Consider the following 72089-nt stretch of genomic DNA (forward strand, 5'->3'; position numbering starts at 1 on the left):
CCATTGACTAAGGCGATATTTAAGAATATTGTGATCAATAGTGTCAAATACAGCACTCAGATCGAGGAGGATGAGAACAGATAAATGGCCTCTGTCTGCATTTACCTGCAAATCATTTACTACTTTAACGAGTGCAGTTTCTGTGCTGTGATTTGTTCTAAAACCTGACTGAAATTTATCAAGAACTAGCAAAATACCCACGCTTTGCAGCGGAGAAGTAGGGTGTTAAAGAAGTAATGAAAAAGAAAAGGAAACATTTTGAAAATAACGTAACATGATTGTCAATGTAATTGTTTTGTCACTGTTGTGAGTGATGAGTGTTGCTGTCATATATATATATATATATTGTGAAGGATTGCCGGCTTTCCATGCCGGTCTGCACCCCCAGGCCGCCAGGAGGAGCTCTCCCGACAGCAGGATCATGCCCGAGGTCCAGCAGGGCATTATGGACCTTGTAGTATTTTTACACAACCCTGCTGGATACCTTGGGGGCCATCAGGAGTCGCTGTGGGGGGGCTTATGGGCTCTTTCATGCCCTATGACCCGAGTACGCCATGGTCACGTGACAGGAACTAACAACGTGCTCCCGGGTTAAAGTAAAAGACTGATTGCCCTGACCCGGAAGGAGTAAGGAACTATGGACTGTCGGGACAGGAATACCTCCGGGTCAGGGGCTATAAAAGGACGGTGCCTCAGTCCAGACACTGAGCTGAGCTGGGAGGAAGGGTGGCTAAGTGTCTGGGCGAGGAGGAGACTTTATTGTGTTGGTTTATTGTATGAGTAGTGTGGAGGGTGCTTGGTGCACGGAAGAACAAAATAAAAGGTTCTGGACTTTTACCTGGTGTCTGGAGTTGTACCTGAGGGTTCAAGGGTGCACTACTGCCCCCAACTGTCACACTGGCGTAGTCGGCAGGATTCTCTGGCCGTCTGTTGGCAGAGGACCTGCATTAAAAACAAATTTTGTGTGGGCAGACAACCCTCGGGGGATTCCCCATCTTTTCACGGAGGTGCAAACACCACCCGCTACCGAGAAAGCTGCAACTGTGAGCGCCATCCCGTTCTGCAGGACCATGGGCAAGAAGACCGGGAAAAAGAAGGTCAGTCCCAGCTGGCTGCAGGGCATGACGGACGCCGAGAGGTCCTGGACCTACCTGACCGGAAGCGAAGAGGACCGAGAGCTAATTCGGGCCGAGTTAGCCCGGGTAACGCGTCAGTCGGGACACGGACCGCTGTCGAGCGCCTCGGACTCCCTAGATAGTCTGGGGGTTCCGCCATACACTATGGAGGGAGCTGCAGGTAAAACGCCCGACGTTTCGGATTTATTTTTATCATGTTTTACAGACGCTCACCGAGGGAATTGCAGCGGCATCTCGGATGACTGCCTCATGCTCCGGCAAAATGGCCGCGGACGGCTAGCGAAGGCTTCCCACGAGGACAACAGACTGGTCACCCGTGGTGCATGTCGGGAAGGTGAAGGACACTCGGAGTCCTCCGACGAGGTCGTTCGTTCCCTGACGGGTCCGAGCCTCCTGGAAGGGGAGGGGAAGGCATGCAAAGCAGCGCCGAAACAAACGGCAATCGTCAAGGAGGGACGGGTTGTGGCTGAAGGGTCTGCAATTGGGAAAGAAAAGGCAGATCACAGCCGCTCGTAGAAGCCAGCCGTCCCTCTAAGAACTCCAAAGCCCAGGAGCCTTTGCGCGACCCAGCTGAACACGTGCCAGGAGGGGACGTGCTCATTGGTTCCCGGTCGGAGGGTGCGAAATGCGGAAGCGCAAACAACTCCGCCGTAAACATTAACTCTGTGGACTTATGGAGGCTCGAGGAATACTCGCGCCTTCGCCGTTCTTACAGGATTTACAACAGCTGAAGGAACGTGTGGAGGACTTGGGAGCGGCCGCAACCCGTTAAAGGCTCTGCAGGACTACGTGCAGCGGCTGGGTTGGGAAGCTCCGGAGATGATCGATGCGGGAGTACAGGTGAGTCCGTCCCGCGTCGTAGAGTGTAAGGGAACACAGTGCGATCGGGCACCGCAGATGATGAGTAGCGGTTGTCAAAGCACCATGTGCCCGACAAGAGATGGGAGCACGATAACCGAGTGGTTGGGGAACGAAGCAAACAGCCTGGGGCATGCGTTTGACGTGGCTTTCCGGGGCTGTGCAACTCTCCAGGACCTGATCGGTCTGGCGTGCGAGGTAGCGCCGGTGATAGGGCGCCGGCGGAAGCGCCGCTCGTGCCGGTGCAGCTGGATGGTGCTGTACATCGGGACGAGTCGGTACTAATGACGCCGAACCTAATATGCGTAGGGACAACGGGTGTGCAGACAGCAAAGAGGCTCTCTTCTTTCCATAGAGAGCCTCAAGCTGAGCACAAGCCCCAGATGAAACGGGAGGTCCCCAAACCAAAGCGTGGGTCTCCTGACATATTGGAGAGAGGGCTAAAGGGCAGCAAAGCGGCCATAAACCCTTCCTTGGCGGAGAAAGGGGCGGAGATGACGCTGACGGAATTCCCGAGGTGTTTCTGGTCTCGCAGAGGGAGACACCCAGGGGGACATCGTCGGTGTTACAACTGCCGTCGGCTGGGCCACGAGTGGCGAGACTGTTCCCGAAGGACGGGGGAGTGGGCGCATAAAGGATACACCGTTCCCCCAAGGTTCGCCGGGAGACATGGACATCGCAGCCAGGGTCCGGCTGACGCGTCCTCTTGGAGGAGGACGTCCCTCGCGGGGCCAGACGCTCCGCCCCAGTTGTCGTCGCTGAGGGGGAAATGTGAAGGATTGCCGGCTTTCCATGCCGGTCTGCACCCCCAGGCCGCCAGGAGGAGCTCTCCCGACAGCAGGATCATGCCCCGAGGTCCAGCAGGGCATTATGGACCTTGTAGTATTTTTACACAACCCTGCTGGATACCTTGGGGACCATCAGGAGTCGCTGTGGGGGGGCTTATGGGCTCTTTCATGCCCTATGACCCGGAGTACGTCATGGTCACGTGACAGGAACTAACAACGTGCTCGGGTTAAAGTAAAGACTGATTGCCCTGACCCGGAAGGAGTAAGGAACTATGGACTGTCGGGACAGGAATACCTCCGGGTCAGGGGCTATAAAAGGACGGTGCCTCAGTCCAGACACTGAGCTGAGCTGGGAGGAAGGGTGGCTAAGTGTCTGGGCGAGGAGGAGACTTTATTGTGTTGGTTTATTGTATGAGTAGTGTGGAGGGTGCTTGGTGCACGGAAGAACAAAATAAAAGGTTCTGGACTTTTACCTGGTGTCTGGAGTTGTACCTGAGGGTTCAAGGGTGCACTACTGCCCCCAACTGTCACAATATATATATATATATATATATATATATATATATATATATTGTGAAGGACAGCCGGGTCCCATGCCCGGCAGGGACGCCCCTGCTGCTTATGTTCCGGGGGAGCAACCATGGGCACTCCAGTACCTCCCCCGGGATGCTTGGTGGCAGCCTTCCTGGCCGACGGTGATTCCCCAACTGCACGCAGGGCTCCATGGGAGATGGAGTTCTCCACAGCTTGGTTGGGGCCCGGGGTGGCCGCTGGGGGGGCTGTCTGCTTCCCACAGCCCGGCTGGACGAGTCTTCAGCCCCACCTGGAAGTGCAATTACGACCAGGTGGTTAATCACCTGGAACGCTTCCGGGTGGGCTATAAAAGGGCCCAGCCACCACCACTTGACGAGCCAGAGTTGGGAGGAAGGAGACGAAGCTTGTCTGGGAGGAGTGGTGGAGAATTGTGGTGTTTGTGAGTTTTGTGCTTGGGACTGTGTATTGCCTGTGGGTCACGGGGAAGAAAAAAATAAAGCCTGTGTGTTTTATACACGTGCCTCTGCGTGGTCTGTGCCGGGTCGGGCGCTATATAACGCCTTTTACTATATATATATATACATATATACACACACACATATAAACATATATATATATATATACATATCCATACATATATACATATACACATATATACACACACACACACATATATACATATATATATATATATATATATTGTGGCAGTAGGGGGTGCTAGTGCTCCCTTGAACCCTCAGGTACAACTCCAGACACCAGGTAAGTCCAAGACTTTTTATTATGGTTCACAGTGCACCAAGCACCTTCCACACTACTCATAAATATTAAACCAATACAAAACCCTAACCACTCCTCCTCCTCCTAGAACTTGAAAAGATATATTTTTTTGAATGTGATCGCGCAATTCAGATCGAGTTGATGCACACTACATCGAGCTCGCGTGCTATTGTGGTTTCGCCTGCTCTTACTTTTTTACCGTTCATCTAATGATTACACTGAGTATGGCTTTACCAAAACAATCATTGATGGTGAATAAAGTATCTATTATTCATAAAGCTTCAATTGGTGATCTGTCTTTCTGCATTAACCGTATATTTTTTCATATGTCTCAAACCAAGGGGATGCGAGGGTAAAATGAATCGGGAAGCGCTGATATATATGTATGTGTGTGTATATACATATTGAAATAGTTTTACTGTGAAATAATGCAAAGAGTACGCGACACGTGTTTCGCCCTAATTTTGGGGTCATCAGGCGTACATACTCAGTGCACCCCCTCTCGGGAATCAAACCTCGGACATCGGTGCTAGAGGCGAAGCCTCTTCCATTGCGCCACAGCGTGTGGTTTGTCTATTTGAGAGTATGTAGATCGGGGTATATATATATATATATATATATATATATATATATATATATATATATACGCGCTCGCGCAGCGGAGAAGTAGTGTGTTAAAGAAGTTATGAAAAAGAAAAGGGAACATTTTAAAAATAACGTAACATGATTGTCAATATACAGTAATTGTTTTGTGAGTGTTATGAGTGTTGCTGTCATCAAGGATTTGATTATCATTATTTCTTTCAATCAGGTTCGTATTTGTAGGATGTGTTGTGTTCAAGTCACATTCCGTGTTTGTCAATCGTTGTAAAGATAACAGGTTTCATTCATCGATTTGTTTTTTACTGCATCAATAAACAGCTCGTCTTCTTCTTTATCCGAGACCTGACACACTGCATGCACTGGGTTTTTTTTACACTGTCTTCCTTTAGCGGGACATTGACTTTTTCCACCGTGTGCTTTGTTTCCGCAGTAGTTGCACTTATGAGTATGCTTGTATGTGTCAGAGGCTTCATATTTTTTTGCTGCCTTCTCAATTGTGTAATTCGGTTTTTGTTCAGCACTCTTTGGAACTGGTGCTTTTTGTCTGTGCACTGCATCAGTTCACGTGAGCCGCTCGGTGTACATGCATCGAAAGTTTCCAGCTGTGCTGGTGCCATCTCGTGCGATGTCCACGGCTGTATTTAATGTTAGCTAAGACCCGGCACTTAAAAGTTTCTCTCACAGTTTCGCTGAGTTTGTGCCAAACACCACCCTGACCATCTCATCTTCGTCTGCATAAGCATAGTCCTTCACCCGTGAATATTTAGCGGCAGTGTTTCTATTGGATTGCCGCTGACGGACAGCCTTATATGGGCAGGCACTAAATTACGTGGGAGGCGTAACTCCGCCTCCCACGGCCATCGAGCAGACGTCTATTATAGTATATGGATGAAAATATAGGTTCCAGTTATGACCATTACGCATAGAATTTCGAAATTAAATCTGCCCAGCTTTTGTAAGTAAGCTGTAAGTAATGAGCCTGCCAAATTTCAGCCTTCTACCTACACGGGAAGTTGGAGAATTAGTGATGAGTCAGTGAGTGAGTGAGTCAGTGAGGGCTTTACCTTTTATTAGTATAGATAGCATGTTTATTGAGGTGGTCATTTACTGTAACTGCATAATGACTGCCTTCTCTAGAAATTTACTTAAGAAGTACAGGTTAGAGATGGGTCTAAAATTTTCAAAAGCAGAGGGGTCAAGATTATTTTTCTTGAGTAGGGGTTTAACTACAGCAGTCTTAAGACAGTCTGGGAAGACCCCCGTATTTAATGATGAATTTACTATGTCTAGAATATTATCAATTAGCACGCCTGATACTTCTTTGAAAAAACTTGTTGGTATTGGGTCAAGGACGCAGGTGGAGGGTTTCAGTTGAGAGATTATTCTATGTAAATAAGGTAAATCTATCCTGGTGAAAGAATTTAATTTGTTTATAACGGAGTACTGGGTTTTAGGAGGATCTGCAGTGTTGGGGAGATGTACTATGTTATTTCTAATATCATTAATTATTTGATTGAAAAATACAGCAATAGCCTGACAGGTTTCGCTGGAAGTATTTTGGAGGCATTCCTTTGTGTTACTTGGGTTTAGCAGACGATCAGTCGTAGAAAATAAGACTCTGGGATTACTAGCATTGTTATTTATAATCTTAGAGAAACAGCAGCACCTCTCAAGACAGAATGTGTTATTGCATTCTGTTATTTTAACCTTCAATATCTCATAGTGGATAGTTAGTTTAGTTTTCCTCCATTTACGCTTAGCTCTACGACATGTTCTTTTTAAATCAGACACTGTTTGGGTCTTCCATGGAATAACAATGCTACCTGTAAAGGGCTTGTATAGGTCATCAGACATTTAAACCAAACATTGTTAGTATACAAAAATACTATATAATACTATTAAACACTGAAATAGGGTTGTGTCAATGGTGCAATGTTCCAAAAAAACAGTACATATATGAATTCATAAAAATCTCCTCCTGATCTCAGCCCACCTCCTTCTCTTTCTTCCCGGCTCACCCATTGCTCGCATAGCTCCATTCAGCCGACCTCCATCTTGGCAGCCTCCAGACATCACGGCCAGACCGTCCGAGGTCGGCTCTCCTCCCTTCTTCCTTCGCGCTTATGTGGTTGCAACTCAGAAGCCTAGGGAGGGCACCTGTCTTGCTCTCCACACTCCACCCAAATGTTCAGTAGGGCAAACTAGCCCCTAGTTTTTATTTTCTCATGTCTTAGCCCCCAGTTTTGTTCCACTAGTTACCAGGATAAATTACACAAAGTTTTATGACAATCAAACAATATTTACTGGTGGCACAAGAGATCAGAATTTTTCTATATTCACTATACAGAAATGTGCGTGCTGATATGACTGTTCTGTCCAGCTCTACAGAGCTTTTCAGTTAACAGAGTTTTTGTTGGTGCTGGAAACTGTTTGAGATGGTCTTCTACAACTTGTAGGAGGTACTGTTTCTATTCTTCTTGGTTTGTGATGGCCGATTTAAATGACTGAATCAGTGCCACCTCTCTCTCCGCTGCATCATTGACCACTTTCAGGTGTTTGACATTGCACTGAGCTGAAATATATGACTCATTACTGTCCCATGAATCAGGATCGTCCACGAGGAAGTCCGGTGAAATCTCCATCCTGGACTGTTTTCTTCTCAACAGTATGCAAATGAAACAATCGACTTAGCACTTGTCTGTTAGAAGGTAGTGTTGTGTATTGTATGTTCAGTAACAAGTTCAATTTATATTGATGTTGATTGAAATTCCTGTTGTTGGTAACTTCCTGTAGAATGTTAGTGGGTGGGATTTTCGAGGGAAAAAGGAAGTTCTTAAAAAAAAGGCATTCTGGTCTTTTTCGTTGTACTGAGAGAACCTAATGAGAAACTGACACAATTTTTACAGTTATTAAAATACTATATTAAGAATCACTATACACGCCTGTGTGTTGTCAATAGATATTATACTGGCGACGAGAGGAGGAGAAGAAGCCCTGAATCGAAAAACAGACAAGACGGTGACGAAATTTTGGTATTATTAACTGTGTTGGTTACTGCTTTTTCACAATGGCCACGTTGGGTCGTATCGACGAATTCAATGCTGAGACCGGGGTGTGGGAAGAATACGCAGAGAGGCTTGAGTGCTTTTTTCACGCAAATGACATCGATAATCCAGAGAAGAAGAGATCAATTTTACTAAGCGTGTGCGGAGCCGCAACATACTCCACCTTGCGCTCGCTGTTGGCCCCCACTCCACCAAGCGCTGTTCCATATAAGGACATAGTCGAGTGTCTCCAGCGTCATTATAATCCTGCACCATCGGAAATTGTACAACGGTTTCATTTTCACAGTTATAAGCAACTGCCTAATCAAAGTATGTCATGCTTCATTGCTGAACTGAGAAAACTTTCAGTGCAATGTAACTTTGGTGAACAACTCGAACAGATGCTGCGCGATCGCAAAGTCTGTGGTGTGGCCGATCCTTTACTGCAGCATCAGCTACTAGCGGAGCCGAAGTTAACATTCAAAATAGCGGAGGAGCGCGCTTTAGCGGCAGAAATGGTGAACCGGAATGCGCAAATGCTGAGGACTGAGAAGACTCTACCTGCTAACGACGTGGAAGAGGTACATAAAATGATTCAATTGAATAAAGCTCAGAATACAAGATCATCTGTATTACAAGAAAGTGATGGCAGAAAGTGTTTCCGATGTGGCGGGACTCATACAGCTACAGCATGTAAATTTAAGACATCTGTGTGCCATTACTGTAAGAAAAGAGGACATTTAGCTCGCGTGTGTTTTAAAAAGGCACGCTCTACTCAACTACTTTCAGATCTAGAAACTACAGCATTAGAGACACAAGAACCCAGTAAAGTCACAGTGAATGCCCAGGATGAGTATGTGGTACATAGTACAGAAATGGAACATATAACCCAAAAGAAACCCGCATATAAGACTACAGTTTCACTGAATGGCCAGCAACTAAGAATGGAAGTTGATTCTGGATCAGCCTGTAGTTTGATTAGTGATGATACTTACAAAAACCAGTGGCCAAATAACCCACCTCCACTGGTACGTACAGATGGTATATTGCGGCAGTGGTCTTAGGCCCCACTCCAAGTGCTAGGTAAGATCAAAGTTCAGGTTGAGTATCGCCACAAAAAGACCGCCTTATCACTTCTTGTTGTTCGGGGCCAGGGTACTAGCTTGTTAGGATGAGACTGGTTTGAAGCACTTGGAATAGAATTAACAGGGGTGCACGTAATTCAGCAGCACTATGTGACAGCTCTCCTGGAAAGGTATGCAGAAGTGTTCCAGAAAATTGGCGCGTGTAGAGGACCACCCATTTCAATTGAAGTGGACCCTACAGTTTCACCAAAATTCTTTAAGGCTCGTCCTGTACCTTTTGCTCTTAAGCAGAGGATTGATGAGGCATTAGATGATCTGGTTGAGCAAGGCATTTTCGTACCAGTGCGACACTCAAAATGGGCAACACCCATTGTCCCTGTCACAAAAAGGGATGGAAGTTTAAGAATCTGTGGTGATTACAGATGTACTGTTAATACTGCAGTAAAACCTGATGTTTATCCCTTACCAACTGTTGCAGAGATGTTTTCCACACTGGCAGGGGGTGTCATTTTCACTAAATTAGACCTTAAACAAGCCTACCAGCAGCTAGTTCTTGATGAACCTTCAGCTGAGCTGTTAACAATTAATACACACAGGGGGCTGTACAGGGCTCAACGGCTGCAATTTGGGGTCTCTACAGCTGTTGCCATTTTCCAGCGTTTTATGGATACTTTGCTGGCAGGTATTCCAGGTGTACAGCCATACCTGGATGATATTTTAATCACTGGGAAAACTCCAGAGGAGCACGATACACGTTTGGAGAAAGTGTTATGTCGAATCTCTGAAGTTGGACTTAGACTTCAAAAGGAAAAATGTGTTTTTGCTGCTACTGAAGTGGAGTTTCTCTGATTCAGAGTAGATAAAGAGGGCATCCATCCCACCAGTGAGAAGGTGGAAGCTATCATGAATGCACCAGCTCCCCGCAACGAGACACAGCTTCAGGCATTTCTAGGACTTTTGAATTTTTACAGTTGTTTTCTTCCAAACAAGGCCACCATTCTGGAACCACTGCACAGACTTCTTGACAAGTCAATGGCATGGCACTGGGCTGCTGCCCATGACACAGCTTATAAGTGGGCAAAAGCACTACTCAAAGCAGATGGACTGCTTGTGAGTAGTACATATAGATAGCAAGTGTCAAAAGAGGTGTGAATTTGATTGATGAATTTAAGCCCCGCCCCCAAATATGATGGATGACATTAAGCCCCGCCCCAAATATGATTTATGAAATATGAAAATATGAACTATGAAAATATAATTTATGTAAATATGAAACTATAAAGGTATGAAAAATGTATTTATAAGCTATAAACTTAGGACACGTGGGTTTTATAAACGTTAGGTTCAAAATTAATACTGTGAAATTAAATATACACTTATCTTGCAGTCATAGCTATGCTTATGTGTAACTTTCTGAAAATATTCACAGACCCGCGCTAAGATATAAACTCACGACCTCATTTTATAAACATTAGATTCAAAATTAAATATTAATTAATTAAACACAAACATGTCTTGCCGTCATAGCTATGTGTAAACTTTCTGAAAATATTCACAGACCCGCGCTAAGATATAAACTCACGGCCACATTTTATAAGCACTAGATTCAAAACTAATATTCTAAAATTAAATATACACTTATCCAGCATGCAAAGCCACGCATATGTACGACTACATAAAAACGCTATAAAATATTCACACAACCACTCTAAGTTATAAACTAATAGTAAGAAAATATACTGTAATATCCCTTCCCAGACGGGCAAGTGGTAGTAAATTATCAAATAAAAGAACTAATCAATGGTTTATATTCACTTTCCTTCTTACTTCAACAAGCTGACAACCACAACGTAGGCAGGACAAAGAAAAACCCTACTCCCATACAAGAAAACAAAATTTTCTAAAAACGATTTTCACTCCGCCTCCAAGTTAGAAGTTCACGACACGCGTCTTTATCTTTCCTGCACAGACTAAGTTACAAAAGCACGAAAATACATGGCCACTCCAAATGCCTGAACGCCTCTTTGTAAATTTCACCGGTTCAAAAGACTCGTTTTTCAATTACGTACTTCCCCCCATCGGAATGCACCAAATATGATCGGTCACGGCCTGTCTCTTAATTGAATTACCAGGCCGTGCCAAGCCAGGTCCTTTCTGATTACATGGTAATAATCTAAAATGCTTACCGGCTGTTTTAGGCATCAGCCAGACGTTGAAGCAATTAGGTCCCCACAGGGAGTCGGCGCCCTTCATGTTATCAATTAACAAAAGTCTTAAGCTAATTTAAACGTGTTCTATTTTTTATATCATAAAGTAAAATACTTATTCACACCCCGAATCAAAGCGATTAAGAATATATACACTCCTTCTGATTTTTACTAAAATTCTTAACACGCTTTTCAGCACTGTCTCTGCGAACACCCCACTAAAAATAAATATACAATTTTCTAAAAACGATAGGGACTCTCTGCTCTAAGTTACAAGATCACGACACAGCCCTAACTAAAAACGATTTTCACTCTCCCCTCTAAGTTGTAAACTAATAGTAAGAAAATAAATATACAAATTTCTAAAAACGTTATAAGCTGCATTAGAATCAAAAGCACGAAAATACATGGCCACTCCAAATGCCTGAACGCCTCTTTGTAAATTTCACCGGTTCAAAAGACTCGTTTTTCAATTACGTACTTCCCCCCATCGGAATGCACCAAATATGATCGGTCACGGCCTGTCTCTTAATTTAATTACCAAGCCGTGACAAGCCAGGGCCTTTCTGATTATATGGTAATAATCTAAAATGCTTACCGGCTGTTTTAGGCATCAGCCAGACGTTGAAGCAATTAGGTCCCCACAGGGAGTCGGCGCCCTTCATGTTATCAATTAACAAAAGTCTTAATCTAATTTAAACATGTTCTATTTTTTATATCATGAAGTAAAATACTTATTCTCACCCCAAATCAAAGCGATTAAGAATATATACACTCCTTCTGATTTTTTTTTACTAAAATTCTTAACAAGCTTTTCAGCACTGGCTCTGCGAACTTAATCACAACACTTTTTATATTCCTGTGGTCTAAGAACAAAGTTATTAAATGAAACATTTTCCACTAACGACTCTCTTTTATTTACAATTATCTTTACAAACTCGCAAGAAGAGTTATTAAAAAGGGTTCTATATGGCCGAGTATTTTAGCCGCGTTAATCGGCAAATGTCGAAATTGAGCTCGTTTCACATTTACAGTACTATATATTAACCTAGAAGTACACGTGGCGAACTAAGAAAGGGCTCTTTCTGATAATGTATTTTAGCCGTGTTAATACAGTTTACTACACATTTACAGTATGTCAACTTTAAAATATATGTTGCGATCTAAGAAACAGCTCTTTCCGATACTGTATTTTAGCCGTGTTAATTGTGTAAATGTCAAAATTGACTTTATTTCACATTTACAGTATATTAACTTTAAAATACGTGTGGCGATCTCTCGGTAAAACAAAGTATATGCTTAGATTTGAACCTTACAGCGGCGTGTGTTTGAATGAGGCTTCTTTGCCGCTAGAAAGGGTCACCGCCCCTTAGAGGCGGAACATCAACAACTCTGAACCTATGAGCTTTCTCACAAATGTCCCGCGCTTTTCACTCCGCCCTTCCAAGGCGTTACGGGTCCCTAGGTGCCACATAAAGTGTTCTGCTTAGCGGTGTTACTACAATAACTATTCAAACATTACGAGTGTCTCCAAGATCTTGCCATAAGGTAGGCATTTTTGCTTTTTCTTCCGCAATGGCTGGCATGGCAAAAAATACTTTTGTGGTTGAGGGTAAGTGTAGATTATAGAAATATATGCCGTTAACGCCCGTCTCATCAAACTGTTGAAATGATATTCTTCTATATCCGCTTTCAAATCAGATAGTTCCAGCGACGAAGAGCAATCTCAAAGCAGCCTCTCACTCGGAGGTATGTTTTCTGCTTTTAAATGAAAAAACTGTATCTAGTCGTAACGCCCCGAGTTTATAAATGAATTATTTTTCTTATTTCAGAAGGCTGTAGTTTCTGGCCGGCTGGCTGTTTAAAAAGTGAGTCAGATCTTCTTTCGGCCGTACTTTTAAATCGAAATGTTGTTTATAAGACCGCGCCGATTTAAAACTTTTAACGTCTTTTAAGTATGTACAAACTTATTACTTTTAATGGAAATGTAAGTTTCATGCTAATTATAGTAGTTATACAGACTAACCTTTTATAAATCGAAATGTTGTTTATAAGACCGCGCTGGTTTAAAACTTTTAACGTCTTTAAGTATGTACAAACGTATTACTTTTTTAATGTTAATTACTTTTATTGGAAATGTACAACCTTATAAGAATGTTCCGGCTGATTACTTTTTAATGCAATGGTCTTTAAGTACGTACAAACCTAGTCTTTTATATTTTAGAATCGGAGGGTGAACTGTTTGATTCTTTAAATCTGACTAGTTCGCAATTGGAGGATTTAATAGCTGAAGCACATTGTCTTTTTGAGAATAAAAATCCTGCCTCAGCCAAAGAGTCCCCAGAAAGTAAGTATCACTTTCCACTCAGGGCTCGTGTGTGTGTGTGTGGGGAAGAAAATAAGGCGTTGGGGTTAAATATGTGCTTTTTAGCAGAATACTCGACGCCCCCAAAGAGTGGGTTTTCTTCCGAAGTTTCCAGCCAGCATCTAGAATCGGCGCAAAGGCTCTCGGACAGTCTATTATTGAACATCTCATTCACGCCGCCCGGTAAGTTGAACTATTTGTGCGAGCGCGCAACAAATCTTTATTTTTAAAGAAAACTTAGTCTTGCTTGTTTTTTCAGAACCAGCCTCTCCTGGCTTACTGACTCAGATACTCGGAGGATCACCGCCGTTTGTATCATCACCAGGACTTCTCACCCAAATAATTGGTGAACCTGAAAGATTGGATCCCGCTGCTAAGGCTGCTGAGCTGAAGGCGGAAATCGAACGAGTGCTGTTGATTTTTCAAAGTGCATTACCGGACCTTTTACCCCTGTCTCCGGATATACGTGAAAAGGTTATTTTATTGTGTGCAATTTTAGAAAACTTGTTCCCCAAATGATGTCTGGCAAAAGGCGTGCAAGTGAGGACTTGGACGCTGGGAGCAGTGCTCAAAATGTTGGTTTATTGTACGACATGGCGGATGAGCTCTGCTTTTCTATTCGGCCCCCAAAAATGCCTATTCCACCACCCCGATATTTTAATGAATTGGAATATATTAATTGGCAAAATCAAAACCTGTTCCAAATGAATAATATAATAGCGACCATGAGAGCTCCTTCACCTGTTACCACTCCCATCGACTTTGACCAGCTTGACAGCCTTTTAGAAGCCCTACGTCCAGTAGCCACCCCAGATGAAATGCAGACATTAAATAACTTGTTAGAAAGGGTTCAGCGGTCTTTGAACGAGAATGTGAATGCTCAAACGGGTCATGGTTTAACAAACATGTCGGGTTCTGTAAATGCTGCCCCCTCTCACAGTATGGCCACATCAGTCTCGGTTACCTCCTTGGCTACATCTGTTTCTGGCCCTGTAGCTTCCACTTCTGCTCCAGTCATGCTCCCTTCGGGGCACTCTGCTTCAGTCTCGTTTATTTCAGCTAGCCCCTCTGGGGCCAAGCCGTCTACTTTAGTAGGCCCCTGTAACCCCTCTGTCCCCATCACTGGCTCCTCTGTTTCTGGCCCTGTAGCTTCCACTTCTGCTCCCGCTACTTTAGTAGGCCCCTGTACCCCCTCTGTTCCAATAGCTCCCCTTGCTTCAGTCTTGCCCCCTGTTCCAGTCACCGCTTCATCAGTCCCTATTACACAGCCGTTTGCAGCTACCCCTTCAACCTCTTCAATCGTGCCAGTCATGTCCGGTGGTTCTGTGGTATCTAAACATTCACCCTCGTCTACTTTAGGCATGGCCGGGCCCTCTGCTGTCTCTAGTAATGACGGTCCGGACATTTTTCAGCAGATCGACAGACCTGCTTTTAACAACACTGAAATAAGACACCCCTTAAATTTCGCAGATGCCTATGAACTAGAGTCTTACGAGGAGGTGTTTAACAGTATTCATGAGATGTTGCAAAGAATTCTGGATAGTTTTTCAGGAACTTTAAATCCGCAAGATGTCGTACAGCTAGAATTGCGGGCCGATTCATTACCTATCAACGTTTTTATACAGTTGACTGGCTCTAATATTAATGTAGACGGTTTTCTTCAGCAGATAGAGAATCTTCTTCAGACTCATGCGAGTGTGTTGGCTGATGAGTCTCTGATGCTAGTCACTCAGATTGTTCGGTCACCTAGTGGGTATCATCTCTACTCAACCATGAAATAGTTAGAAAGAAAATGAGGCATTTAATTATTTCTTATAATTACGGGAATCAGCTCTGTTTTGCCTTTTGTCTGCTTAGCCTAATGGAAGACCGGTACAGGCAAAGCCCACCGTTATGTATGCGTGAAGCGTATAAACTTCAGAGCAGGGCTGGATTATCTGAGCATGAAAAAGTGTCCTTTGCGGATTTGCATAAATTTGAAAACTTGCTGGGGTATTAAAATTGTTGTCTGGTACAGGTGTCTAAGAAATGATACATTTTTAAAATTTGAAAGCTCCCGAGGTAGAAACCCCAAAACCTATTTTATGTTTTTACACGACAACCATTACTACTGTATTTTGAATTTAAAGGGGTTTCTGGGGGTTAAATACTTGTGTGATTACTGTTACACAAGCTACCACTCCATCCTTAGCCATCATTGTGAAGGCCACTGCAACGTGTGTTTCTCCCCCGACTGCCGTCCGATCCCTGAAGAACTTGTCAAGTGTGGTGATTGCAACCGTTACTGTCAGTCCCAATTTTGTTTTATTCAGCATACGATTCCTAAATTTAACGACAAGACCAACGATATGGAAGTATCCTGTGACACTGCAAAAATGTGTCCCCTGTGTTACAAAACTTACACAGTGAATGCCACCTCAAAACCCCATAAATGTCGGCCAAAAGAATGCCGTGTTTGTAAAACAAAAATTGAAAATGATGCAGAAAACCATCAGTGCTTTATAGAAACCTTGAAGTCTGAGGATCGTTGCGAGAAATACGTGTTTTATGATTTTGAAAGTCGGCAAGAAACGGGGGTGCACATTCCTAATTACATATACTGTAAATCCTGGTTCTGGGCGGGTGAAGATTGTGTACAACAGTTCTTTGCCAGATACCGTCGCCCCAAGTATCATGGCTATACCTTCATAGCTCACAATTCAAAAGGTTACGATGGGTACTTTTTAATGAAGTATCTGCTTGAAAATGGTGTGAGCCCTAGTGTTACTACTCAAGGAAATAAGCTGATGTGTTTCACAGATGATGGTTATAAATTACGTTTTATAGATTCTTTGAATTTTTTAACAATGAAATTGAGTGCCATGCCTAAAGCCATGGGGTTTGAAGCCGCAAAAGGTTATTTCCCCCATTTCTTCAATACGGCTGAAAATCAGAATTATATCGGCCCCTACCCCAAACCTGAATGCTATGGTGTTCAGAGCATGATGACCAAAGAAAAGGAAGAATTTTTTACCTGGTACGACGGGTCAAGCATGGTGTTTTTAATTTTAAAGAGGAGATGGCTTTTTATTGTAAAAATGACGTTGAAATTCTTAGAACAGCGTGCATTAAATTCAGAGACGAGGTCATCAAAATTGGCAACATTGACCCGTTTCAATGCATGACCCTGGCATCTCTATGTATGGCCATGTACAGGCAAAACTGTATGCCTCCAAAGTCTGTAGGCATAATTCCTTCTGACCATTACAGTAGTAGTCAGAAAAACTATTCGAACGCATCTATTCAATGGTTATTGTATCTCTGTGAAACAGAAAAATTGAACAATCAACACGCTCTAAACCTTGGGGAAGTAAAGAAGGGCTCCTTTTATCTTGACGGCTATGCCGTAGTTAAAGGTGTTCCGACCGCCTTTGAATTTGCTGGTTGTTTTTATCACGGCTGTCCCGAATGTTATGATTTAAACAGTACCCATCCTTTAACCGGTATGACTTGTGCGGCTATGTATCAAAAGTTTATGAGAAAATTGGAAATACTTAGGACAAAATTTAATCTAGATGTGCGCGTACTCTGGGAGCATTCTTGGGAGAGTATGAAAAAACAAGACCTCAGGCTACAAAGTTTCTTAAAACACTGTGATTTCCCCCAACGTATACAACCCAGGGACTCTTTGTTTGGCGGACGTACCAACGCCATAAAATTGTACCACAAGGTGGTGGGGCCCGAACAGATTCACTATTATGATTTCACTAGCTTGTACCCGTTTGTGAATAAAACAAAAATGTACCCGGTCGGTCACCCCACTATCATTTTTCAGCAGTTTGGGGATCTTGGGCAGTATTTTGGATTAATTAAAGCCACCGTCCATCCTCCACGTGGTCTCAATTTTCCAGTCCTGCCTCTCAGGTTTTGTGGGAAATTAATGTTCACCCTCTGTCGCACCTGCGCGGAGACAGAAGCTCAGATTGTGGACTGTCTTCACACAGAGGATGAGAGAGCTTTAACCGGTACTTGGTGCAGTGTGGAAATAGCAAAGGCCATTGACAAAGGGTATAAAGTTTCAAAAGTATACGAGATTTGGCATTACCCCGAACGTACTTCTGAGTTATTCTCAGATTATATCAAGCTTCACCTAAAAGGCAATCAGGAGGCCTCGGGCTATCCTGCATGGTGTACGGATGAAGCTTCCCGCGACCGTTATATTTTAGATTATTATCAGAAGGAAGGTGTACGATTGGACCGCGATAACATCGCCGTAAATCCAGCCAAGAGACAGATTTCAAAGTTGTTTTTAAATTCTCTTTGGGGTAACTGAACTGGACAAAGAAATGAGAAACATCCTGCAACGCTGTGATATAGGGGCTGACGAGAAGGTGAAGCTTTACACTTCCATCTTGCAGAGATATCTGACTCTAGTTAAAAAGGCCGATAAAGAAGCTGGCAGTCTGACGCTCGTATTACCAAAAGAAGAAAGTGGCGAGGGGGCCCCGGAACAGTCAAGGTGTCTGAGGACAAGGTTTGGCAAGAGGTTTTGAGAAGCGCGCCTGTAAAATCAAAGAAAAATGTTGAATTTGTTTTACATAAAATGTCCGTTAATCCCCATTACGCCTTCTGGAATAATCGTGGAGAGCTGTTGTTAGAAGGTAAACCTCTGGTCGGATCCAACATGGTGGATTTGGTTCGTAATCTGACCGCTTCTCATACAATACCTGAACATAGGAGACCGCGGGGGTGGAAGGAATTTGTAAACGCCATGGCCGGTTTGAACATTCCATTTTCTGTCGTACCTAATGATGAAACGAGAGAACTCCTTGAAAGTTTTAAACCACCCGCCGCCCCCCTCCCTGCTCATCAAACAGAAGTTAGCCCCTATCGATTGAAACCGAGAAAAAAAAGACTGGAATGGATTGCTTATTAATTTGTAAAATTATTTGTTTATTAAATACAATTTTATCTCATTACAGAGTGTCATCATCCTTTAACCGTCCCGGTGAAGGAAGCCAGGAACGAACAAATTTAGAGACCATAGAGTCATTACTGTTCACGTCCTCAGAATACTTTTTTATTACAGAGGTGTACGGGAGACCTTTTCCTCTCTGATGCAGATAGAAGAGGCAGTGATGACCACATTTGTCCGAGAACCAACTTTGAAGCTGTCGGTTATTGTAAATGATTTGTTTACAGTTTTGCTTAAGAAATGGTAAATGTCTTTCGGGAAGTAGATAAAGTCCGGGGGATTTCCATAGGAATCAAAAACTCCCCCTTTCCGTCTTCTGTGAGGTAAATCCCCAGCCAGTGTTCTCCGGGTTGGGTTTGACGGTGAGTATTCACTACAAACATGGCGGCAAGCCGTTATTTTTTCCGTAGTTGATCACACGCCAACACACCGCGGAAATATCTTTCGTGTAGGGGTCTTGGGACAGTAGTTCTGTTAATTGTTTTGTATTCATGGTGTTTATTAGTAGTCATACAGAACATTACGTCTCTGGTTGATTTCAATGATGTTGTCAAAGACCGCATATACTATTAGATTGACGGTCCGAGGGAGAGGGACGCGGAAGCGTAATTCAAATCTCATGTTTCCAGTTTTAACTAATGAAAAATGATCGGCACATTCTTGATCGGGGGTTAGATCAAAAGCGAAAAGAGTATATCCTTGCAAGAACTCTGAACGGCTGATAGCCAGAGCTTGATCCTTCAAATGCTTACCAGTGGCCAATACCAGGTTATAATATTCTCTGGCACTATTGCCGCTTACAAAGTCTGGTTGAAAAGGTTTGGCAGGAATCTGTTCACCGTCCATGTACAGAGCCAGGAACTCTACATCATTGTGTTTGAAATTGAACGGGTTCCGTGTATAAGAGCCCGAAAAGGCCTCATTATCTACCATGCCAATCACCACATACTTTGGTAGTTGGCCCAGAAACAGGTTTTCTTGATTGCATACTCGGATCCCCGCGGGCATACTGAATACTTTCATATTCACCCTTTCCACAGGGTATTTAGCATTGGCTGATGTAAGGGCATGAGCGTGTCCTAATTTCACGGCCGGTGAAACTTTTACTTTTTTTACAAACAGGGAGGCCGATGTTATGATTACTCTGTAACGTTCGGCATCACCGGACATTAAGCAGAATTCATCTTTGTTCCAAACCATTTTAATCTTCACGTTTAGGCCGTTCAATAGTAGTTTTTCCTGGAAAAAGAGATCTGTATGTATGTGCCCCAGAAGTTCAACAGTCCTGCTACCGGCTGTATAGGCGCTTCGGTTTTTAAAACCGATGTTTTCTCCGTCGGGGTCTGTCTCTTCCAATTTGTTAAGTGTATCTTTGTAAAAAAGTCCTGTAGCAAACTGAGAATGAAGAGTCTCTTGGCTGTAATTTAGCAGGCCTTCTAAGACAGCTCGGTAAGGATAACAATTTGAACTCTGGGATATTAGACGGTCCCCGAGGGTGACATCAACTTGGGAAAACAAACTGGCTATAGGGTAGTTGACAAATCCGACCTTTGCCCGGCAGGTATGTTAGTCCCGTCAGCATTCACTATCTTTCCCCTTAGGTGTAGAAGAGTGTTATTCAAGTCCAGGTAATCTTCCCCATTTCCGGCTATGAGAAATTCTAGCGGGGCTACTTCAGAGAGGGCTGAGAGTGGTGGGACTTCAACGTATATACTTTTATCTACACTCGTTGAGTGAAAGGCACCGTAAACAGATCCAGTTCAGATTTGACACACTCTTCGGACATTCTGTGTATGAAAGCCATCTTTTCTTAAAAATGTCTCTCTTCTTTTGGGCTTTACTCTTGTTCCTCTTCTGACGACGTTTAGAGAATGCTGCAAAAATAGTGCCTGGCCTTTTTAGCTGTCGGGGGCTGACGCGACCCCGTGGTCTCTTGCGTTTTGTCTTTCTCATGACCATCAAGCCCGCTCCCTCCTGTTTTCTAGGACTCCACCTGCAGCACTAGATATAGCCCCAGTGATCACATCTTTTACAATATTTTTAGCCGCGGATTTGATATGTGGTTTTGCGATGTCAAAGCCTTTTTTCAGGAGAGGTAAAGCTCTTCTAAACAATCCTCGAAATATACCTCCAATCCCCCCACCATACATTACAGGGGATCCAGAGAATCCCGGTAAGCCGTTACCGCTTGGGTCTGATAATATTGGATGTAAGGTGTCGGGTCCTGGTAAGACCTCATTGTATCAGTCGTGCATACAATGCCTGACGGGTCTGAAATGCAACTTCACTATCACCTTACCAAACTGAAATGGCACGCTTTTTGTTCTGGTCCGTCTTTATTTCAATAGTCACTGTGTCAAAATGATTCTTGCTGACCGGCATAATGCGGTTTGTCATATGTGATGGTTGTAATTTTATTCGCCTGATCCTCTATATGAACACACCTCAAAAGGGGTACGTAGCTGTCTCCGACTCTCTGATGAGATACCATATCCCCGTACACGTACAAAGTGTAAAAGCCGGCCCTGATGTCGGCGGGGAAAGGAGCCTTATAAGTTAAACCCCGAGTCTGATCAGGATGCGCTCCTAATATTCGACCCAGCTGTCCTTTTAAGTGTATAGTTTCATCCTTTTCACCCGGTACCACGTAGACTCTTCGTTCCACAGCATTATAACTGAATTTCGCAGGGTTCTCAGAAGGGCAAATCCAGCTGCAACATCGGTCAAAGTGGGCAGGCTTAAGGTTGTCGAATTCATAAAAGACAGTAGGTCGTGAATACCTTCGTAATAGCCGCATGGAATGTAGTAATGTTTTTTTACACCGGGGGCCGAAACGTAGAATTCATTATCTGGCTTGTCTATGGTATTCCACGTATGTGGGTACTGAACTTCTGCTAGACCGACTTCCCAAGAACCTTCTAATTCTATGGGTTTAGCAAGCTTCGTGAAATTGGAAATGGTGTTGTTAGGGAAAATGTCTGAGGAAGCGTTGCTCGAAGTGTCACAAAAAACTTTTGCGCTCCATCGTATACCGCTAGAGAATGAAGAGTCGATTAGGAGCCCTGTGGATTTTATTGAACATCTTGGGCCTGGCTCTCCGGTATCCAGCTGTTAAATTTTTCTGGCCAGCCGAGCCATTTGACTAAAATGAGTCGTTTTTTATTCTTAACTTTCCTGGCCAGTATTTTTTGATCCTGTAAACGTCTGTGGACCCGACTTTAATTTTCTGTAATTCGGGGTCGTAAAAGGATCCTACAATCTCTTCACCGTCGTAGTCTTTCAGTTTGTACACCGCCGGTGCCATAGGTACAAGTTCAGATACGGTAAAGATTTCATCTGAAAATGTCTGTTCATAACCTTTCTCAAAAGGATGTCTTGTTTTAGACACCCTAACCGTGTCTCCTACTTTAAACTTAAACAATGGCGGGCCTGGGGTTGGCGGCGTATAAATTTTGAAAACTTTCCAAGAATTTAACGTGTTTACATCGGAAGGAGCCATTTTATGCTTCATGATAACTTTTGTTGTAAGAGTATACTAAATCAGGCAATTTATCGATGTAGGTTCTCGTGTTATAAGCGCTGAAATATTTCCACATTTTAGATTTTAATGTCCGGTTAAATCTCTCCACCACGGAGGCCTTTAATTCGTTTCCAGTGGTGAAATGTTTTATCCCGATCTTCTTTAACAGCTTTTGAAAATCACGGTTGAAAAACTCTTTCCCTTATCGGTCTGGAGTTTCTTTGGAGTACGCCCGGCGCTCAGAATGTCTTGGAAGGCTCTCGTCACTTCCTTACCCGTTTTGTTCTTCAGGGGTCGTACCCACGCGTACTTAGAAAGTATGTCGATACATGTTAACAAATATTTATAACCCAGATTATGCTCGGTCACATTTGTCATGTCCGCTAAATCCATCTGCCATTGTGAGTCTATATCGGATACATAAACCTTATTTCTCCTAAAATGCCTTCTAGCGGGTTAGTGAATTGTATAAGCATATTGACGGATAACCAATCCGACACCTGTTGGTCATTACTTTTCTGACCGAAACCTCAAGAGCTCTTTTCAAAGAGTCTTTTCCCCCAAAGCTACCAGGATTTGCCGGGTTATAATAAACTTTTTTCAAGTAACCCTCCATCGCCGACGGTGAAAGAAAAATGTCAATGGTTTAAAAATCAAAGGAGGCTTTATTGGTAATTTTCAAAAACAGCAGTATTAAAAACATTATTAAAACATTTCATAGTACAGGCACATTGAGTTCAGACACTTCGTCTGATTTTTCTATATCATACTCCCCGTAAAACCCCAAAGGTGCATCGGTCATGTCTGGTACAGAAAAATGCCTTTTAGAGAAAGCATCGGCTATTTCACGTATTTTAGAGTAAGATGGATCGTCCATGTTGTGAAAGGCCTGTACAATAGCCTCGCTAATAGAATGTTCATTTTCCAGTTCATCTACAGCATTTTGAACAAATGAATGAACCTTGTGAAAAGGCGGAAAGATGTTGAAGCAGCCCAGAGTCTTTATGACCAGGCTCCTGAGCCACGGTTTGCGGAAAACAGTCAGAACCTCTTGAAAACGGCCAACCCGATAAACAGAGTCCGGTTCAAACAGACACGTATGCTGCGTCTGGCTGGGGTGATCTATGAAACAACCTTGACAGGTGCTTTTTAGGTCCCGATCGACTATTATGTCCAGCAGAGCCGCAATCAAACTCTTGATCAGTTTCAGAGTCTTTCGAAGTGTTTCACCCAGAGCCCCGTCAGTTTGTTCAATGTCCATGCCCTCATAATCAGAATCCTGGGACGATGGCTTCCAAGAGGCCAGAGCCTCTACCAAGTCGTCCACAGTCTCTTCTTGATGCATGGTCTGCATGGCTATCTCCTCAGCGCCGTCAGGCTCCCCAGAGTATCCTCAGCAGGGACAAAAAAGTCAGGTCCTGTACGGTTCTCCAGGAGACTGTCCAGCCAATACATATCATCAGGAGCGGGTAACTGAGGTTCGGGCCAATAGATCTGGTCATTCGAGGGCATCAGAAGATCCGGCCAAGACGGTGGGTCTGAAGGTGAGTTGTTAGGAGCAGAGTACCCGGAGTTAGGTACGATGTCATCGGGCCAAAACAGGTCGTTGACTGCCGCTGTCTGTTCCGTAGACCAGCAGACCTGATCAGGTACGTAGCCGGCAGGGTGCTGGTTGTTACCCGCCCAAAACACATCGTTGTCTGTCAGCATCTGGTCTGCCGCAGAGTAGCCGGGCTGTAGGTTAGGTCGATCACATCGTCGGAGTAGAGTAGGCGGTGTTGGTTTGAAGGTTAGCCGGCCAAAACAGGTAGTCAGTGGCGGACATATGTTCCATACCCCTGGAGCTTGGTTCTTCGGAGCGCATCAAAATGTTGAGGACTTCTGCCACCTCAGAGGCTGAGAGAACAGGGAGACGACCGGCCCAGCTAGCACCAGCTTCGGAAGGGTAGTTAGTTGAAGACATCTCGATAGGGTTTTAGGTTAATGTAGACTATGGAAAAGACCTCTGTATTTATCTCCACTCACTTAGGGGGCGGTTGACTCCCAGTTTTCTTCCTCCTCCTCCGAGCATGAATTATTCAACATGCTAAACTCCTCCTCCAATTTTCTTTTAATTCTTTTCATCTGGTCGGATAGTTTTCCTTGATAAATAGCTTCATCAATATTTGCCATAAGAGCTTTAAAAAAACTCCAGTCTTTTATAGAAAAATTAATTTCACTCACTCGATCCTTTATCACATTTTCTTTATCTTCCTCTTCGTGACCGGCCTCGCTATATTCGGGTAGGATAGGCTCCTTCTTGGAAACGGCGATCGTGAGCTGGCCCTCTGCATTTCTTTTTACCTCTACCCGGCACAAAGCACAGTTAGAATCGTACCAGACAGAGCTGAAGCGTGGTTCCCGTAACTCCCGTAAGGCCCTGTTGGCTTTCAGTTTCTTAGGAGCGTTCACAAGACCGTCCATTCTGTTTGCTTTTGTGTGTCGTAGCGTTTTCACTAAGTGACTAGAATTTTATACAAGAACTCTTTCATTTCCTCCCACAGTCGGGGTTGGGAAGGGGTGGAGCGATATACCTCTCCCTAACCCTATAGGCGGATAGAGAGATAAAGGCGTAACTCGGGGGCGTGAGTATTGTTAATGGGGAGTGATAAGTGTCCGGTTTACGAAAGACCCACCCTAAAAGGCGGGGTTTAGAGATGATCAAGTATGACGGTGGTCCAACCCCCCAGGGGCGGGGTATAGTTCATATTTTTATAGTTTCATATTTACATAAATTATATTTTCATATTTTCATATTTTCATATTTTCATATTTCATATTTTCATATTTCATAAATCATATTGGGGCGGGGCTTGATATCATCCATCATATTTGGGGGCGGGGCTTAAAGTCATCAATCAAATTCACACCTCTTTTGACACTTGCTATCTATATGTACTACTCTTGTGCACTACGATGTTAAAAAGCCTCTTGTATTGGTATGCGATGCCTATCCTTATGGCCTTGGAGCTGTACTGAGCCATGTAGAGCCTGATGGTATGGAGTACCCAATTAGTTTTCCTTCACGGACACTGTCGGCCACTGAACGCAATTATGCTCAAATAGATAAGGAGGCTCTTGCTGTTATTTTTGGTGTAAAAAACTTTCATCAGTTCTTGCAGGGGCGTCATTTTACGATTTGCACAGACCACAAGCCACTCCTTGGTCTCCTACATCATTCTAAACCCATGCCACAGATCTTGTCGCCTCGTATGCTTCGCTGGAGTCTCTTGTTGGGTGCATACAACTATCAGTTGTGCTACAGACCAGGAAAAGAGTTGACAACCGCCGATGCCTTGAGCCGCTTGCCTATAGCAAATCCTGTGGCTGATACACCACCTCCTCTTGAGGTCCTGCTCTTGGAATCTGTGCCTAATGCACCTATTCATGCTAACCAAATTGCTGCGCTTACTCAGAAGGATCCAGTTCTGTCTCGTGTACTGCACTGGCTTTTGCATGGCTGGCCCCATGAAGTCCCAGGTGAAGATTTCATACCCTTTACCAACATACAGAATGAACTCTCAACTCACAAGGGTTGTGTTTTATGGGGTAGCCGCGTTGTAGTACCTGTTCTAGCACGGGAGGATGTACTTAAACTACTTCATGACTCCCACCCTGGCATAGTCCACATGAAGGCTCTGGCTCGAAGTTATGTATGGTGGCCAGGAATGGACGGACAAATAGAGAAAGCTGTAAAGTGTTGTACAACATGTCAACAGTTGCGGCATGCACCATCAAGGGCACCACTTCACCCCTGGGAATGGCCAGCTAAGGCTTGGTCTCGGATCCACATCGATTTTGCTGGACCATTTCAAGGAAAGGTCTTCTTTATTTTGGTAGATTCCCATTCCAAGTGGCTGGAGGTGTCTCTTCTACGCTCCATGTCTGCAAATGCTGCCATCAACACTTTGCGCCTTATCTTTGCTACACATGGGTTGCCAGATATTATTGTCTCAGACAACGGTGCAGCATTTACATCTGTTGAATTCAAAGAGTTCACAGAAAGAAATGGGATCCGGCATGTGACAACAGCCCCCTATCATCCGTCCTCAAATGGGCAAGCAGAGCGAATGGTTCAGACAACAAAGGATGCTCTACGGAGAATCATAGCTGGTAATTGGCAAACAGGCCTTGCAAGATTTTTGTTATCTCAGCACACCATGCCCAACTCTTCCACAGGGAAGAGTCCTGCAGAGTTGCTAATGAAAAGACGACTGACCACTGCACTGGATCGCCTTAACCCAGACTTTCAAGCTGACATGCATATGAAGCAAGGGGAGCTAGCACAAAAGCATGGGGGTGTGTTTAGCCAATTTCAACCCTTACAGACAGTATATGCACGCAATTTTGTAGGAGAACCACAATGGATGCCGGCAGTAGTGCAAGAGGCAACTGGCCCTGTGTCTTACCGTGTGCAAACAGAAGATGGACACATTTGCCGTCGCCATGTTGATCAGCTTCGAGAGAGGATGATAGATGAAGGACCAGTGCCCGAACCAGAGTCAATGCAGCAGCCAGTTACCACTGTTCAACAGCCTCCTGGTAGCCCAGAAATACCAACTTTTTCCAAATCTACTCCAGATAATGATACAGTAGTGACACCAACCACTGAAACTGGTAAACCTGTGAATGTTAAGACCCCACAACCTATGGTGTCACTAAGACCCCGTAGAGCTCTTGTTAAGCCAAGACGTTACAAAGATATTTAAAACTGGGGAAAAGGAGTGTTGTGTATTGTATGTTCAGTAACAAGTTCAATTTATATTGATGTTGATTGATATTCCTGTTGTTGGTAACTTCCTGTAGAATGTTAGTGGGTGGGATTTTCGAAGGAAAAAGGAAGTTCTTAAAAAAAAGGCATTCTGGTCTTTTTCGTTGTACTGAGAGAACCTAATGAGAAACTGACACAATTTTTACAGTTATTAAAATACTATATTAAGAATCACTATCCACGCCTGTGTGTCATCAATAGATATTATAGGTAGCTTATAGCCAGTAATGGTCTCAGAGAGTCCTCCTATAAGTCAATACCGTGATTGCCTTGACTTTTTATGAACATCTGATGTCATCTTGCTTAAATCCCTCACCTATACATGTTATGCAAATATAACAGTGTTGAGTAATTAGGATTCAGTAAATTTATAATTTTGGTATAGCTTTGTAGTAATCTAAAGATGCAGATAGAAATAAGAAATAATCCCATGTTATCCCAGTTTATAGGACTACGCTATGCAAACAGCTTAACAGCACTGTAACATTTTCTTCTTGTTGTCTCACAGTTCCTCTGTTATCACTCGTAAGGAGTATATATGCCTGTTACTGATAAAATACTGGAATCACACAAGTTATTAACCTTTAACTTTGGGAACTGTGAATGAAAACTGTCTGTATAAGCATATAAAAAATACCCGGTTTTTCATTTACTACATTATTTTACGTTTCTTACGTAAGTGTCACAGCAACAAAAGTAAACACTAGGCATAGAAAAACAAACTAGGCATAGATAAAAACAATACATATTTATTTTAAAAGCTTAGTTATGCTGAATATTCCAAGTACAACACCTGTCAATAACCAGCATAATAGTTACACGAAAAGGGGATTTTACAATAAATACTGATGACTTCAGAAAGTATTGTGCCACCAGTAAATGTTGATATATTTATCTCAATTTTTTTCATGTATCATTTTTATGAAAAGGAACATTTTTACAGGGTAAGACTTCACAAAATAGATACGTCACTATTTCGCATATTGTTCGTTGGCACCCTACTGTAGAATCATGGAGGTGTTTAAGAGAGTTGGAGTTATTGACCAGATTATTTAATGGGATCTTGGAAAGTGAGAGGATGCCTTAGAAGTGGAGAAGACGTGTAGTTAAGAATAAGGGGGATGTGCAGAGGCCATGTGACTACAGGGAGATAAAATTGATGAGCCGCAGCATGAAGTTATGGGAAAGTAGTGGAAGCTAGGTTAAGAAGTGAGGTGATGGTTAGTAAGCAGCAGTATGGTTTCATGCCAAGAAAGAGCAGCTCAGATGTGAGGTTTGCTGTTAGGGTGTTGATGGAGAAGTATAGAGAAGGCCAGAAGGTGTTACATTGTGTCTTTGTGGACCTGGAGAAAGCATATGACAGGGTGCCTTGAGAGTGGTATTGTATGAGGAAGTCGGGAGTGGCAGAGAAGTATGTAAAAGTTGTACAGGATATGTACGAGGGAAGTATGACAGTAGTGAGGTCTGCGCTAGAAGTGATGGATGCATTCAACATGGAGGTGGGATTAAATCAGGGATTGACTCTGAGCCCTTTTTCATTTGCAATTGTGAAGAACAGGTTGACAGATGAGATTAGACAGGAATCCTATTAGACTATGAGGTTTGCTGATGACATTGTGATCTGTAGCGATAGTAGGGAGCAGGTTGAGGAGACCCTGGAGAGGAGAAGGTATGCTCTAGAGAAGAGAGGAATGAAGGTCAGGATGAACAAGGCAGAATATATGTGTGTGAATAAGAGGAAGGTCAGTGAAATATTGAGGATGCAGGGAATAGAGTTGGTGAAGGTTGATGAGTTTAAATACTTGGGATCAACAGTACAAAATAATGGGGATTGAGAAAGAGAGATGAAAGAGAGATGGAAAAGAGAGTGCAGCCAGGGTGGAATGGATGGAGAAGAGTGTCAGGAGTAATTGTGACAGACGGTTATCAGCAAGAGTGAGACCAGCTTTGTTATATGGGTTGGAGGCGTTGGCAGGAGACAGAGCTGGAGGTGGCAGAGTTAAAGATGCTAAGATATGCATTGGGTGAGATGAGGATGGAAAATGAGTACATTAGAAGGTCAGCTCAGGTTGGACAGTTGGGAGACAAAGTCAGAGAGGCGAGGTTGCAGTGGTTTGGACATGTGCAGAGGAGAGATGTTAGCTTTATTGGAAAAAGGATGCTAAGAATTGAGCTTCCAGGCAAGAGTAAAAGGAAGGCCTAAGAGAAGGTTCATGGATGTGGTGAGAGAAGTCATGCAGGTGATGGGTGTGACAAAGCAAGATGTAGAGGACAAGAAGATGATCCACTGTGGCAACCCCTAATGGGAGAAGCAGAATGAAGAAGAAGAAGAATAGGGTTTGATGGGAGTTGTGGAAGTATTAAAGCAAATAGTTTTGAAAGAACAAGACAGTAAAGTTTAGAACAATGGGAAGTTTTTAAAGAAAACTATATAAAGAAAATAAGAAGCCAAATGGATAAAAGAACTTCTCCAAGCAAAAGCAGGAAAAGTGTGAAAATGAATAGCTCTAAAGAATTTCCCAATACACAGAGGGATATAGCATGTGTGGCAGCACATGAAATATTGGGAACAAGCCAAAGTCTATCAAAAAGAAAAGGAGCGAAAAGCTAAAAGTGCCCAAGAAATATAGTGTTACAAAATGGAAACTGCAGAACATGACATGTGGGGGATGTTTCTAAACCAAAAAGTATAGGAAATGCAAAAAGAAAAAAACAAGATTTGAAAAAATTATGGTATGTTATATGGTAAGTTTTGATAGTGAAGTTGATAGTGACAGAAATATATATTAAGTTATTACTAATATGTGTAATATTCAATCCTTTGACCCAGGCTGTACAAAAGTGAGTGAATAGTGAAGGGTATGCAATTCAGCAGTGGTTGTAAGTGACGCAGTCAAACAGTAAATAAATAATTAACCACCAGCTAATAGTAATTATCTGCTATTAGTAAATTCATGAAAGTGAGTGACCATGTAAATTAACAATTAAATGATTGAAAAAGAATACCAGTTAAGCCAGGTAAATGCATACAAGCAAATGACAGTTCACGTCAAGAGGAAAGTAAGGGTTAAAGAGTAAATTTGAAGGTGAGGCTTTTAAATATACAGTATACTGTATTGTATAGATAGTTGCATTGGGTTTGAAAGCAAGAAAGAAAGAAGTGTCAGAAGAGATAGGGAAACATGCAGGAGTACAGGACACTTTAGTAGAGATAAAGATACATTCAGCAAGTAGCTTGAAGTGCATGAGTAATAGCTGGAGGATGGCATGTAAAAGTATTTTGGAAAAGGCAAATATAAGAGTTTAGAGAAATCTGGCATGTTTTAACAACGATTATATTTCCTGTTAACTTAAATTTAATTTATACTTTTTCATTTGAAAAAAGGCTAGCAGTCACACAAATTGTTTTAGAAAGAGGCCAGTAAAATGATGATGGGCCTTTCTGAAGTTTCCTTTGATCAAACCCACTTCCAGGAGACCTACATATTTATTATATGCAAACTGATCGAACATCTTGATTTTCAGGGTTGCTGAACTTTCAAAGGAGGTAGCTAGCCTTTGTTTTATGAGACAATTGACAGATCTTGTCCAGATGTTCTTTAAGGAGATAGTATGTTCCCTTCAAAGTGGCATGGGAGGAGACTCCACATTAAAAATAATGTGTCTAATATTACAATACAATACAATGTATTTTTTGTATAGTTCAAAATCACACAAGAAGTGCCCTGCCTCTTGACAGCCCCCTAGCATTGACTCTCTAATAAGACAAGAAAAAACTCCCAAAAAAACCCTTGTAGGGAAAAAATGGAAGAAACCTTGGGAAAGGCAGTTCAAAGAGAGACCCCTTTCCAGGACGGGTAGGATGGGTGTGCAGTGGGTGTCAATAAGAAGGGGGTCAATACAATACAATACAATACATAGAACAAAACAAATCCTCAATACAGTATAAAAATAAAAATTTTAGAAGTACAGAGAAGAATTTAACAGTAGATGATATCACATAATATGATTTGGATATGTTTAGAGTCCTGGAGACCTCATCCATCAAGCTGCCTCCCCCATTTGGCCATTCCACAGCTGAAATAGCGCTAATCCGATAGAAGAACCCCTCTATCCCGTGATTCCTGCTATCCTCATTTAGGGATGACTTTACGGTAGGCAGGCAAAACAACTTGGCAGTTGGGCTGTGGCACCAAGTGCCACATTTGAGTACAGAGAAGAAACAGAATAGGTGAGGGTTAGTATCCAATTATAACTATCATGTTATTTATGTTTTAGTGCTAATAACTAACAACAGAGATGCAGTCTGTGCAGTTAATCAGCAGCTCTAGTCAGGATATGCTAAACTGAAGTAGTGAGTCTTTATTTAAAGCTGAGACCTATAGTAGCAGGCAAACCATTCTACAGTTTAGGGGCCCTGTAACTAAAAGCTCGACCTCCCACTGTTATTTTATTTATCCTTGGAATCATAAGCAGACCGGCATCTTGAGATCTTAATGTGCGCTCTGGTTTGTAAGTCATGATAAGTTCAGACAAGTAAGCGGACCTTGGCCATTTAATGCTTTATATGTTAAAAGGAGAATTTTGAAATCTGCCCTAAACTTAACTGGGAGCCAGTGTAAAGATTTAAGAACTTGAGTTATGTGTTCGTATTTTCTTGTTCTTGTAATAATTCTTGCAGCAGCATTTTGGATTAACTGGAGGCTGTATAAAGAACAGTTTGAACATCCAGTGAACACCGCATTGCAGTAGTCAATCCTACTAGAAATAAATGCATGAATTAATTTCTCAAAATCCCGTTTATTTAGAAAGTGCCTTAATTTCCCAACAGTTTTAAGATGGAAGAAACATGATTTGGACAACTTTGTAATATGCGCTTCAAATGAGCTAGAGTCAAAGATAACTCCTAGATTGAGGGCTGATTCAGTAAAATTAATGGTGATTCCAACTGAGTTAAATGATGACAAAATATTGTTGTGATCAGCGTCATTACCTGCAACAATTAACATCTCTGTTTTATCTGTATTTAAAGACAAGTAGTTCTCATCCATCCACTCCTTTAATTCACTAACACAACTAATTAAAGACAACATCGGAGAAACTTCATTTGATTTAAATGAAAGGTATAACTGGGTGTCATCTGCATATGAGTGAAAATTAACATTATGTTTCCTAATGATAGATCCCAGTGGAAGCATGTAAAGTGAAAACAGTAAAGGTCCCAGTACTGAGGCCTGCGGAACACCATATCTCACTTCTGTGTATAATGATGGAGTACTGTCAGCACATTTCTGTACATATTGGAATCGATTTGATAAATAAGAACTAAACCAAGTGAGCACAGTGCCTGTAAGCCCAACATCATTTTCTAGCCTGTGCAGTAAAATAGAATGGTCAATGGTGTCAAATGCTGCACTTAAGTCTAACAACATAATTACAGTGGAGTTTCCTTCATCAGAGGATATCAGAATGTCATTTACAACCCGTTAGTGCCGTTTCTGTACTATGACCAGTGCGGAAACCAGACTGGAATTTCTCAAATAAATTGTAATGCGTAAGGTGTGACTGAAGCTGATTGGTGACTACTTTTTCTAGTATTTTAGAGAGAAAGGTAAATTTGAAATAGGCCTATAATTATTTAGTATGTGTGGGTCTAGGTCTGACTTTTTAAGTAATGGTTTAATGACTGACACTTTTAGTGCATCAGGTACTGTGCCATGCAATAATGAACTATTGATAATGGTTAGAATAGGCGTGCAAGAACATCCATTGCACTTTTTACTAGTTTTGTTGGCACTGGATCTAGGGAACAAGTAGTGGGCTTCATTTTAGAAATTAAAGTTAAGACTTCCTGCTCAGTTACAGGATTAAAATTATTAAAGTGCTGAATGCAATGTGAGACAGGGTCTGCTAAGCTAGTATTTGGTTTGTACTGTGATGCTGAGATCTGGGATCTTATATTTTTAATTTTCTCATTGAAGAAGTTCATAAAGTCTGTACTGCTAATATCTGTTGGTATTTTGCACTGTAGATCTGAATTCCATTTGTTAATTTAGCCACTGTTCTAAACAGTACCCGAGGATTTTTATTATACCTATCTATTATTGTACAGTAGAATAGTATTCTGAGCGAACTTTGAAGTGAGATTTTTTATATTTTTTAACACTCTCTGTCCATGCAATTTGAAAGACATGTAGCTTTGTTGTTCTCCATCTGTGCTCCAGTTTTTGACACTCTAATTTAAGAGCTCGAGTGTTTTCATTAAACCAGGGAGAGTTTCTATGTGCTTTGATCACTTTTGTTTTAAGGGGAGCCACTGTGTCCAGAGCATCTCTCAAGGTCACATTATAATGTGATGTTAGCTGATCTAAATTGTTTTCCACGTTTACATTTGATGTTAACTGATCTAAATGGTTTTCCACAATTACACTCGACTTACTCAAAGTACCTATAAATTTTGAAGCAGAATTACACTCTAGATGTCATACTGTCTTTGTTTTAATCTGTGAGTGAGTTGGCAAGGGCAGGACTAAATCAAATGTAATTAAGTAGTGATCAGAAATAACTTCATTTAATAGAGTAATATTTAAATTCTAAATTTCAACTTTATAAGTTATAATTGAATTTGATGTGTGGTTATGATTATGATAAGAGAATATACAATGAAATTTCCAACTTCTTGGTTCTTCTTTGGGTCAGGATAAGAAGTGATAGCTTTCAACTACTTTTGTAAATTCAGCGCATACAGCACCTTAAAACCCTAATACTTAGGAAGCTTGATTTTGGACAATTTGGCATTTTCAATCAGTTAGGACAATGAATACTGTGTACTTCTTTTTAAAGAGAGAGAAAACTCTTTGAAATCATACATAAAAATCTGCTAATTACTACCAATATCTTTTCAAAATATTTTTAAGAGATCTAGGACCAGGTTTAGGGTATTGCACAGTGTAAGCAAATTTACTTTAGTTGTTAGAAATAACTGGCAGATAGCACTAAATAGAAAACTTTTTTACAATGAACTGAATGCTTAATAACAATTTAATGACTTCCCAAATGGATCGACAGAATGCACTTAGGTGATGTACTTCTAAGTGCTGTGTGAAGGAACAATGCAGTTAAAAGACACAAGTGGGACAGATTTGCTGTTATTGTCCACTGCATGATGATTATTACCACCTTTGTTTTTATTTTTCCATTAAAATACTTTAACTGTAGTATGCATTTCGGATAAGGAGCATTTGCAACTTTTTGTACTGAAATGTTTCTTTAAGGGTTCTAGCCTTTTTTGTAAAATTGCCTGAAGCGTTTATATAAAAATGAATCTACAGTTGTTACAATAAAACATTATTGTCTGTATAATAGACAACCATACAGACAACCCTTTCCCAACCATACAATTATTAAGCTTGTGTCATATTTCTTTTCTTTTAACCTGAATGATATCTGCCTATGTCACCACTAGACATGTTGAATCTAGTCTGTGTCTCACAAGACTAGTAAACTCATTTTTTTAGTTAATATGTTCTAAGTGTTGCACTATGTATTTTCCATTGTGTTTTTCAGTTTTCCTCCTACATCCACCAAAATATTGAACTTTTCAAAAAATTTGGTGACTTTCAGTTGGACCTTTGTGAACGTGAGTGTGAACTGTTTACATGAGTGGATCCTGAAATTGACTAGAGCCCTGTCCAGCAATGCTTTATGTGCAGTGCTTTCTTTGTTGAGTGATGGAGCCCTGAATTGGCTTTAGCAGGTTTCAGAAGGTTATATAACATTTTTTTTAAATAAATGATAGCAAATTAATATACTTGTATTATTATTATTATTATTATTATTTGGGATCATGCAATGTAATTCACACATAATATTACGATGGCACCTTTTTCCTTAACGTAGTTTGTTGCCTCATTTTATTTTTACTCTGCCTAATTGCACTAACTACAGTGTACAGAATTTTCACTTAAATTTGGCGACAAACATTCTATTAAAATTGTTAACACATGTTCATCAATGCAACTCTTTCTCCACTACATATAAGGTTCAATGGCATTGTATCTTATGTATAAAATACAGAAAGGTAAAAGTTTTCAAGAGATTTTATTTTAAACTAGCAAAATACCCGCGCTTCGCAGAGGAGAATTAGTGTGTTAAAGAAGTTATGATAAAGAAAAGGAAACATTTTAAAAATAACGTAACATGATTGTCAATGTAATTGTTTTGTCACTGTTATTAGTGTTGCTGTCATATATATATATATATATATATATATACAAACCGGATTCCAAAAAGCTGGGACACCATACAAATCGTGAATAAAAACTGAATGCAATGATGTGGAGGTGCCAACTTCTAATATTTTATTCAGAATAGAACATAAATCACGGAACAAAAGTTTAAACTGAGAAAATGTATCATTTTAAGGGAAAAATATGTTGATTCAGAATTTCATGGTGTCAACAAATCCCAAAAAAGTTGGGACAAGGCCATTTTCACCGATATGTGGCATCTACCCTTCTTCTTACAACTCTTACAACAGACGTCTGGGGACCGAGGAGACCAATTTCTCAAGTTTAGAAATAGGAATGCTCTCCCATTCTTGTCTAATACAGACCTCTAACTGTTCAATCGTCTTGGGCCTTCTTTGTCGCAACTTCCTCTTTATGATGCGCCAAATGTTCTCTATAGGTGAAAGATCTGGACTGCAGACTGGCCATTTCAGTACCTGGATCCTTCTCCTACACAGCCATGATGTTGTGATTGATGCAGAATGTGGTCTGGCATTATCTTGTTGAAAAATGCAGGGTCTTCCCTGAAAGAGATGACGTCTGGATGGGAGCATGTGTTGTTCTAGAACCTGAATATATTTTTCTACATTTCCAGACATGCAAGCTGCCCATGCCACACGCACTCATGCAACCCCATACCATCAGAGATGCAGGCTTCTGAACTGAGCGTTGATAACAACTTGGGTTGTCCTTGTCCTCTTTGGTCCGGATGACATGGCGTCCCAGATTTCCAAAAAGAACTTCGAATTGTGACTCGTCTGACCACAGAACAGTCTTCCATTTTGCCACACTCCATTTTAAATGATCCCTGGCCCAGTGACAACGCCTGAGCTTGTGGATCTTGCTTAGAAAAGGCTTCTTCTTTGCACTGTAGAGTTTCAGCTGGCAACGGCGGATGGCACGGTGGATTGTGTTCACTGACAATGGTTTCTGGAAGTATTCCTGAGCCCATTCTGTGATTTCCGTTACAGTAGCATTCCTGTTTGTGGTGCAGTATCGTTTAAGGGCCCGGAGATCACGGGCATCCAGTATGGTTTTACGGCCTTGACTCTTACGCACAGAGATTGTTCCAGATTCTCTGAATCTTCGGATGATGTTATGCACAGTTGATGATGATAGATGCAAAGTCTTTGAAATTTTTCGCTGGGTAACACCTTTCTGATATTGCTCCACTATCTTTCTGCGCAACATTGTGGGAATTGGTGATCCTCTACCCATCTTGGCTTCTGAGAGACACTGCCACTCTGAGAAGCTCTTTTTATACCCAATCATGTTGCCAATTGACCTAATTAGTGTTTATTGGTCTTCCAGGTCTTCGTTATGCTCAAATTTACTTTTTCCAGCATCTTATTGCTACTTGTCCCAACTTTTTTGGGATTTGTTGACACCGTGAAATTTTGAATCAACATATTTTTCCTTTAAAATGATACATTTACTCGGATTAAACGTTTGATCTGTCATCTAAATTCTATTACAAATAAAATATTGACATTTGCCATCTCCACATCATTGCATTCAGTTTTTATTCACAGTTTGTTTAGTATCCCAACTTTTTTGGGTTTGTATATATATATACACACACACACACAAACACAGACACACACACACACACACACATATAAACATATATACATATACATATATACATATAAACATATGTACACATACACATATCTATATACAGTGGTGTGAAAAACTATTTGCCCCCTTCCTGATTTCTTATTCTTTTGCATGTTTGTCACACAAAATGTTTCTGATCATCAAATACATTTAACCATTAGTCAAATATAACACAAGTAAACACAAAATGCAGTTTTTAAATTATGGTTTTTATTATTTAGGGAGAAAAAAAATCCAAACCTACATGGCCCTGTGTGAAAAAGTAGTTGCCCCATTGTTAAAAAATAACCTAACTGTGGTGTATCACACCTGAGTTCAATTTCCGTAGCCACCCCCAAGCCTGATTACTGCCACACCTGTTTCAATCAAGAAATCACTTAAATAGGAGCTGCCTGACACAGAGAAGTAGACCAAAAGCACCTCAAAAGCTAGACATCATGCCAAGATCCAAAGAAATTCAGGAACAAATGAGAACAGAAGTAATTGAGATCTATCAGTCTGGTAAAGGTTATAAAGCTATTTCTAAAGCTTTGGGACTCCAGCGAACCACAGTGAGAGCCATTATCCATAAATGGCAAAAACATAGAACAGTGGTGAACCTTCCCAGGAGTGGCCGACCGACCAAAATTACCCCAAGAGCGCAGAGACGACTCATCCGAGAGGTCACAAAAGACCCCAGGACAACGTCTAAACAACTGCAGGCCTCACTTGCCTCAATTAAGGTTAGTGTTCACGACTCCACCATAATAAAGAGACTGGGCAAAAACGGCCTGCATGGCAGATTTCCAAGACACAAACCACTGTTAAGCAAAAAGAACATTAGGGCTTCTCTCAATTTTGCTAAGAAACATCTCAATGATTGCCAAGACTTTTGGGAAAATACCTTGTGGACTGATGAGACAAAAGTTAAACTTTTTGGAAGGCAAATGTCCCGTTACATCTGGCGTAAAAGGAACACAGCATTTCAGAAAAAGAACATCATACCAACAGTAAAATATGGTGGTGGTAGTGTGATGGTCTGGGGTTGTTTTGCTGCTTCAGGACCTGGAAGGCTTGCTGCGATAGATGGAACCATGAATTCTACTGTCTAACAAAAAATCCTGAAGGAGAATGTCCGGCCATCTGTTCGTCAACTCAAGCTGAAGCGACCTTGGGTGCTGCAACAGGACAATGACCCAAAACACACCAGCAAATCCACCTCTGAATGGCTGAAGAAAAACAAAATGAAGACTTTGGAGTGGCCTAGTCAAAGTCTTGACCTGAAATTAATTGAGATGCTATGGCATGACCTTAAAAAAGCGGTTCATGTTAGAAAACCCTCAAATAAAGCTGAATTACACCAACTCTGCAAAGATGAGTGGGCCAAAATTCCTCCAGAGTGCTGTAAAAGACTCATTGCAAGTTATCGCAAATGCTTGATTGCAGTTATTGCTGCTAAGGGTGGCCCAACCAGTTATTAGGTTCAGGGGGCAACTACTTTTTCACACAGGGCCATGTAGGTTTGGATTTTTTCTCCCTAAATAATAAAAACCATCATTTAAAAACTGCATTTTGTGTTTACTTGTGTTATATTTGACTAATGGTTAAATGTGTTTGATGATCAGAAACATTTTGTGTGATAAACATGCAAAAGAATAAGAAATCAGGAAGGGGGCAAATAGTTTTTCACACCACTGTATATACATTGTGGCGGTAGGGGGCGGTAGTGCTACCTTGAACCCTCAGGTACCATGCTAGACACTGGATAAAAGTCCAAGACTTCTTTATTAAATGATAACGTGCACAAAGCACCCTCCACATTATTCAAACTGAATAAACACAATAATCCTCTCTCCTCCTCGCCCAGACACTTCGCCCTCCTACCTCCCAGCTCAGCTCAGTGTCTGGACTGGCCCATAGTCCTTTTATACACCCTAACCCGGAGGTGTTCGTGCCCAATCAGACCACAGTTCCGTATTCCTTCCAGGTCAGGGTAAACAGTCCTTTTCTTCACCCCGGGAGCACGTCGTTCCTTCCTGTCACGTGACCGTGACGTACTCCCGGGTTATAAGGCACACAAGAGCCCATGAGCCCCCCTACAGCGACTCCCGGTGGCCCCCAAGGTATCCAGCAGGGCTGTGTATAAACACTACAAAGTTCATAAGGCCCTGCTGGACCTCGGGCCGATCCTGCTGTCGGGAGAGCTCCTCCTGTCGGCCTGGGGGTGCAGACCGGCATGGGAAGCCGGCAGTCCTCCACAATATATATATATATATATATATATATATACACAGACACATATATACATATATATACAGATCTACATATATATACATATATACACACACACATATATATATATATATATATACATATCCACATATATATATACACATATATACATATCTACATATATATATATATATACACATACATACATATACATCTACATATATATATACTGTATATAGCAAAATATCCGCGCTTCACAGCGATGAAGAACTGCTTTTACATTTTTATTAAGAAGAAAAGAAAACCTTTTTAAACTGACGGAAAATATACCAATAACTATCTGTTAAGGATCTCTTTGTATACCACGTTGTCAGTTCGGCAGTCCGGTTGTAATATGACCAAGCTGTGCACTGAGATTACTTTTGAGAATGCAACGTACAGTATAGTTTCGTCCAGGAGGAAAGCAATGTTGCCTCAAATCAATGGCAACCTTTTGTAGGGTGTGTCCCTGAGACTTATTAATTGTCATCGTGAAGCAGAGCCTTACTGGAAATTTGAGGCATTTCAATTCAAATGGGAGATCAGAGGGTATAAAGGTGATGCCAGGAATATATTCAGAGTGTGGCGCTCTGCTGTTTTTTTGTGTAGCTGCCTTCACACAGCTTCTCTGCTGCTTTATAAATGAATGCCATATAAGGCCATTATTTCTCCTTGCTTCGCGGTTCTGTACTGTTTTATTGTTCGTTTATTACGATTCTTATAGTTATTGTGTAGCTATTTAAGACTTACTTTACTCTTCAGGTACCCATTTCCTTTATTTAATCCGTGGCTTGTACGTTATTTTTTGTTTGTTTATTGAAATTATAGATATTTATTGATTCCCTTCTTTAGCTGACTGCCTGCTCATATAGTATAGTTGTCCAGGAGAAAAGCAATCTTGCCTGAAATCAATGGCATCGTTTTGTAGGGTCTGTCCCTGAGACTTATTACTTGTCATCGCGCAGCAGAGCCTTACTGGAAATTAGGGGCATCTGAATTGAAATGGGAGATCAGAGGGAATAAAGGGGATGCGAGGAATACATTGAGTGTGGAGAAACTCTAGAGACAGCGTGTGTATTAACTTGTGGATTTTTCTGTGAGTATTTGGTGGCAGCGTGACGAAGTTGCTTCTGCAAGACCGCATTAGCTGTTGAGCTCAACTCGGAGCATATTCTTTTCCTACCTTGTCAATTGTGTAATTAGTTTTTTGAACAGGTTTGATGCATGGAAGTGATCACTCGTACTGCGTTCAGTCAGTTCAAGTGAGCTGCTCTCTTGTGTGATGTTGCGATGTCCACGGCTTTATTTAATGTTAGCTAAGACCCGGCACTTAAAAGTTTTTCGCTACAGCAATTTTAACTCCATTACAAAGTGATCCAAAGTCTGATTTATACCTCATGTCTTCTCATTAAACTTGTATCTCGTGAATAAAGTATTCAGCGTTTTTCTTCAGCGCTCTTTGGGAGCTCTTCCTTCTTTTCTACATACTGCGATCACAGTCAGTTCACGTGATTACATGGGAGGCATGATGATGTCACACGCAGCTCCGCCCCCCATGGCCATCGAGCTAACGTCCATTACAGTATATGGAGAAAGATAGGTTCCAGTTATGACCATCACACGCAGAATTTCGAAATGAAACCTGCCCAACTTTTGTAAGTAAGCTGTAAGGAATAAGCCTGCCAAATTTCAGCCTTCTACCTAAACGGGAAGTTGGAGAATTAGTGATGAGTGAGTGAGTGAGTGAGTGAGTGAGTGAGTGAGTGAGTGAGTGAGTGAGTGAGTGAGTGAGTGAGTGAGGGCTTTGCCTTTTATTAGTATAGATGAACAAATTTGTCACTTTTCCAACTAATCTACACTAATGTTTTCAGAAAGGTTTGTAAATTTAGTAAAAATTTAAACCTGAAATCTTTCATTCATACAATATTCAGATGTATAAGTGAGTGCCTTGAAGAAAGCCTTTTACAGCAATTACAGCTTAATGAATAAATCTTCACAAGCTTTGCACACTTGGATTTGGACAGTTTATCCCATTCATCCTGACAGATCCTCTCAAGTTCCATTAGATTGAACTGGTAATGTCTTTGAACAGCCATCTTCAGGTGTCTCCATACATGTTCTATGGGGCATGTCTGGGTGTTGTCTGGACCACTCAAGGACAGTCAGAGACTTGTCCCAAAACCACTTCAGCATTGTTGTGGCTTTATGTTTTGAGTCATTGTTGTGGTGAAAAGTGAACCGTTGCCCCAGTCTGAGGTCACGTGCACTCTAGAGCAGGTTTTCTTTAAGGACATCTCTGTATTTGGCTGCATTTATCTTTTCCTCAATTCTGTCCAGTCTCCTTGTCCCTGCTGCTGAAAATAGCGTAGCATAGCATAATGCTGCCAACTCAGTCCTTTATCACAGTGACAGTTTCAATAACTTAACACGTACTTCCTAACCACTTTTACGCATGGCCTTGATGTTATAATGTTCTGATATCAAATAATATTGCTGCTATGATCACTATAGAAATTCACCAGCAAAAACAGATTTGATGCGTTACTCAAGAATAGACAAACCCAGGCGGCTACACCTCCTGATGGCGCAAAAAAGCAATAGACATTTCACAGGATTCATCACATTCCAGTCATTGCCTCTTCCAGCTTTTGTCATGGGCCAAGAGAAACAGAGCAATAAAAACCAGAACAAATCTCCTTAAAAGCAGCTTTTATCCAAAAGCAATCGTGACCCTGAACTCAGAATAAAATGTTTAATGGGTGTCAAAAAGAAGGGGGTCAATACAATACAGTACAATACACAGAACAAATAAAAAATAAAAATTTTAGAAACATGGAGTAGAATTTAACAGTAGATGATATCACATAATATGATTTGGATTTGTTTAGAGTCCTGGAGACCTCATTCATCAGCGCTAATCCGATAAAAGGACCCCTCTTTCCCACGGTTCCTGCGATCCTCAATCAGGGATGACTTTACCTTAAGGAGGCAAAACAACTTGGCAGGTGGGCTGTGGCACCAAGTTATCTATCTATCTATCTCTATACATTTTAAGCCCTCTCATCTACCTGATGGTGTATCCTTTATTTTCACTCAGCAACCATGGCTGGAGTCCTGTTTTTAAAAGAATAGATGCTAACAACTCTTCAGTTTTTTAATCGTGCTTGTATTTTTCGTGTACTTTTCTTTGTTTAAATAAATTGTTTGTTTTGTTTTTGCCTTTCATAGTCCCCCATCTGACTATGTTTTTCATTTTCCTTTTATGCAAGTATAGCTAGATCTAGAAAGGGGCAGGGTTAGGCAATACCCTCCCAAATTTATGTTCTGCCCATCCAATTTGTCAACTATATTCAGTGCCATTTGAAAATGCCAATCACATGTATTTCCTCTGCTGTTGACACACTTTCCTAATTTCTGTTTTGCTGAATGAACAGAATAAATAACAGTGCTTTGTGGACCCTCCAATGATATTTTGCAGAGCATTTGTGGGCACCTGTTATTTGGAGGAGAACATTTGTGCATTCTTAATAAAGCTTTGTTTTTTGTTAAAATTTTAGTTTTTGTTGTTGTAGTTCATTTTAGTGTTGAATAAGAATGTTTACTTCTATTGAGGAAGCAGAAAAAACTAGGAAAACTGACACCGACATTTTTTGAAATACAATCGTGAGTTGCATCCGGTCTTGGCATGGCTGTTTGATCACTTCCAATGATACTGGTACCGTAATTATACATCCTATTTCCTTCTCAGCCACTTTTTGTTTATGTTTTAATTACAATGCATGTTTGTATGTATGTGTAATTTTTTTAGGGGACTGTTTAACATCATACCCTTGGTTTATTGTATTAGGGCTTACTATCAAATGTTATGTCCTTTTCCAGGGCTACTGTTTAACATCATTCCCTGGATTTACTCTTTCAAGACTGTTTAAGATTATATTTTATGCTTATAGTATTTGGACTGTATTGTCAATAGATATCTCTATTTTAACCCTTATACGCCACTGCTGGGGGGCTTGTTTTTTTTGGACATACTCTGTTTCTAGGTATGTCAGAGAACTGGAACTTTGCGAAATGTAGTCTAGCCTCATGTGAGTAGGCAAAATGGGGAGGCAGGGGGACTGATGGGGCAAGCTATTTCTAATCTATCCTTTTAATTGTTAGAATCTACTTAACAATAACCTTCATGGCAATAACTCCTGGAAAATTTGGAAATTAAAGTCAAAGCTGTCTTATGTAATAATGTACTGTCTTTAATTAAGACTATTCAGAAGCAATGTCTCCATGACCAAACAGTTAACGTTGTGAGCTGGAATGTAAAAGGTTTCAATCACTAATTAAAGAAAAAGAAAGTATTCTCTCACCTATCAGTTCTAAACGTTAAAATAGTATTTTTACAGGAGACCCACTTATTAAGTCAGGATTAGTTTCGGCTGCACAGAGACTGAACTGGCCAAATATTCCATTCCAGCTTTACAAAGAAAACTAGAGGTGTGGGAATCCTTATACATAGAACAATGTCATTTGTAGCATCAGATGTAGTATCTGATCCTGAAGGGAGATATGTGATTGTCATGGGTAATTTATTTAACTGTAAAGTGATTTTGATAAATATCTATTCGCCCAGTCTGGATGATAGGGACTTCATCCACAACATATTTGCATCGATTCCCAATATGAACACTCATAAAATTATAATGGCTGGGGGCTTTAATTTTGTTTTAAATCCAGACCTAGATAGGTCTCCTGCCACAGGGGTGATGACATCTGACACTGCAAAAACAATTATACAGTTTGTAAATGATCACAGCTTATAAGATCCCTACAGATTTCTAAACAAAAACTCAAGAGCATATTCCTTCTACTGACAGGTGCATCACTGTCATTCAAGAATTGATTATTTCTTTATAGATAAAAATTTCTTGCCTATTATTAAATCTTGTAAGTACGACGCTAATGTTATCTCCACCCCTTTGATCATGGAGCTTAATTCACTATGCCCCACATACTCATCTTGCAGCTGGTATCTTAACCCACTGTTATTAGCAGATGAGAACTGTACAGAATTTATATCGAAGCAAATTGACTTTTTTAGAAACGAATACATCCTCAGAGGTCTCTGCAGGAATTCTCTGGGAAACTCTGAGGGCTTTCTTAAGAGGGCAGGTTATTTCATATCTTTCTCACAAAAATAAATTGGAAACTAAGAAGGTATTAGAGCTAATCAGTGAAATTACCAGAATAGCTAAAGAACATGCCAGGTGTCCAAATGAGGCACCTGCATACAGAATCAAGACATCATTACTATGAACACTGAGAGAAAGCTACTAAGATCTTAACTCAACAAATCCACAAGCAGGAAGTTCACAATGCAATCCCAGCAATCACCAGCTCAGATGGAGACAAAATCATTGACCATTAAAGTATAATGCACACATTTAGAGACTACTATAAGTTCTTATATTTTACTCAGTTTAAAGAAGACAAGACACAACCTAATGTGTTTTATGGATGCAGGTACGACAACTAGATTCTCTCAGTGCAGAAGAATTGAATAAACATCTGGCACTAACAGAATTACTATATGCTATAAACTCACTTCAGAGTGGGACTGCAGCAGGCCCTGATGGCTACTTTGCCGAATTTTATAAAAAAAATTCTCAATTATGTTAGCTTCACTTTTATTAGCAATAATTCCAGAAGCTAGAGACAATAAAATTCTACCTCAGACTTTTCGACAAGCATTAATTACCATCTTTCCTAAGCAAAATAAGTACTTATTACAATGTGCATCATACAAACCAAACTCACTTCTGAATAATGATGTTAAGATACTCTCCAAAGTCCTAGCTAGAAGAACTGAGAAAGTACTTCCTTTGGTAATATCACAGGACCAAACTGGGTTTATTAAAGGCAGACACTTAGCTTCCATTCTTCGGTGCCTATTTAATGTAATATATTCACCCAGAAAATCTAACACCCAGGAGATATTATTATTATTATTATTGGATGTAGAAGAAGCATTTGATATGGTTGAATTGAACTACCTCTTCACTACATTGGAGAAATTTGGGTTTGGCCCAAACATTTGTGCATGGATCAAATTACTGTATACCAGTCCAAAAGATTCAGTTTGTATTAACAACATTATTTCAGACTACTTCAAGCTAAAACATTTCCCCTTGTCACCACTGCTTTTTACAATCGCTATTGAGCCATTGGCAGTTCACTGTCAAAATGCTTATGAGATTAACGGGATTATCAGAGAAGGACTCAGAAAATTTCACTATATACAGATGATATGGTACTGTATATATCAGATCCACAAAATTGTGTGCCTGCAGTGCTAACAGCACTAACAGAATTTCTAAAGATTTCTGGATTCGGAATTAACTTGAATAAAAGTGTGCTCTTTCCAGTGAACTCTCAAGCACACAATAATAGACTGGACACCTTCCCTTTTATCATCGCAGATCTATTTAAATATCTAGTGGTAAACATCACAAGTAAACATAAAGCTCTTTATCAACAAAATTTTGCTCTCTGCATGTAAAAACGTAAGCAAGACTTGCATATATGATCTACCCCTCATCTTACTTTAGCTGGGAGAATTAACACTGTAAAGATGAATATCCTTTCTAAGCTTCTTTTTCTATTTCAAAGTTTTCCAATATACATTAATAAATAATTTTTTAAGAAGTTAGATTTAATCATAACCTCATTTATTTGGAATTCAAAACATCCACATATCCAAAGACCTAACACAGAAGGCGGTATGGCTCTACCTAACTTTCAGTTTAATTACTTTGCGGCAAATATAGAAGCTAATAAAACCTGGACATTGACACAAATAGATGAGCATACACAGGCTTGGCCCACAATAGAAATAAAATCCTGCAGTACTTCTTTATATTCCTTTTTTTGTACCCCCAGCAAATACAATTTATTGCCAATATACATTACAACTGAATTGTGTTTCATTCACTCAGAATATGGAACCATGTGGTATAGCGGGTCCACAGTTTGCTGAGCAAAGGCCATTTAAATAAATAATCACCACGCTCGCGGTTTCGTGAGGGGGCGTAGTGGTTGTAGCAAGCCGCAGGGCGATCTGAGGTGTGGGCGTTTCTCACCAAGTGCACAGGTGAGGATCTGCCCACATCCGTGATTATTCCCGTGGCTAATTTGTTACAGCTGCTATGGCCCTCATTATAAAAAAGAAGCGAGTTGGTTGGGGAGAGACAAAAAAAGATCAGAAAAAGAAAAGAGAAGGAGACAGAGGTTAATGGAAAGCAGGTCGGTGCGAGAGAGAGAGCCACGAAGAGCGGGTGAGCAAGCGAACGAGCGCTTGCGGGCAGCTGCGAGGGCCTGGGTGTTGAGCCTACACCCAGGCGCGTGAGTTGATGTTGCTCCCGCTGAGTGAGCAGGTAGCGGGAGTGACCAGGGGATGGCGACGAACCGCAGAAGGCTGGAAAGGCAGCAGAAGTCGGGAGGCTTGGTGGTGGAGTCCCCAACGTGAGTGACCTGGCCGTTGGTGGAAATCAAGTCTCGGGGACTGGGATGAGTGCCAGACCGAAGCCAGGGATCGGGAGGTCTCCAGTCTCGTTTGAATGTGTAATGGAAAAAGGGCAGCTGCAGAGAGAGTCTCGCCTGCTGCTAAGCCCAAGCGGGATAAGCAGGTGAGACGCTAGCACAGAAGAAGCACCGGGCTTGTTGTTGTTGATTTTAAAAGACTGCTTCCAAAGAAACATTTTAACCTCTGGTTTTAAGGATTGTTTTTTCTATTTATTGATTTTACCTCCAGGTTCCTTTTTATGGATTATTTATTGAATTTTTGAAGCACTGGACACTTTGTGTTTGTTTTGATTGTCTTTTAAATAAAAGCACTTCTGCACTTTTTGTACCATCCCTTTGCTCGATTGTTATTGCATTCACTGACGGGATGTCTTCCTCCAGGTAGGACTTCTGGGCGGACCTTGGTTATGCCTTCCGAAGTAGTCCCTGGAGAACCTAGGGGGAATTTCATAACGGTAATCCACTTTATCCCCTGTCCTCCAGGGACAGTAGTGCCAAATATGGCCCAGCCGTCGGCATCCGTAACACCACCTTTGTCCTCCCAGAACTCTCCCTCTGCGACGCTGGAAACACTCAGGGAACTCTGTCTCTGCCCCTTTTCTCGCTGAGGAGGGTTCCCCCGCTGCCTTCGTGTTATTTACACTCTTCTCCTTCTTGTTAGGAGACCCCTGTTTTATTTTTGGGATCTCCTGCTTACTCTGGGGTTTTTCAACAGTCCGGGTCTCTCTATGAGAGAAAGAAAGCCCCTTCCCTGTCTGCACCCCTTTGGATGAACACGGGTCGGGGTCTTTAGGACCGAATCGCTCTGAGAGACAGCACCATCCAGCGGCTCCGACTCAATCAGCCCTTCCCCCAGCCACTCTGTAAATGTTTCGGCCTCTCTTGTAGGGCACGCATCCACTTGACACCCACTATGGATTAAACGCGGGCCTGTGTCACTCTGTGTCCCTATTTCATTATATACGGTACCGGCTTTACCTACCTGCACCGCCAAATCAATTAAGATAATAGGCTCCCGAGACAATCGCCGCAGGTACTCATTTAATTTGTTCATAGGCTTTTCAGCCGCTCCTCGCAAGTCTGCAACGATGGATTGTTTGCACCACCTGTAAAAAACTGTGCATGGGCTGAAGCAACTTCTCCAGCTCGCGCACGTTCAAAAAGTTACTTAATTCAGCCGGAGGTATGCTCAGGAGATCACTAGCCTTACCCTCCGGCTGGGAGCTAATAAGCACGCCCGCTCCTGGCACGTGCTCTGACGGGTTCCGCAAGGTAGTCTGGGAATTGGGGTTCTTTTCAGAGGTCCGCGGTGCCGCTTTTGGCTGACTGCGATCCGTCTGTCTCAATTTATCGACGGACCAATCAGTCATTTCCAGGACTTCCTTTCCTTTTTGTAGGGAGAGCGGTGCTTTTCTCGCCTCCCCTTTCCCCTTCGGAAAAACCAAGCCCGTCTTTTCTTGGGCAAAGCCACAAACAGCTGGACATGGAACGTCACCATCCTGGAATCCCTTGTGGTAGGTCACGTGTCTGTCGCCGGCACCCGTAATGCGGAAGTCTTTCTGGCGCTTCTGTTCGAGCGAGAGTGTACTATCGTCTTCGGAAGTATCTTCTGCCTCCCGCAGGGTCTCCGAATGCTTCCCTACGAGGTATGAGCACAGGACAAGATGCGTTGCTTTAAAAAGGTTTTCATTTTCGCTCCTGGTACATACCTTGTAGCAGTCGTCGTCTTCCGGAAGCATCTCCCGGTATGCGTAGTTGCTCCGTGGCTCCTTTTGAGCGCCGACAATATTAGGCGCTGGACTTCCGCTGGTACGGAAAAAATATTGATCAGTCTGACAGCATTTCTGTAATATATAAAAACATTTTAAGGTCTCTCCCTTTCAAAGATCCCAGAGTACAGTGGGAAAAGGATAACTCACTCAACATTTCGGAAAAGGAATGGAAGGTAGCAATGCGCAGAATTCACCATATGTGCAAAGTATACAATTATTCAACTTAAAATTATGTATCGAGCACATCTGTCTCATTTAAAGTTGTCCAAAATGTTTCCAGTGCAAGATCCAACCTGCGAACGTTGCAATCAAGTTCCAGCCTCATTGGGCCATATGTTTTGGGTGTGCACAAAATTAACATCATTTGGACAAAATCTTTAAATACCTTTCAGACAGCCTTGGAGTCACAATCCGATCCACTAATAGCTGTGTTTGGTGTACTTCCCGATGGGCGTAAAGTGGAGAAGGACAAAGAAACTGTCATTTCCTTTACTTCACTATTGGCATGTAGACTTATCTTGGTGAAATGGAAGAATCCTAAGTCACTTTTAAGTCAGTGGGTAACTGATGTTATATATTATTTGAAATTGGAAAAAATCTAATTCTCACTTAGAGGATCTGTGCAAAATCTTTTTAAAACCTGGCAGGATCTAATCAATAACATTTTAGAGTAAGCAATTAAATTGAGGAAGCGGATTCTCTTCCATTTTTTATTCTATTTATTTATTTACTTTTTTTCCTACTATTAAAGTTTTACTCTGTTGGCCTAGCTCTCTTTTTTAAGGATGGGGTTTGATTTGATTTGAATCTAGTTTTGTAAAATTTGACTTGGTTGTATGGAATGTTATTTGATTTTAATAAATCCAATAAAATGAAAAAAACAAAAAGAATATTTACTTTAAGTTTTAATGATATTGTTATCTTGCTAGCTCACTACAACACTATTTAACACTTAAGTATTTAAAATGACACATTTACAAAAGATGATATTAGTTCTCAGTTTAATCCAGTGTTTCTTAACCTTTAAGTATTTGCGACCTGAGTTTTCATTACAGTTTTAATCGCGCACCCCTAACATTTTTTTTTAAATGAGCCCACTAATACCAATTTGTTCTTTTTTAATTAATGATATATCATAGATGCATATTTTATTATACCTACTTTAACTTTTATCGACATTTATCTAACTCAATATTTATTTTTCTAGTATCAGAATGTAGTTTAAGTTAATTTGTTTTGGTTTCAATAGATGCATTTTTCATATATTTGATTCTTGTTTTCTTTTTTTCACATCTTTGCCCCACCTTTTTGCTACTTTGCACCCCCCAGGGGGGCCCGCCCCACAGTTTGAAAATCACTAGTTTAACCAATACTACTTGGTTGAAGTCCATGCTGGGTGTCCCTTAAAGAAACCATAAACACCATGCAGCGATTTTTGGTTCCAAAATCAAAGTCGGTTACCAGTAATTTGGGCACTACTGCTGTTAGTTTTAACATCCAGGCTTTGGGACTGATGGCTTTTGTGAAGGATGGCCGGACATATATTCCGGCCCACACCTCCAAGCCGCCAGATGGAGCCCTACCAGCAGCAGGGAGGTTTCCCGAATTCCAGGAGGACCTCATGGACCTTGTAGTTTTTATAAACAGCCCTGCTGGATACCATGGGGACTACCAGGAGTCGCTGTAGGGAGGCTTGGGGAGTGCTACGTACCCTATAACCCGAAAGTACGTCCTAGTCACATGAACAGTAGGAATGACGTACTTATGGGGTGAAGAAAAGGATTTTTTATCTGACCCGGAAGTGATAAGGAATCATGGACTGAAGGATGAGAAACGCCTCCAGGTCAGGAACTATATAAGAACTCTGGGAACTCCCAGACGGGGAGCTGAGCTGGGAGGAAGGGTGACTAAGTGTCTGGGAGTTGGAGGATTGATTATTGTATTGATTATTTATTGAGTAGTGTGGAGTGGAGGGTGCTTGGTGCACATAATTATTATAATAAAAATAAGAATTATTGGACTTTAACCTGGTGTTTGGCGTGGTACCCGAGGGTTTAAGGGAGTGATAGTGCCCCTTACTGTCACACTGGCGTAGCCGGCAGGATTCTCTGGCCCTGAATTTTAAAAATATTTTGTGGGCAGAGAACCCTAAGAAGGTTGTGTCATAGCACTCGGAGGTAGAAACGCCACACACTACAGAGAGAGCTGCAAAAGTGAGCCTTGCTGGACATCAGTACGCAATGGGGAAGAAATCAGGCAGAAAGAATGGGAACAACCTGAAGAAACAGACCCTAGCGCTGAGCGAATGTGGACATACCTGATGGGGAGTGAGGAAGACAGGGCACTGATAGATGCCGAGAAAGCCAGAGTGGTATGGCAGCAGGAAGGCTTTCGGATATCAGACACGCTGGACTACTTGCATGAAAGTCCAGAGGTATGTGCCGAGAAAACACCCGAGGCGCTGGAAATTTTCTTTTCTTATTTCTCAGAGGCCTGTCTGTGGAATTCCGATAGTGAGTCGGACGCATACCTAATACCCGTGCAAGATGGCCGCAATAGTGAGGAGTTGAGCCACTCTAGGGATCTGCAGGGTAGAAGCCTATTCGATGAAAACAGTCATGTGGACTATCCTGGGGCAGGCTGGATAAGCCAAGAGCAAAACACGGTGTCACCTGACCAGGAAGAGACCTGCCTATTCACCAAAACCGAACACGTGATCTCACTCGAAAGAGGTCGGGAAAGACAAGGTCACCATCGGTCCATCGGTGAGGTTGTTTATTCCCCGACGGATCCGAACTCCCTGAAGGGGAAGGGGGAGGCGAGCGAAGCGGCGCTGAATATAAATAAAGATAAAGAGGAGCGGGACATGACTGAATGGTCTGCTGCTAAATTAGAAAAGGCGGATCGCAGTTGGCCAGTGGCACCACCCCGGCCCTCTAAAGTGCAAGACTCCAATTCCCAAGAGCCTTTGCTCTACCCAGCTGAGCACGTGCCAGGAGCGGACGTGCTGATTGGCTCCCGGCCGAAAGGTAAGGCAAGTGTTGTGACAGGGCATTAGTAATGAGTGGGAAGATTAAAAGGTGGACAAGTCACTATGAAGTCACAGAATGGCTTGTGGAGAATCAGGAGGCTATCCTGAACATTTTATGAGGCTTCTGAAGACAGTGGGGCTACGCTGGCTATTTACTTACAGTAGAGGCAGCAGGGCTTCTAGTACAGTTGTGGAAGCATCTTTTTTTTTTGGCTGGAAAATTCCTTTTTAAAATTCTTATTGTCTTGAAGCCTGTAAATTCCATGAAGCAAGCCCAGTCTGTGGATGTTTGTCATACTGGGGAGGTCATCAATTCTTTCTCTGCAGATGATTTTTGGAACGATTTTTAAACATCAACAGATAACCCTGCTGCAAAGAGAAAGAGAACCAGAAAGAAACTGATTTGTTCTCACTAGTCTTGGTCAGACTGACTCAGATTCCTTTAAGTACTCCCAACCAATCTTTGAGGAAATTACTTGTGAATATTCTGAACAGAGTTATTGAAGAAATGGAAAATAGATTTTCAAAGAAAAATCTTTATCTAATGAGAGTTCTAAATTGTCTTCTTCCTCAGTCAAATTCTTTTCTAAATTTGACACTCTTGACCCCCTCCTCATTGATATGGATGCTTTAACCAATAGTCTGCATCTCAAAATTCCTCTGCAAAACATGCTGCTAAAGAAATTCTCCCCTGACAATTATGTAAGCCTTTCAACTGTATGCCAAAATATGCAGGTCTATAAGCATATAAACTTTATGCAATGTATGTAACTGTATTGGTGATGGGTGTATACTCAGCTGCTTGTGAGAGTTCATTCTTTATGCTTTCATGTTTTAGTGGTCTGGTGCTGCTCAGATTGCCACCATCGATAAAGGTGGTGATTTATTTATTTTTTTGGTGGAGATTCCAGGAAAACACCCAGCCTTGGCCCAACCTGCACAATTCAGGGTATAAATGACTTCACAGTGGTTATGTTGTATAGGACACACATAATATACAGAAGTACAGATCTCCTCTTACTGCTTTGCCTGTCCCTTTTCAAATTTCCTGTTGGCTTATATTGTCCGCAGCAGCCCCTGTGCCCGTTTCAAACATCCAATTAGGGCAATCCCCTTCGGGGCTGCCGGGAAATGGAGTCCTACCATTTGTAGCACTGCTACAATTTGTCTTGGTCCCTTTCCATCACACCATGCTACACAACAAGAAAAAGAATTTGGTGATATTGGTTCATGAAAACTTCATAACAAAAGGTATACACATGGAAGACTTTTGTTAGTGGTTTCAACAAGATCCTTAATAGCTTTCTTTTTTTCCACTTGTACTTATAAAATAAGCAAAGTTTACACCTTTGCCTGCAAAGCCAGTTTGTTTATGTTTTGGTATTTTATTTTATTTTTTTTATCTTTTGGGAGGATCCCACTACAATATTACTGTTCATGTTGCATGTTCTGTTCTTATGTTCTTACCAGCTCATGAGTTTGACTTCCAAATTTGCCTTTAATATACCAGTAGATGTATCTAATTTTATGTTAGATTAGCAGTACCTATCTATCTATCTATCTATCTATCTATCTATCTATCTATCTATCTATCTATCTATCTATCTATCTATCTATCTATCTATCTATCTATCCAAAGCACCTTAGAGAAATCACAAATAATGGTAATAATAATATATTAGAAATATGACTATGAGAGCATAATGCAGAGTTAAAAACAAAATATTAAATATAAGTATGTCCATTTGCCCCACTCTCTGGTCACAAGCCATTAGTGTGCTGTTGTATAGTCCATTGTGAGAAAAGATAGATAGATACTTTATCAATCCTGGGCATGTTTGTTCAATTTGAATGCCTGCTATTTGTCTTCTTCCATTTCATTCCCTCTCACATATAACCCCTTTGACTCTCTGAATTTTTGTTCTTGTGCATAACTATCACGGTGCTCCTTTTGTTTAACTTGATTTTTCCACACCTTACTGGCCACTGATGGGTGTGCAAAATACAAATATATTCTTAGTGAGCAATTTATCAGTAACTCTGTTGTGGTTACACCCATAATTGACTGTGGGTTGGTTTGATACTTGTGTAAAAATCAGGCCACTTCAATGTCTATACTGTCTTCTCCCATCTTTTTTACTCCCACCTTAAATGTTCACATTGCATGCTCTGCTAGGCCACTAGAGGCTGGATATTACAGAGCTGAGGTTATATGCTTGATTCCATTACTCTTTTTAATAAAAATCGAACCATTATCTTTTACTAGTATTTTTGTAATTCCATGGGTGGCAAATAAGTTCTATAATCTCTCAATGGTTATTGTTGCAGTAATTGAAGGCATGGAGAGTGCTTCTATCCACTTAGCGTGGGTATCAATAACTAAAAGAAACACGTTCCCTAAAACTGAACCACAAAAACTGATATGCAATTTTGTGATCGTCAAAGTGGTCAAATGTGTCCTGTAGAGATACTGGTGAAATTTCTTTAAGCAAAAGATAATGCCTAGAGCCTGTCACATACAATGTACATGTGCATTGGAGGCAGCTAAAGGGCTCGAATAAGGGTAATTCCATGCCGGACCAGGTGGTGATGGAGAGCACTAACCCTTTTTCTATTTCTCCTGCAGACTAGTTAATGTTAATTCTGCCTGGCCCAGATGACGACATTTCCGGTCTCCAGTCCCCAGTGATGTCACATCCGGTTCTGGTCTCGAAGACATCAGTTTCATTTCCAGTCCTGATGACATCACTAACAAAATTATACGGGTGGCTATCCCAAACCTTTTTGTGACGTTTGTCCTTCATTTGATAAGCCTCATTTTCCAGTTGTGAATAACCTCTTTCTGCTTGTGTCATTGAATGTGACATGTATCTAATGGGCTTTACTGAACCACCAGTGAACAGGTGAGACAAAACTGCACCCAACCCAAATGGTGAAGCATTACATAATGGTAGTGGAGGCAATGTATTATCAAAGTGTACCAGTAAGTTTTCTGACTGTAAACAAACCTTCACTTCCTCAAATGCCTGCTTGACCCATTTTTAATCACCCCCTTCCTCAACAGCATATGCCAATGTTCCAAGAGAGTGGAGATATTTGTTAAGAATCTATGATAGTAATTAAGCATACCTGCAGGAGCTCTCAGCTGTGTGGTTGGTGGGTTCAGATGCCCCTTTGATGGTCATTACTTTATCTGAAGCTGGATGGATCCCAGTTCAATCTATTCTGTAACTTCAGGCTCCATGAATGCACATATATCTGACTTTAGACAGAGATTTGAAGTAGACGCTGTATTTACGCTGAATAATGCTCTCCCATCCAGTTTGATGTGTGCAGCTGGTTTCTGCTCATCAAGTTAGGGCCTGTCTCCTACACCACAAGGAAAGGCAGTTGATTCTCCTGGGTTCTGTAACTAACCTACACTGTGAGTTCCACTAGTATTATAACCTTCCCCTTGTGCATTTTTTCATATTAATATGGTGGATTTTTGGTCCCAAAAACTTTCTGTATGATTTTCATTATGACACTAATATCACACATGCTCCTGTATCAGCTTCCATCTCTATTATCTGTCCATTAAAGTTTAGCTCCACTTTGTAAGGTCTCACTTTATCTCCATGAACTTCAAATAGTGAATGGGTATGTTCTACCTCCCCTTCCTCCTCCTCCTCCAATAAATGGGTTCTACTTTTGTTTCTAAATTGTTGTTTCCTGGTTATGCTGATACAGCACTGTGACATTTTCTAGTTAAGTGCCCCTACTTGTGATACAAATGAAACAGTATCAGTAAAACTGCACTCTGTGGCAACGTGATTTCCAACACATTACTAACATTCCTCCATTCGCTGGCATCGCTGCCTTGACATTTGGAGTTTGTGTACTGGATCTTTGGGTCATGACTGTATCTGAAGGATGCCATATGTGGACTGCCAGGGGGCGTACAACCCCAACAAAGACAGGTTGAGACACAAGTCCTTCCAGATAGCACACCTCCATTTAAGTGAGGAAATGCTTTTCTTTTGCTCCAAACTACACAGCACAGTACAAAGCAGTAAATTTATAACACAGTTCTTGTCTCTTTCTCTCTCTTTCTCTGTCGCCTTCACTCCTTAGTGCTGGCTGGTATACTGGTTCATACCAGTATATGTTATGTTATGTTATGATATGGATTTTTCTTATACCGCAACACCGGTTTAAATTGCCTAAACATCGTTGGGAATGTGGAGCAGCGGGAACCTGTTTAAGGGAGACCTTTTTCACTGCTACACTGCTAAACAAGCATTCAACGGAGTACATGCATTAGTATTACGCGGTGAAAATGGACAGAGAACATTCAGAAACTGAAGCTGTAGCAGACGATAAAGTTGAACATGATGACACAGAAGAACTTTTGCTGGAAAAAGGAGTAACGTCTGTTGTCTGGAGATACTTTGGATTTAAAAGTTCGGATTTGTGGACCATTATGTTCAAATGTGTGAATACTGTTTCTATACTACTGGATAATACTGCAAGCCAAGTTGTATTTTTTTCAATACTGTGTAATGTACCTGGGTACTGTGTAATAGTGTGACGACATGTTGACTTTATTCTCAACATTTCCACTTTAATCTCGACGTTTATGTCAAGATCAAAGTCGACATGTTGACTTTAGACTCATAATTTGTCATTAAAGTAGAACATCGTAAACTAAACTTCATCTTAAAATGAATATTTAATTTACTAGATTTTCTCAAACCCCGTCATAAGTTATGTAGTACATTAACTACTTTGTGTTGTATTCCCAGAGCCATGTTAACCGCTACGTGCTTCTTAAACTGACTTCCTATTGCACTAATAGGAGGTGCAGACAGCACACAGAATACATTAATTCCATGATATTCCGGCTCCTTGAACATTTAGAATGCTAAGATAAATACTTGATATAATGTACATGATGAAATACATTAAAGCATGTATTAATCATGTGGGGGCACGGTGGCATAGAGATTGCACTGCTGCCTTGCAGCAATGGGGTCCTGGGTGTTCCCTGCTTTGAATTTGCATGCTTTTCTGTTGGGTTTACTCGGCGTGCTTCAGTTTCCTTTCAAAGTCATGTAGGATGGTGGGTGTTGTTATGCTATATTAACCCTACTAGTGTATGTATTGCTCGTATTCACCCTGCAATGTGCTGGCGCCACGCTCAGGATTTCCTCCTGCCTTGCACACAATGCTTGCTGGAATGGGCACAACCCTGAATGGACAGCATAATTAAACATGTATAACGAAGATTTTTTGTAAAGTTCTGAACACTCTGTGGTCCAAGTTTATAACTAGTTTTAATTTCACAAGGACGTTTATCATGTGGCGATTGGTTATGTGGAGAAAGAAAAAGGAAGGATAGGAACTGGGGGTTTAATACGTCAGAAAGAGATAGCACGCATGCAATAAAGAAAGCCCGCTCAGAAGAACATCCATTGAATTCTGTGTTTGTGTCTTCGACCACCAGATCACGAACCCAACATTTGCACAATATTTAAGTTAAACCTGTGCGATACCCATTCATACATCCAGTTTTTTGGAACCTCATCACATCTGCCATTAAGTTCTCTACACTGAACGTACACCTGGGGACCTCTTACTGCGAGGGAGCAGCACTACTGCCTCACTATCATGAATGTTTATTGCCTGCTTTAATGCATTTCATCATGCAAAGTTATCTTAGCATTCTACATTTTCAGAGAGTAGGAATATCATGAAGTGAATGTATTCTTTTTGGCGATCGCTGCCTCTTAGTGCAAGAGGAAGTCTGTTTAAGAAGAGCATAGCGATTAACAACTGGGTCAGGGAACACTTAACAAAGCATTTAATGCGCTACATATCTTATGATGGGGTTTGAGAAAATCTAGTGAATTAAACATTGATATTAGGATGAAGTTTAGTTTACGACATTCTACTTTAATGACAAAATAAACTACGAAAATAAAGTGGAAATGTCGACTTTAATCTCGACATATAGTTTTTTTTTTCTTCACCATGGCCCTAATATGATTCCATAGGGCTATACCACAAATAGCATTAGAAATGCAAGTTGCAATTTTATTATTTATGTATATAGCTTAGCTTGAAGCAATGCTATGAATGCTTCAAATGCAGTTTGCTTTAATGATGGTCCAGTTGGAAAAGATGTCATCACCAAGTTGCAATTGTTTTATTTTATTTTATTTTTATTTGGTGAATACTGTGTAATGCACTTGGGCGTGAAGTTTTGGAAGTAATAGTATTATTACTGGAAGTTGCACTATTATTTATTTTATTGTTATTAATTATTAGTTTAAATATTATGCAGTTCAATGATGGTAAAGTTGTTTAAAAAGTCACTTTAACATGTCAGTGGACAGAGATTGTTAACATTAACAAAGTGTAGGTGGTTTACAAAAAATATTTACTATTCATTCCTTTTCTAAGACATGTTCAGTGCAATACAAATTTTGACAAGCACCTCTGGATATTTTACTAAGTCTAAATGCCTCTTTGGATGGTTGAAAATATGTTGTCAAAATTTTAGTTTAAGTTGTTTGCAAATATTGTTCAATAAAAAGGTTCTATATTTTGACTGCATCTGTCATGCAGTGTGATTCCTTCTCTTCATTAGTGCCATCACCTTGAAAACTATCACATTATGGGGCCACACAAACCTGTATTAATACTTGTGCGCACATTAAAATGTGTTTTTGTACAATGTAAAATTCTCATCTTAATCAGTAATTGCAGTGGAAATGTGGTTAACATCCACTCATGCATGGGGAAAAAAATACCGTCCAATATAATTTTAAAAAATACTGTGATATATAATTTTGGTCATACCACCCAGCACTATCACTCCTCCTCGCAAGCATTGTCCTCTACCTCCCAACTCTGGCACCTTGACTGGTGGTGAGGCGGCTCCTTTTATTGTGCATCCGGAAGTGCTCCTGGTATTTCTCAGCCTTCTTCTGGCTGCACTTGCAGGTGTGGTGGAAGCTATGCTACAAAGGACTCAGCTGTACCTGCAGAACCCAACAGGGCTGCTCCAAACTACAACTCCTGGAATGCCCTGGGGGACCCATGGTGCTGTGCTACCCTCTAGCGTCTCGTGGAAAATACTGTCCCAAACAGGTTCTCCCCCACAGTCCTTTCACCCAGCCACCGTCCAGGTAATGGCCCTGGCTATGCGTCACACATATTTTTAGTAGATGCCTCCCTAGATCTTGATTGCCCTGCATTCCATTTTAATGTTAATTGCAGTTCTGAGAGTAACCACCTCTGAATAAACTCATTGTTTATTGTGCATACTAGTCTATCCCAAATCATGTCATCCAGGGCAGCACCAAAATCACAAAACTCTTTTAATTTACATAGCTCAGCTACAAATTCTGAAACTGTTTGCCCAGGTCGGCACATTTAAGAATACATTTGAACCTCTGATCTATGATGTTGGATGTTGGAGAATCGTGATTATATAATTTATCCAAAAGGTCAGACAGAGAACACTCTGATGGTCTTTCAACTTGCATAAATCTCATTTGACCACATACCAGTTCATCCAAATCAGTGTCATTGGTTTCAAAGTAGAACTCCACACATTCTATATACTGCATCCAGTTGTCTGTAGCTAAATTGAATTCACTGATTTTTCCATAAGTCGCCATTTTCATCACCATTGTAATAAATTCTCCACTCTCTGAAGCTCCTAATAACTTTTATATTGTTTAACTTTTATCTGGAATTAAACACAAATATGAGGCTTTCCAACCAGAACCCTCGAGCAATGACCTTCCTTATCTGCCTTCTGTTTTTCTGTTGCCCGAGGCCCCCACCTTGTTTCTGTGATGTATGGTCCATGGCGCTGCAACAAATTTTAAATAAATAATCGCACCCTGTATAGGTGCAGTTTCCAAGCAGGTGTAAGGGTGCATAAGTGTGTTTTGCTCTGTGGTTAGCAGAGGCACTGGTCTGGACGGATTAGTGGGGTAGAGGAGAGGAAGGAACGTGTCAGAAGGAAAATAGCATTGGAGGTTAAAGGAAAAATCAAGAGAAAAAAGGTGTAGATTTGTGAGAGCAGTCTCATTCAGGATGAGCCAGCCAGCTAAAGATAAAAGGCAGCATACTCTTGGGCTTTGCAAAGAGGTGTTTCAGGGGCTAGTTCTCCAAACTGAATAACTGTGGAGTGGGTGCAAGCATGGTGGAGTCCTCCCAAGGGATTTGAGGTACAACTGTGAGTGCGTATAGGATGACAGGAAGAAGATCACCTTGGACAGTCTGGCTAGAGTGGTGTAGGCAGCTAAGAAAGAGGTCTTGTGATGAAGTTCGTGGCTGTTCTCCCCAGCTGAGCAAGCAAGGGATTTAGCCAGGCAAACAAAGGAAGTTGAGGGTGGAGTTGGACTCATTTGACTATGCATGAAGGACCCAATAAATGTATGTTTTTACCTGTACTTTTAATGGATTTATTCATTACAACCTTCATTTTATTGGTTTATTTATAGTGAATTATGCACTGCACTATTGGCACTCTTTGTCACTGTTTATTTTAGACTTGGATTTTTATAAAAGCACCTTTTCACCATCGCCTTGCTTTGTGTGAGTGTCCTATTCTGCTGGTTCATCCGGTCATGACTATCGACTGCGCCGGGTTAAAAAGGCTCCCAGAACCGAAGTAGGAGCTGGAGCCAACCCACACCGTCACAGTTTTTCATACCTTTCTTTTTGGTTTTCCCACATACAAATGCCTGCACCAAACGATATAGGTTAAACCTTACAACAGAATCTATATGGTATTTATTGTGTCGGGAAATGCTGAAATCTAACATTTTCATTCTCTTTGTCTCCTGCTTAAGACCTAAAATTATTTATCAAAAAAACACAAAAACATTCAAACAAGTGAAAGAAAGGCAAAAAATGATTTAAAATGCGCATTCAAAGTAAAAACTAAAACATTTTCTTACAAAATAGAACATTTACATTCCAAACTTTTGCTAGAATATGACAGCAGTGTGCCCTCATCAGTTCTTTTTACAATATTTTGAGGTACACTAGGAAAGAATACTTTCTCAGTAAGCGGCTCAGTTACCAGCTCATGAAATGCCCTCTTAGCCAAAGCACCATAGTATGGCAAGCCGAATTAACATTTAGAGATATCTCAAAATGGATTTTAAGATATCTGGAAATGCATTTTAGATATCTCAAATTGACTTACAGATATCTAAAAATGCATCTATTTTAAGATATCTAAAAAGCATTTTATGATATCTTAAATAGATTTCAAGATATCTTGAAATGATATGCTGTACATTTTGAAATATCTGAAATGCATTTTAAGATATCTTTAATGCAATTCGAGATATCTTGAAATACGTTCCTGTGCATTTTGAGATATCGCAAATACATTTCGAGATATCTTAAAATAACTTCCTGTAACATTTCCTATTCTTTCAATGGGACTTCCTGTCTATTTTGAGATATCTCAAAATGAATTTGAGATATCTTGAAATACACAGGAAGTTATTTTAAGATATCTTGAAATGTATTTGAGATATCTTGAAATGTGCAGGAAGTCATTTTAAGATATCTGAAAATGCATTTCAGATATCTCAAAATGAATTTGGGATATCTTAAAATGAGAAGGAAGTTATTTTGAGATATCTCGAAATATAATTTAGATATCTTAAAAAGCATTCAAGATATCTTGAAATTCATTTTTTCAGATATCTGAAATACATTTTAGATATCTAAAATTAATTTCATGATATCTTAAAATGGGTCTCTGCTCCATTTCAGATATCTAACAATGTATTTCAAGATATCTCAAATTGTATTTCAAGATATCTAAAATGCATTATAAGATATCTTTAAAAGGACACTCAATTATTTCAAGATATCTCAATAGCATTTTCAGATATCTACAATACAATTTAAGATATCTCAAATACATTTCCAGATATCTTAAAACAGCTTTCTGTCCATTTTCAGATATCTCAAATACATTTCAAGATATCTTAAAATGAATTCCTGCACATTTCAAGATATCTCAAATACATTTTAAGATATCTTATAATAAACAAGTAGTCCCATTGAAATAATAGGCAATTTTACAGGAAATGATTTTGAGATATCTTGAAATGCATTTAATATATCTTAAAATGCATGAAAGGTCAATTTAAGATATCTGAAAATTCATTTGAGATATCTTGAAATGCAGACACAATTATTTTGAGATATCTGAAACTGTATTTGAGATATCTTGAAATACATTTGAGATATCTCAAAATGTATTGCAGATATCTTAAAATGTAAAGGAAATTATTTTAAGATATCTCAAAGCGAGTTTCAGATATCTTAAAAAGTAAATTACATTTTAAGATATCCAAAATTCATTTTGAGATATCTCTAAATGTTAATTTGGCTTGCCATACCATAGTGCATACAGTGATATTCAAAAGTTTGCAGCCTGCATAATAATTTACTTTACTTTCAACAAAAGAGATAACAGTGGTATGTCTTTCATTTCCTAGGAACATCTGAGTACTGGGGTGTTTTCCATAAAAAGCTTTTTAGTAAAGCAGTACTTAGTTGTATGAAATGTAATCAAATGTGAAAAACTGGCTGTGCAAAAATTTGGGTCCCCTTGTAATTTTGCTGATTTGAATGCATGTACAGTAACTGCTCAATACTGATAACTTGCAACACCAAATTGGTTGGATTAGCAAGTTAAGCCTTGAACTTCATAGACAGGTGTGTCCAATCATGAGAAAAGGTATTTAAGGTGGTCAACTGCAAGTTGTGCTTCCCTTTGACTCTCCTCTGAAGAGTGACAGCATGGGAACCTCAAAGCAACTCTCAAAAGATCTGAAAATAAAGATTGTTCAGTATCATGGTTTAGGGGAAGGCTACTAAAAGCTATCTAAGAGATTTAAACTGTCAGTTTCAACTGTAAGGAATGTAATCAGGAAATGGAAGGCCACAGACACAGTTGCTGTTAAACCCAGGTCTGGCAGGCCAAGAAAAATACAGGAACGGCATATGCACAGGATTGTGAGAATGGTTACAGACAACCCACAGATCACCTCCAAAGACCTGCGAGAACATCTTGCTGCAGATGGTGTATCTGTACATCGTTCTACAATTCAGCGCAATTTGCACAAAGAACTGTATCTGTATGACAGGGTGATGAGAAAGAAGCCCTTTCTGCACTCACGCCACAAACAGAGTCACTTGTTGTATGCAAATGCTCATTTAGACAAGCCAAATTCATTTTAGAACAAAATGCTTTGGACTGATGAGACAAAAATTGAGTTATTTGGTCATAACAAAAAGTGCTTTGCATGGCGGAAGAAGAACACCACATTCCAAGAAAAACACCTGCTACCTATTGTCAAATTTGGTGGAGGTTCCATCATGCTGTGTGGCTAGTTCAGGGACTGGGGCCCATGTTAAAGTCGAGGGTCAGATGAATTCAACCCAATATCAACAAATTATTCAGGATAATGTTCAAGCATCAGTCACAAGGTTAAAGTTAAGCAGGGGTTGGATAGTCCAACAAGACAATGACCCAAAACACAGTTCAAAATGTACATGCAGAGGGAGAAGTACAATGTTCTGGAATGGCTGTCACTGTCCCCTGACTTGAATTTCATCGAAAATCTATGGGATGATTTAAAGCAGGCTGTCCGTGCTCTGCAGCCATCAAATTTAACTGAACTGGAGAGATTTTTTTATGGAAGAATGGTCAAAAATACCTCCATCCAGAATCCAGACACTCATCAAGACTATAGGAGGCGTCTAGAGGCTGTTATATTTACAAAAGTATTGATGTAATATCTCTGTTGGGGTGCCCAAATTTATGCACCTGTCTAATTTTGTTGTGACGCATATTGCATATTTTCTGTTAATCCAAAAAACTTAATGTCACTGCTGAAATACTACTGTTTCCATAAGGCGTGTCATATATTAAAAGGAAGTTGCTACATTGAAAGCTCAGCCAATAATAAACATAAATCCAAAGAATTAAGAGTGGTTCCCAAACTTTTTCATATGACTGTATATTTTACAAACTGTTAATTTCATGAATTAATGTAGTGATTATACATTTGGAAGTTTAATACTTGAATGTTTGTTGCTTTTTAAGGTTGCAGCTAGATTTAACTTAACTGTAGTGGTTTCTATTTTGATAAGCGGTGTGAGGGATGCAGAACAATGGAGGAAATGGAAAATGAAAACAAGAGGTTTTTTTGGGCTTTAAGGTAAACGTCAACTGTAATAAACTGCAGAGAGGACCGTCTGCTCATGTGTTTTTAACCTGTATGAAACAAATGCAACTTTATAACACAACCCTCTGTCAAAGAGGTTTTTTGTGAGCAGTGAAATAATGGAAAGTAAATATTTTATCTGTAATATGGGTCAACTCTTAAACAGCTTCCTTAACATTGTAAAAGTTAATTTAACACTGGTAATTTTGGTAAATCTTTGATTGTTGACACACGTATAGGAATTAAATTCCTCAGTGACAAACCTCAAATTCTGTGTTTGCAGAAAAGGATTTCTGTTAGAGATATTAGCTGATGGGCTGGTGCAGCATATGATGATTTCATCAGTGTTACATCAGCACCGGCATAATTGTGCAGTGTATTTATCCAGCATCATACAACATGACCAGCTTTGAACTGAATGCCTAGCTATTGTCATTACTAACATGAAAAACATGGTGTCAGAAGTTTAACCACATAGTTCCAAAGACCAGGAATGCACTGCTTTTCTTTTGAATCCCAAGCACAGACAAAGGTTGCACCACTGTGGATGAATTCAAGTAAGTAGTTTCATACCTATCCTTCACTCATCTGCAGCCATGGCTACACACATTCAACCTCCAGCAGGAATGAAAATGAGTGTCGACCTAGATGCAAATTGGGATGCATTCAAGTTAGAATTTGAAGATTATGCCAATGCTATAGAGCTTAATATAAAGGACACTGCAATTCAAGCAGCTACTTTGCGGAGCATCATTGGCACTGAGTGTAGACATGCATGTCTACAAGCACCAACTGAGTCTTTCAGCAGCAAAATAGACAAATGTAACAGCCATCCTGAATGCATTGGAGGGATACTTTAAACCTACAATGTAATCTGATGGACTATTTTGTGTGCAGTAATACTGCAGTACATTTGCTATGCATAATGCTGGCACATGAAAAAACAATAAAGTCAGTTGGCACAACAGTAGTGTGAGGTGTAGTCAGTTTTGTTGAAGCTCCATATTGTATTATTTTGCTTGTCTGTATATTCCACAAATATAGTCTTGCCTCCTTGAATTCACTGAGCATTATATGGTGCCAGAATTACTGAAATGACGAAGTTCAACTTTGGTCACTCAGAGCACAGGTCTGAATGAAGACAGTGATTCCACAGGAACAGCATTGCAACTAAGTTAGATAAAGAGCCAGGCGAGGTGCAAGTATGCACGATGCTGTATTCGTTGCGTCGAGAGGCAGAACAAATAGTGGAGATTTTCATGAATGCTGCCGATGGTGATGAGAATAATTACGATATTGTGCTTGATAAAGCGAATAGTTTTTTCATACTGAAAGTTAATGTAATACACCGATACATAAAGAAACAGGAAGAGAGTATGGAGGAATACATGCAGAGTCTGTTCAATCTCATAGACCCTTTTGCTTTTGATAGCGTGAAGAATGAAAATATTAGAGACAGGCTGGTAATCGGTATTCTGGACAAAGAGTTGTTACAGAAAATGCAGAAGATGTCTGATCTAACACTCGAAAAGACCTGCAGACTTGTGCACCAGTTTGAACAAGTTAAAGTTCAAATCTCAGAGCATAGCACAAGTGCAGTGTTATGTGAAATAATGCATGGACAGAATTGTGAGCCGTCATGCTGAGCAAAAAATACATTTAAGAAGGAAAAGGTTGAAAAACATGGAACTGCTGAGAAGCAAGCATAGAGACTGCCTAATGCATTCATGTCATTTGATAGAAAATGTAGACGCTGTGGCAGGCAACACCAATAATTTGAATATTCTACAGCAAGAAACACAGAATGCCACAAATGTGGAAAGAGAAACTGCTTTGCAGCTGTATGCTGCACTCTAGAAGTTAATGATGTAAATGCTGACAGCAATGCAGAGAGTGGCAAACAAACGTGTTTTTCTTGGGGCCATAACTAATGTGAAAGATAGCAGTAAGCTGTGGAGAGTGGAGCTAATCATTCAGGATAGAGTAATAGATTTTAAAATAGGTACAGGGTCAGATACATCACTAATATCTAAATCAATATTAACAAAACTGAACATTCAGCCACAGTTATGCAATACTGGAGCAAATGTGGAGAGTGTTTGTGGGGTAGTTTAGGACAGTTTCAGCCTACAAAGAAAAAGATTATCAATTTAATGTGCATGTGATTAAAAGACTATCAGCCATTAGGTCGTAATGCAGCTGTTGCAATAGGTCTTGTGCATCAAGTGGATGAGCTATACTGGGATCACTACAATAGCCTTGGGCTACTAAAGATAGCCCCAGTAAAGATAAAACTGCAAGAAGGAACCATAACATACTCAATTTCCACTACAAGAAGAATATCAATTACCATTTCTTCCAAAAGAAAAGCAAAAGCTGGATCGCAAGTGCAGAGTTATTGAAGAGATAAATGAACCAAAAAAGTGGTGTGTGGCAGTGGTTCCAGTGGTAAAAAATTGGATCAGTGAGAAAATGTGTGTGCAGCCTTTTTAGTTCCTCCTTTCTTCTTTCCGTGGCAGACAGTAATAGACCATATGCCCATTGCTTTTGGGAATCTCGACCACTTTGTTTACTCCTTCATGCCAAGTACACTCTCTGAGAGAGCAAAGGAAAAAATCAAAGCAATTGTAGTATAAAACAAGGCTCTTCCACAACTTTCTGGGGTGCTTCTATTCAACTTTTTTTGAAATAAGGACACGAATACCCATAAATACACCCCAATCGAGAGCCTGCAACACATGCTCTCCTAATGATTGGTTCCTACCTAACATTATGTACATACTATATAAAAATAGTATAACAATTTTTGGAAAAAATTAAAAAAAAACCCAAAGTACAAATATAACATAGAAAACCAGACCCTGTTACATGTGGACCTTATAGATCTTAAGAAGGCTGTACAACGAGAGAAGTATATCTTGCCAAAACTTGCTAATGCAACATGATTCTCATTGCTTGATGCAGCAAGCAGATTTTGGCAAATCCCTTTAGACAAAAATAGTGCCAAACTCACAACATTTTTTTTTTCCCTTTGGAAGGTTCTTTTTTTCATCTTCAATTTGGGATCACTAGTGTACCTGAGATTTTTCAAAGGGAAATGATAAAGGTTTTCAAAGATCATCCAGGTGTTGAAATATACATGAATGCCATTCTTGTCTTTGTCGACTCTGTTATGGAACACCAGAGAAAATTCAGGAGAGTTGCACAGACACTTGGGAAGGCTGGATAAAAATTCAATAAGGAAAAAGTGTCTGCTGGAGCACTATGTGGATGAGCATGGTATCAAACCTGACAGCAAGAAAAGAAAGAATTCATTTGCCAATATATCTCAACCAAAGAATGTGACAGAAGTGAGATGAATCTTAAGCAAAATACATTACCTTGGTCTCTACCTCCCCAATCTCTCAGATGTAACCCGTCCCCTAAATCAGTGTTCTTCAACCCATGGTCCGCAGACCGGTGTCGGTCCACAGAAAATTCCTGCTGGTCCGCGAAAAATTTCATCCGAATCATGTAGATGCACAGTTCTGTTCATGAGTATATAGCACATTTTTTTAGTTGACGCAGAAGCTAATTTTTATCTGAACCATGATTTATTTAAATATTTACTAGCCCCAACACAACGCCTCTCGCGGCTATTTTTCATACTTCTTTAGATCATGTTTCCAGATTTCACCGTGCATGTGAGACTTCTCTAAGGTGCTGGTCTCCAATAAATGTCGTCGACTGTGCTGTGTCAGATGCTTGTTCGGTGGATGAAGTGCGTGGCTGCTGAATGTCAGTATAGTGTCCACTCGTCTGCTGATAACACGTCATACAATTCTTACTTTATTGCTCATACGTATTGTTTTCTAATATTTTGTTGTAGTATTTTGGAAAACAGGTTATTTCTTTTGTAAAATTTTTATTTTTATTTAATTTTTAATTTGTAGGGCCTACAAAATGGAGACAAAAAAAAGTCAAACAGCAAAATCTTTTAATGTTCTTTAGTAGAAGCAAGGACAATATTCAGGAGAAAATTAGTGATGGTGCTGAAAGAATTCCAAGTACTAGTGCTTCAAGTTTAGGAGAAACACAGAAAAATAAATACGTTGATACTTCGGAATGTGAAATACAAACCAAAAAGAGAAAAGGAAACTATGGTAGGCATTATGATAAAGAGTATTTAAAGCTTGGTTTCATTGTAGTTTCAATGAACTATCGCCATGGCCTTTGTGTAGTATGTTCCGAAATTCTGTCAAATTTAGCTATGAAACCTTCCAAACTTGCTAGTCATTTGCATTCGAAGCATAGAGATTTTACTGATAAGCCACTGGACATTTTTGAAAGATTACGTGACCAGATAAAAATGCAGAAAGTCAAATGAAAATGATGACAACTAGTGACAAATCGCTGCTTCAAGCGTCTTATTTAGTTACGCTTCGAATAGCTAAATCGAAAAAAAAGTTTACTATTGGTGAGGAGTTAGTAAAGCCTTGTATCTTAGATGTCGTACGAGAAATTTTAGGTCCTCAAGCTGCTGTAAAACTAGAGGCCATACCGCTTTCGGACACCATCATTATGAGAAGAATTGTTGAGATGTTGTAGAGGGGATAAAGAAATCGAGATGTTTTGCGATTCAACTTGAAGAATCAACTGACGTGAGTAATCATGCTATCTTACTTTGCTTTGTGAGGTATAGTGAAGATGAAGACATAAGGGAAGAACTTCTTTGTTGTCTCGACTTACCTGGACGACCCACAGGTTCAGAAATATTTAATGCTCTTGATGAGTATTTTCAAGCACAGGGCTTAGACTGGAGCAAATGCGTCGGAGTGTGTACTGACAGTGCTGCGAGCATGACTGGACGTCGCTCAGGAGTAGTTGCGAAAAAAAAAGAAGTCGCGCACCCTCAAGTTTTGTCCACTCACTGTATGATCCACCGAGAGCACCTAGCTGCAAAGAAGCTTTCTACTGAACTAAACACAGTGATGAATGACGTGGTGAAGATTATTAATAAAATTCATAGTCGAGCTATGAACTCAAGGCTCTTCACGACATTATGTGAGAGAATGGACTCACACCACCAACATCTCCTTCTCCATGCAGAAGTGATGTGTTTATCGAGAGGAAGGGTTCTTTTGCGCCTTTTCGAACTGAGGGAAGAAGTAAAGCAGTATTTGCGAGAGTGAAAATCTGAACTGGAGCCTTTGTTGAATGAAGAATGGCTGGCAAAGCTTGCTTACATGGTGGACATCTTCAGTCTGCTCAATGAAGTTAATATTTCTCTGCAAGGGTCATATACAAATACTTTTACTTTAAGAAATAAAATGGATGCGTTCAAAAAGAAGCTAGCTCTTTGGAATAGTCGCTTACAAGAGAAAGATATATAAAATGTTATCACTTTTGGATTTTTTGATTGCTGCTGATGTCAACCAGAAAGTCATATTTAAAATAATAAGTCAACATTTAAGAGCATTAGCTGAAAATTTTAATAATTATTTCCCTGAAAATGAGGATCCTCGTAAAGGTAACCTCTGGATTAATAATCCATTCTTGGAAGATATAAAGTCATGTGCACTTGATACTCGTGAAAAGCTGATCAAGTTGTCTTCTGATGTCACTCTGGTGTCCAGACATAAAATGCAATCATTGTCTAATTTTTGGAAATCGCTAGAAAAAGAATATCCATCTTTGAGTTATAAAGCTCTGCGGTGGGTTGGCACCCTGCCCAGGATTGGTTCCTGCCTTATGCCCTGTGTTGGCTGGGATTGGCTCCAGCAGACCCCCGTGACCCTGTATTCGGATTCAGCGGGTTAGACAATGGATGGATGGAGTTATAAAGCTATCAAATTATTGGTCATTTTTTCGACTTCCTATTTGTGCAAAAATACTTTTTCAGCCATGTCAATAATAAAAACAAAACAGAGAAATCGAATGGATGTTAATGCAGCGCTCCATCTTAGTGACAGATAATGGTCCTCAAATTTCTGGTAAAGATTTCCAAGAATTTTCAAGAATCTATGACATTCAACATCTCACTGTAAGCCTTCACCAACCACAGGTCACTGGAGAGGCTGAAAGATCTGTACGAAGAGTCAAACACATCCTTTTCTTACTTTGTTGAGTTATAGAGCTACACCCCTCTAAATAACTGGCTTTAGTCCACACCCATCTCAACTCTTGAAAAGAACTTGCTTCCACAATGGCCGGATCTAAATTAAGATCAAATTAACGACAAAAGAATGAAAGCTAACAACAAGCAGTATTACAACCAACATTTTAATATTGCTCTTCTTCCAGAATTAAACCTAGTGATGAGGTCCTGGTGAAACTGGACAAACAACAGGATTGGGCAATACCTACAAAGGTAATCCAACAGTATACCACACTAAGATCTTACCTAATTCAGACAGAAAGAGGCATTCTTCACAGGAACAGGAGATTGTGCCTCCTGCCCCCAACCACTGTATTGCCCATTGAAGAAGAAAGGAAGTGGACTAGATAAAAACAAGCCAACCAGAAAAGGGAGATGATGCCCTTGATAAACAAAAGATACCAGTTCAGAAGACATGAAGAGGGAGAATTGTGAGAGCATCTTTGCGATACAAAGACTCTTTTAATGTATTAACTCAATCTGAAAATAATTGTCAATGTTTTAGGTAAATAGTTGCTGACCTATGCACTGTATCTGTTATGTTAAAAAAATTGGGGCATAGATAAATACTAGAGAGGATTGTCAGGTTTGTTTGAATAGATAACATATATATAGAGCTAAATATATTTTTAAGTAAATCCTTACAATCCACATCTCAAAGGAGGGTAGATGTAATGTAATGGACTATTTAATGCACAGTTACACTACAGCCCATATGCTATACATAAAGCTGGCGTATGAAAAAACAACAAAGTCAGTCAACACAGCAGAGTGTGATGTAGTCAGTTTTGTTGAAGCCTCGTATTGTATTATTTTGCTAATTAGTAAACTCAACAAATATACTGTTGCCTCCTTAAATTCATTGATCATTACATACAAAGAATGTGATTTATGAACACTACATATTTGGCAGTTGCAAACAGGAGGAAGGGGAGCTCTTTGACAGTTCCCATACATAGGTAAAAGAAAAATCTACCACCTGTGAGTATGGAGTGTTAAGAGACAAATATATACTAATAAAAGGCAAAGCCCTCACTCACTCACTCACTCACTCACTCACTCACTCACTCACTCACTCACTCACTCACTCATCACTAATTCTCCAACTTCCCGTGTAGGTAGAAGGCTGAAATTTGGCAGGCTTATTCCTTACAGCTTACTTACAAAAGTTGGGCAGGTTTCATTTTGAAATTCTACGCATAATGGTCATAACTGGAACCTATATTTCTCCATATACTGCAATGAAATGGGGGGCGGAGCTGCGTGTCACATCATCACGCCTCCCACGTAATCACGTGAACTGACTGTGAACACAGTAAGTAGAAAAGAAGGAAGAGCTCCAAAAGAGCGCTGAAGAAAAACGCCGAATACTTTATTCGGGAGATACAAGTTTAATGAGAAAACACGAGGTATAAACGAGACTTTGGATCACTTTGTAACGGAGTTAAAATTGCTGTAGCGAGAAACTTTTAATGGCCGGGTCTTAGCTAACATTAAATAAAGCCATGGACATCACAACATCACACAAGAGAGAAGCTCACGTGAACTGACTGAACGCAGTACAAGTGATCACTTCCATTAATCAAACCTGTTCAAAAAACGCATTACACAATTGACAAGGTAGGAAAAGAATATGCTCTGAGCTGAGCTCCACAGCTAACGCGGTCTTGCGAAACCAACTTCGTCACGCTGCCACCAAATACTCACAGAAAAATCCACAAGTTAATACACACGCTGTCTCTAGAGTTTCACTCAATGTATTCCTTGCATCCCCTTTATACCCTCTGATCTCCCATTTCAATTCAGATGCCTCCAATTTCCAGTAAGGCTCTGCTGCGCAATGACAAGTAATAAGTCTCAGGGACAGACCCTACAAAGGTTGCCATTGATTTCAGGCAAGATTGCTTTTCTCCTGGACAACTATACGTTGCATTCTCAAGAGTGAGCTCGCGCAGCTTCGTCATATTACAACCAGAGTGCTGAACTGACAATGTGATAAATAAAGAGAACTATAATAATCGTAATAAACGAACAATAGAACAGCGGACAACCCGTGGATTAAATAAAAAGGCAGCTTCCTTGGCAAAGCAAGGAAAAAGGATGGCTTTATATGTCATTCGTTTATAAAACTGCGGAGAAGCTGTGTAAAGGCTGCTTCACAAAAAAACCAGCGGAGCGCCTTATATGAGCAGACAGTCAGCTAAAGAAGGGAATCAATAAATATCTATAATCGTAATATTGATTGCTTTTCTCCTGGACAACTATACGTTGCATTCTCAAGAGTGAGCTCGCGCAGCTTCATCACATTACAACCGGAGTGTAGCCAGAAACTTTTAAGTGCCGGGTCTTAGCTAACATTAAATAAAGCCGTGGACATCGCAACATCACACAAGAGAGCAGCTCACGTGAACTGACTGAACGCAGTACGAGTGATCACTTCCATGCATCAAACCTGTTCAAAAAACGCATTACACAATTG

General features: G+C 40.6%; 1 pseudogene; it reads left to right on the forward strand.

Annotated features, from left to right (window-relative positions):
- Positions 1-7763: 7763 nt before the first annotated feature.
- Positions 7764-26684, forward strand: LOC120532055 (annotated as a pseudogene).
- The last annotated feature ends 45405 nt before the right edge of the window (positions 26685-72089 follow it).

Source organism: Polypterus senegalus, chromosome 7 (assembly GCF_016835505.1).
Source record: "Polypterus senegalus isolate Bchr_013 chromosome 7, ASM1683550v1, whole genome shotgun sequence".
NCBI classification, from domain to species: Eukaryota; Metazoa; Chordata; class Cladistia; order Polypteriformes; family Polypteridae; genus Polypterus; species Polypterus senegalus.